The sequence below is a fragment of the Solanum pennellii genome, chromosome 3, assembly GCF_001406875.1.
Source record: "Solanum pennellii chromosome 3, SPENNV200".
Taxonomy (NCBI): domain Eukaryota; kingdom Viridiplantae; phylum Streptophyta; class Magnoliopsida; order Solanales; family Solanaceae; genus Solanum; species Solanum pennellii.
Window position 1 is genome coordinate 74,747,973 of NC_028639.1, and position 57,320 is coordinate 74,805,292.

Consider the following 57,320-nt stretch of genomic DNA (forward strand, 5'->3'; position numbering starts at 1 on the left):
ATACAAACACAAACACATTTTGTACCTCTGTGTTTGTATAAAAGCTAAAGAGGGAGCGAGCGAGAGAGGGAGAGTGGCGGGCGAGAGAAGCGACTGACAAACAGTTTGCTACAGGATATAATTAAATAAAAATATAATTATATCATTTGATTTGAATTATTAATGTACAATTTTTCCTATAATAAAATGTACAAACATTTCAAGGACATAGTATACAGAGATCTTTTCAAAATTGATCTACACTTTTCTTTTTGATTTATTAAGTTCATCATTACTTCACTATTTGTAATTAAACATAGAATATTTTAATTTTGCTGCCCAAATGAAATAAACATTCGAGTGATTGATTGGGAGAATTCAACTGACCATAGTGAAAAGAAGAGAGGGACTGATTGGGAGAATTCAACTGCCCAAATCAAAGTGTTTATTTAAACTATTTTATTGTAATTCTTTTCCATTATCTAATATCTATATTAAAGTTCAATTATTTCATTCGCATCATAATATATTTTAATACTTTTGAACTAGTTGTGAATTAAACTTGTACAATATGTTCTTGTTTTTAATTGAAGAATTTAATTCGATATTACATAATACGCATTTTTGTATTTACTTTCAGAATCTATTTTAAATGTTAAACGAATTCCTGCGGCCGAGTCGGTTAGTCAACTTTGAGCGTAATTTTATCCGGCAAAATCCATGTGTCCAAAAATTAAATTAAAAACGTTGTTGTCAAGTTTTGCATAATCTGAAAAAATAAGGTCCCAATTTATGTACGCAAAACCTAAAATGAGTTTGAAACTTAAAGGGCAAAAAGAATTTAAAAAAGGTACATTAAAAAAATTTATAACCAAAAGGACAAAATCGCTACTGACGTAAGCGATTTATTTTAACGCCCTTAACAAATCAAAATCACTATTGACTTAGCGAGTTTATTAAAAAAGATATAGAAAATCGCTTTCACTACAACATTTTTATTAAAATGATTTCCCTATTTTTTTTTTAAAAAAAAATCACAGATATCGCAACAAATTATAAATTTTGTTGATTTTTTAAAAAAAGATTTCCTTCAATTTAAAAAATATTACTAGTTGCTGAAATTACTGTTTACTATTTGACAATTTTTTTTTCTTTTTTAAAAAAAGTTCAATAAAATCGCTGCCATCTCAAAAAGAAAACGATTTCGTAAAATTTTTGTCTAACTTTTTGCTCGGAACTCAATCTAAAATCATATACAAGTTTCGTTTCAGTTTGACAGAGATAGTCCACTTCCCATTTTAAGCCATCAACTTTATTTGATTTTGTCGAAATTTCGATACTTTACTTTTGTTCTCCAAGCTTTGAGTTCCTTACAATTGAAGTAATCAGTCCAAGATTCAATTTTTTTCTGCTACAATCGATCTCCGCAGGTTCCTAATTAATCTAATATCACGCTTTCGATCCATTCTTTAATCACCCTAATTGATTTATTCTGTCTCTTAATTCATTGGATTATACTGTTTTTTTAATCTGTTAGATGTTGATTATGTTCAGGTTAATTTCCATCACTTATTAGTATTTGATTCTGAGGATGGTTAGGGTTCATGATAGGGAAAATGAAATCTTTATTGGAATAAAAGTTTGTTGATGTAGTAAAAGGGATTTTTTTTGCTTGGTTTCTTAATATCTAGGGTTTTACGTTTTCCAAACAAGTGGTTTTGCCATTTCTTAGAGAAAAAAATGTTCTTTTACGTCTATTGTGTTACTTTATTTAGTTAACACATAATTAGAAACTTACATTCTGGTGCGTTTGTATTATGTCTTGATATTTTGTTGTCATTTAATCATTTTTACAACCCTGAGGGTTTGTAAGAAACAGTCTATCTACCTTGGTAGAAAGGTGTAGGGTTGAGGTCTGCATACATCTAACTCTCATCAGACCTTTCAGTTGTGGGATTACACTGGGTTGTTGTTGTTGGTTCTATGTCATTCGACAAAGAGAGATTTTTGTTTTTGTTATGAAGAGATTGTATGAATCTAATGAACTTTATCTGTATTTGCTATTAAAAACTAGGTTTCGGAAACTGATGGCGACGGCAACTCTCGCCACTGCAGCAGGTGCTGCTGCACTATTGTATTATACGTTAAATAAGAAGTTGCAATCTTCTCCAACAACGGATGATGACGACGATGAATGTGGCAGCAGCGGCCAAGATCATGCTCTGCTAGGAGTTAATAGGGTTTCCAATAGACTTATACAGGCCCCTGCTACATGGTTGGAAACAATCGCAACATTGTCTGAGACTCTTAGGTTTACTTACTCGGAGACCCTGGGCAAGTGGCCTATTGGGGACTTGGCTTTTGGCATCAGTTTTCTTTTGAAGCAGCAGGTAATCATGAATCATTTGATTTGTTTTTTTACCAGTAAAGGCATTAGGTTGTTGTGGAAGTGTTATATGCAATCATATGTTTAAGGAAATATGCAAATAGTTGCGCTATGGTGTCTCTGTATTGGAAAGGTAGCATATAGCATGAATGCTGTATGCAAATAATTACACCATAGAATAAAATAAAGGGAAGAAGATGTTAGATCAAGTAGCAGGTTGTCAACGTCCAGTATAGAACACCTGTAGAAAAAGATTTCTTCCTGTTTCCAATGGACTTTCACATTCCTTTCTGTCTACACAGACATGCATTTATCAAAAATATCTAGCCAGATTCTGAGACTGAATTCAGGGTTCTATCTTGTTTTTTTCATTTTATTTTCTTTTTAATTATGATGTATTGATTCTTTAACTATTTATTTCTTTTCATTCATAATAACTAGTTCCTAGTGCCTAGTCCCTCCAATTTCAGTTCTTGATACAGCAACCTTTATCTTTAAAACGACAGTCGTGTAAGCTTGGTGGACTGTGACCATCATACAACTAAATACTGTTGGCTCAAGAGGGCTCCCTCCTTTTGATTGTTACTTCTATGCTTTTTGCATTAGACTTTTTTACCAAATTAGTTTCTCCAGGAAGGTGTCATTTTAACTTAATTGCCCAACAGTGAACTATCAAAACTTAGATTGGTCTTATATTGTTTTCTTATGTCGTGTTAGTATCCATCTTGATTTTGACTTAGGACTAACTTACCGAGCTTGGTCACTAAGTAGGTTCATGTAATGTCTGCAGGGAAACATACATGTTAGTAGCATATTCTGTGTCGAAGACAGTGCCCAATTAAAAGGTTCTGATATTGCTGCAGAGCTTAAATGCCTCTTGCGCTTGTTGACAGTTTGTTGGCATTTCTCCAAAAAACCTTTCCCATTATTCTTGGAGGAGACAGGCTATTCCCAAGAAAGTGTACTACTACAAGAACCCAAAGCTGGAGTAAGTCTCGTCCGAAATTCTCAAGCTCCGACTTAAAATATGCATTCCATTCTTCTAAATGCACAAATTTCATTATGCAGATTCTGAAGCCAGCTTTTACAATACTCGCAGACCACCGATCAAGATCTTTCCTCCTTGTAATACGTGGAACTCATAGTATTAAAGATACTTTGACAGCTGCTACTGGCGCAGTTGTGCCTTTCCATCATACTGTGGTACATGAGGGAGGAGTTAGCAATTTGGTGTTAGGCTATGCACATTGTGGAATGGTGGCAGCTGCTCGATGGATTGCAAGACTTGCAACACCTTGTCTTCTTAAAGCTCTTAGTATTTATCCTGAATACAAACTTAAGGTGCTTGATATTTGAGTCTCACTTTTCCATCTTTTATGGTTGGTTCCTTTCCTGTTTTTTAATCTTGGGGTTGGAGGTGTCTCTCTGTTTTTTTTTAAATTGAAAATACTAATCATATCGACTGGGTCTTTTCCATTGCAACCTGTTACATTTTTCGTGTTACTAATTCATGATTTTTTTGATTCCCCGGTAATTTGTTTTTATTCTTTTTGGACTTGTTGCTCTTTATCCTTCTCTTTCTCTTGGCATGCATCTGCATCTCTATTGATTTTATTTGGGGCGTGAGTTGCATGGATGGTAGGTCTGCTATTCCTTTCCAATTAGTGTGTATGTACTAGTTTACTAGGGGCTTTCTTGCAAATGCCTTCGTGGTGTCTTTTGGTTAATTACCTTGTAAAATTGATCTTCTTTTGGTGCACAGATTGTGGGACATTCCTTGGGTGGAGGAACTGCAGCTATTTTAACTTATGTACTTCGTGAGCAGAAGGAACTGTCAACAGCTACCTGTGTAGCATTTGCTCCAGGTGTCATATATAATTTTGTTAACTTATGCATACAATCTGGAATGTTCTAATTTGACTCTAGTCATCTGCCTATGATTGTATGCATGTGCTTATATATATATATATCCACATTCTACCATTTTGTTCACTTGACATCTGCCGTTCTCACTCAACGGAATATCCTTTGCAGCTGCCTGTATGACATGGGAATTAGCTGAATCGGGGTGTGAATTTATTACCTCCGTAATCAATGGAGCTGATTTGGTGCCTACATTTTCAGCTGCTTCGGTGGACGATTTGCGTTCTGAGGTTAGCTTCTGGATTTACTTAACAGAATTTCTGTGGCTGATTCATGTGCAAATTGGTGCTTTCTGTTGGAGTCTTTTCCTTCTTTGGTAGGTTACTAGCATATTTGGTTTTGTTGCTGGACTATAACCTGTTTCCTTTGTTGGTGGAGTAGTATGTTTTTTCGTGATGTTGGACGTGTGTTGCACTTCAAATTTTTGGTTGTCGTGTTTGGTGAATATGAACTTGAATACTAGTCACAATTCTTTTTCCAGTTATTCTTCTTTCAATGGAATCAATTGAATATGCAGCCGGAGAACCTTTTGAGGTATGCCTTGGTTCTGTCCCGAGGCATACATCATAGAGATACAAGAGTTAGCCAATATCACTCTAATACTACATCCTCTAGCCAGATGAATTGGTCTTTATCTTCTAATCCATCCTATTCTTGCTAGCCGACCTTAATTAGTTCAGGGTTGATGCAGTGTTATTTGTTGATTGATTTATGTGTTTGTCTGATATGTCCGTTATGGTGTAAGATCAATTTAGAATATTAGTTTCTGCTGTTGCTTTCTAAGCTTTTACAGGATTCAGTTTTTGGCCAAAAGCTAGTCTATTCCACCTTTGAAGAAATTGAGTTATTCTTCTTTGGTGTGTGTGTGTGTGTGTGTGTATATATATATATATATAAACATATATGTATTGGTATAGTTGACATGGTGATATTGATTGTCAAGTTTACACACCACTGGTGGTTCAGAGTAAAGGGTTCTGTTTATGATCCATTGTGTTGCTACTATATGCGTAGTTTTCTTAATAGCGTCTGGAAGCTTGTTCTTTGTACCAACATTGCACCTATACGTCTAACACCTCATTAGTTTTAAGGTATGGTCTCTCAAGTGGGGAATGTTCTTTTCATGTTGCAGGTGACAACATCTGCTTGGTTGAATGATCTAAGAAATCAGATTGAGCATACTAGGATTCTTAGTACTGTGTATCGTTCTGCATCAGCCCTGGGATCTCGTCTTCCATCTATTGCCACTGCTAAAGCTAAGGTTGCAGGTGCTGGTGCAATACTTCGGCCCGTTTCCAGTGGTACACAGGTGTGACAATAGTTTACTCTGTTATTTCAGTTCTCTCTTACATTTAGTGTAGCTGTAATATAGTTTGGTTATGAGTGAACTTGTTTGATGATTTGGTTGACCAGCTTGTTGCAATTGGAACATATGAACTTGTTATATTCACACCAAGACATGGCATATAACTGGTCTGCACAGCTGTCTTTAGCGTACTCCCGTATAGGTTATTTTGTACCATATGGTAAAAGTGTGGGCACTCTAGAGTACATTCGTTTGAGCTGGAACAATAATCAAGAGAATCTGTTCAATAGTTTAGTTCACTTAAGGTGATGTCTGTAATATGTAGGATGGGAAAATAGGGTGGTGCTGTAGCAGTGTTTTGGACGGCGAGAGGCGACAAAAGGCGACAAGGGCCTGCCTCGCCACGCTCGCCGCTCGCCTTTTTGAATCGAAGCGCCAATTAATACCAAAAATTAAAAACATTTAATTGCACATATAATATTCAAAATTTCAATAGCAATTACATATATTACAAATACTATAATAATTACTATAGAAGAATTAATTTTTTTTCAAAAAAATAATGGACAGCATTCACAACATAGTGAAAGCAGAAAGCATTTTACAGTAATCCGGGACAAAACAGAGAGTGAAGAAAATAGAGGGAAAAAAAGAGTAGTGAAGGCAGGGAGCAGTGAAGAGTGAAACAGAAAGAGACGAATGGAGCAGCAACTCGAGGGAAAGAGACGAAGAAGAGAGCAGCGACTGAGGAAGAGAAGAAGAGAGCAGCGACTGAGGAAGAGAAGAAGCAGCAGCGACTCGAGGAAGAGAAGAGAATACACGAAAGTCTGATGAAAGTTTGAAAATAGAAAAAAAACCCTAATATTATTAAGTTAAATTTTTTTTAAAAAAAAAATCAAAATGGCGACGCCATTTACGTCGCCATTGGGTTGCCTCGGGTCGCCTATTTGAGGTCGCCTCGCCTCAGTGGATAATGGCGACACAGCCTCGCCTCGCCTCGCCATTCGCCAAAGGCGCTATGGCGAGCGCCTTTCACAACACTGTGCTGTAGTGTTCCTTGCTCTGTTTTATTTTGTATCTTGTAACTCTGTTGAAGTCATTTGACCATATTTATCAGTCGTCGAGGTGAATCAGTGAGTGTTTGACATGATCTGTAGGTTGTCATGAAGAGAGCGCAAAGTATGGCCCAGGCAGCATTGTCACGACCTGCCATGCAACTGTCGTCATGGTCATGCATGGGTCCCAGACGTCGATCCACGGCTATTCAGGTTAATTCTGAAGAACGGCAAATCTCTCGTGGAACTTCTTCAGGCGATAATTCTGAAGCATTCATTGTGGAATCCGAGACCAGAAGGACGAGTGTGATGGAGCTTCCTGTATCTTCAACAGAGGGAGTCACGTGGAACGCGGAAATTGATCAATCTTTTGCAGATGGGATTAATATCCATAGTGGCCTGGATTCTGATCTTGATGATAGTGAAAATGTTACCCATGGACCTGAAGACCGAATGACGGAAGTTGAGATGTGGCAACAACTAGAGCATGAACTGTATGATCAGTCTGAAGGGGAAACTGATGTGGCGAAGGAGATTAGGGAAGAAGAAGAAGCAGCCATCGCAGAGACAGGTCAGAGCTCAAGTGAAAGCTCTGTTCCAAAGACGAAGGAGGTGCACAGATTCTTTCCTCCTGGAAAGATAATGCATATAGTTACTCTTCTCTCTGAGGAAGTCGATCATGAAAGTGACAGCGATACGTTGAGTGAGGACCATAACCAACCCAAGGATACAAAGGTTGGTATCTTTCTCACTCCTAGATCATTGTACAGTAAAATAAGGCTGTCACAAACTATGATCAGTGATCATTTCATGCCGGTTTATAGAAGGCATATAGAGAAACTAATTAGGGATCTCGAGAACAACGATGCTTGTGAGTTGTGACAATTCAATGGAATCTGGTTCTCAGTGTTAGTGATGGGATATTGGTTTCGTATGGCATGAAAGAAAAAAAGAAAGTATAATTTACCTAAATCCCATAGTGTAAAACTTTAAATTACATTCTATTCCTAATTTTTTCTATTTTACAAAAATCTCTTAAAATTTCAATTATTTGGATACATAAATTTCATCCTGATACATTATATTATGATACACTAAATTTGTCTGTTGCACTTAATAAGGCATATTAATGTAAAACTGATTTTCTTTCCACAAAATCACGCATAACTGATTTTCTTTTTCCACAAATCAGTTAAATTTATTGATATCAATTCATTCCAAATATGTAACAACTTCACAAAATTCAAAAATCAAATTTCATCTTTTTCATGAATTGAAAATCTTGAATATGATCAAATTCACCGTTGTTGGACAAAACAATTCCCGATTTTGAATCGTCAACCTGAAATCGTCAAGTGAGGGGTTGCTTGCTGATGAGTTTCTCTTTAGCTAATCCTTGGCACAACCTTGAAGGTGTTTAGATTGATGTATATAACTTGGAAGAATTTTTATTCTTTAATAGAACGTTTTGTTAGCATAAGATTTAGATTTTAGATACAGGATCAGTTTTGGTACCCTCTGTTTATTTTTATTTGTGTAGTATTGATTTCAATACATTTAGTAATAAATAAAATGACAGTTTTATCTTTATCATTCACTGAATTAATAAATTCAATGTTCTGAAAAATTGATAGTGTACTCAATATAAGGGCAAAACAGTAAATTATTCTATTTTTAAAATTAGACAAGTAAAAGTGAAAAGCTATTTTTAATAGAATGAACGAGAAAAAGAACGGAAGAGTGCCTTAACTTAGATTGTGATCAAGTGATGATGATTAGCTTAAGAGCAACATGCAATCATGTTTAGCAATTATTGGTGTGAATTTTCCATCAAGCAACGTTTATAATTGTAACAATGTGAACCCCACTGCTTCATTAATTGTGATTTACATCTCAAATTTCCCTTGTTATTGAGTGCAATACTTGGTCAAAATGTCACCACTGAATCAAACGTTGTGCGTCGTAGAAATACTGAATTATTTCTCCATTTTCAACCAGGTCTTTTTCTTTTTTTAATGTCACTGATCTAGAATTTTATTGACTATATTTTAATTATGAGAACTAAAAATAATTGTTTGTGGATTTTAACCTCATCGTATATAAAAAGTATTTGAATATTATATATAAAAATAATGATTTAGATATGATATAACTCAGCAATTTACGTGAGAGGTGTATATCTCATATCTTTATTGATATATGCGGAAGGATTTAAGTTTGTAAGGAATTTTTTTTATACAAACATCTAGAAACAAGTCATTTGCTTGTAGAAATAATATTCTCTTCTAAAATTAAAAGTGACAATTTCAATTGCAAATTGAGGCAAAACAACTCTTTTCATTTTCTGAATATTATTAATAAGAACAGGGCAATAGTGTACAAAAAAATGTGAATTAGTATGTCTATGTTTTCATGTCTATCATTAATTTCTTGTCCTATAAAAGACATGTGAGTGAAGGTTGAATTGAATCATGAGATATTTCTGGAAGGTACACTAATAAATACTCCATGTGTGGGTCATTTTTATTGACTAATTTGTTATCCCAATTAGTCACCCACATTTTCCTAGTCTATTTCTTTGTTCTTTCACATTTAATTCTTTCCTTTTTAAGTAATCCAACCAGAAATCGTAATAGCTTAGTTAATTGACTATTTGAATTCTAATTTTGATAATGAAAATTTGATTCTCCACATTATAATCTTTTCTCATGCGGCGGCTTACCTCCAATTATTATTATTTTTTATTTTAAAAAAAAAAGTAACTTGTAACATGATTTATGATGAACTATATAGATGAAGATTATTCAGTTATTCTTCGATAAAAGAGTAATTGTCTATCATTGACCAAGTCTTTGGTAGAATTAAAGAACATAAATTAAACTTGGCATTTCGTTTATTTAACGTGTATATATATGTTATTAGGATAATCTAATTTAACATAATTACTAAGTAATTAGTTTATCCTTGGCCTAACTATTAACAATGAAACAGAATAGCTGGATATTGGCCATTTTTTTTTGAATTTATTCATCGATTTGTTTGATTAATTAAATTATTATGTAGTTTCATTAGGTAGAGTGTGTGATGATCATATAAATGAAAATGACAAAGCATGAGGAAGGAGAATGGGGTCTATTAATAGTTAATGAATCATGAATATAATACATGGGGTCAATAAATAAAAAAGAAGGGACATATGTTAAATCTTTACTCAATATATTGAAATTTAGAAGATTCTGGATGAATTTAAAGAAATGATATATATTTTGTCTCCTATTAGTTCCAATATTATTGTTCCTTAATTTTGGCTAATATATATATATTAGCTTACCTCATCAAAACAACTTTGATGGACTCTAATGACTAAAGATAACGACATTCTTAAACAAAAGAAATAATGTCTTCATTTTATGATTATATATATATATATATGTATATAGGTAGACACAAGTTTCAAAAGAAATAAATATTACATACAACAAGGTTTCTTAAAAAGTTTTACTGGGTTTTTAATATGTGTATATATCACGACGGAGATAGAGCATTATAAGAAATTTATTTAAATTTTATTCGTTGAAAATCTACATAGTATATATAACTCTTTAATTTTATGTATATTAAAGATGTTGAAATTTTTTAGCTTTTCTTTCTATCATTTTATTTTTAATTTTCTTAATAAAAGTTTTGAATCCACTTTGCTCTATATATCGTATAAGATTGAATGATCATGAAGTTAAAGCGCATATTCCTCATCTTATGCCCTAACTATTATTTAAAAAAAACTTTCTGTATGATCGTATGAGGTCACTCATGACAACCATGACATGCTTTGCATATAATTTTTAAATAGGCAACTTTCACATATAGCAAACAAAAAATTTATATTTGTATGCTATAGCAAACTTTGCATAATTGCGCTTCATAACAAACATAAAACTGTATAATTTGCTATACATATACAATTGTATAATTCGCAATTGTATAATTCGCAATTGTATAATTCGCAATTGTATAATTCGCAATTGTATAATTCGCAATTGTATAATTCGCAATTGTATAATTCGCAATTGTATAATTCGCAATTGTATAATTCGCAATTGTATAATTCGCAATTGTATAATTCGCAATTGTATAATTCGCAATTGTATAATTCGCAATTGTATAATTCGCAATTGTATAATTCGCAATTGTATAATTCGCAATTGTATAATTCGCAATTGTATAATTCGCAATTGTATAATTCGCAATTGTATAATTCGCAATTGTATAATTCGCAATTGTATAATTCGCAATTGTATAATTCGCAATTGTATAATTCGCAATTGTATAATTCGCAATTGTATAATTCGCAATTGTATAATTCGCAATTGTATAATTCGCAATTGTATAATTCGCAATTGTATAATTCGCAATTGTATAATTCGCAATTGTATAATTCGCAATTGTATAATTCGCAATTGTATAATTCGCAATTGTATAATTCGCAATTGTATAATTCGCAATTGTATAATTCGCAATTGTATAATTCGCAATTGTATAATTCGCAATTGTATAATTCGCAATTGTATAATTCGCAATTGTATAATTCGCAATTGTATAATTCGCAATTGTATAATTCGCAATTGTATAATTCGCAATTGTATAATTCGCAATTGTATAATTCGCAATTGTATAATTCGCAATTGTATAATTCGCAATTGTATAATTCGCAATTGTATAATTCGCAATTGTATAATTCGCAATTGTATAATTCGCAATTGTATAATTCGCAATTGTATAATTCGCAATTGTATAATTCGCAATTGTATAATTCGCAATTGTATAATTCGCAATTGTATAATTCGCAATTGTATAATTCGCAATTGTATAATTCGCAATTGTATAATTCGCAATTGTATAATTCGCAATTGTATAATTCGCAATTGTATAATTCGCAATTGTATAATTCGCAATTGTATAATTCGCAATTGTATAATTCGCAATTGTATAATTCGCAATTGTATAATTCGCAATTGTATAATTCGCAATTGTATAATTCGCAATTGTATAATTCGCAATTGTATAATTCGCAATTGTATAATTCGCAATTGTATAATTCGCAATTGTATAATTCGCAATTGTATAATTCGCAATTGTATAATTCGCAATTGTATAATTCGCAATTGTATAATTCGCAATTGTATAATTCGCAATTGTATAATTCGCAATTGTATAATTCGCAATTGTATAATTCGCAATTGTATAATTCGCAATTGTATAATTCGCAATTGTATAATTCGCAATTGTATAATTCGCAATTGTATAATTCGCAATTGTATAATTCGCAATTGTATAATTCGCAATTGTATAATTCGCAATTGTATAATTCGCAATTGTATAATTCGCAATTGTATAATTCGCAATTGTATAATTCGCAATTGTATAATTCGCAATTGTATAATTCGCAATTGTATAATTCGCAATTGTATAATTCGCAATTGTATAATTCGCAATTGTATAATTCGCAATTGTATAATTCGCAATTGTATAATTCGCAATTGTATAATTCGCAATTGTATAATTCGCAATTGTATAATTCGCAATTGTATAATTCGCAATTGTATAATTCGCAATTGTATAATTCGCAATTGTATAATTCGCAATTGTATAATTCGCAATTGTATAATTCGCAATTGTATAATTCGCAATTGTATAATTCGCAATTGTATAATTCGCAATTGTATAATTCGCAATTGTATAATTCGCAATTGTATAATTCGCAATTGTATAATTCGCAATTGTATAATTCGCAATTGTATAATTCGCAATTGTATAATTCGCAATTGTATAATTCGCAATTGTATAATTCGCAATTGTATAATTCGCAATTGTATAATTCGCAATTGTATAATTCGCAATTGTATAATTCGCAATTGTATAATTCGCAATTGTATAATTCGCAATTGTATAATTCGCAATTGTATAATTCGCAATTGTATAATTCGCAATTGTATAATTCGCAATTGTATAATTCGCAATTGTATAATTCGCAATTGTATAATTCGCAATTGTATAATTCGCAATTGTATAATTCGCAATTGTATAATTCGCAATTGTATAATTCGCAATTGTATAATTCGCAATTGTATAATTCGCAATTGTATAATTCGCAATTGTATAATTCGCAATTGTATAATTCGCAATTGTATAATTCGCAATTGTATAATTCGCAATTGTATAATTCGCAATTGTATAATTCGCAATTGTATAATTCGCAATTGTATAATTCGCAATTGTATAATTCGCAATTGTATAATTCGCAATTGTATAATTCGCAATTGTATAATTCGCAATTGTATAATTCGCAATTGTATAATTCGCAATTGTATAATTCGCAATTGTATAATTCGCAATTGTATAATTCGCAATTGTATAATTCGCAATTGTATAATTCGCAATTGTATAATTCGCAATTGTATAATTCGCAATTGTATAATTCGCAATTGTATAATTCGCAATTGTATAATTCGCAATTGTATAATTCGCAATTGTATAATTCGCAATTGTATAATTCGCAATTGTATAATTCGCAATTGTATAATTCGCAATTGTATAATTCGCAATTGTATAATTCGCAATTGTATAATTCGCAATTGTATAATTCGCAATTGTATAATTCGCAATTGTATAATTCGCAATTGTATAATTCGCAATTGTATAATTCGCAATTGTATAATTCGCAATTGTATAATTCGCAATTGTATAATTCGCAATTGTATAATTCGCAATTGTATAATTCGCAATTGTATAATTCGCAATTGTATAATTCGCAATTGTATAATTCGCAATTGTATAATTCGCAATTGTATAATTCGCAATTGTATAATTTGTTTTGCATACAGTTGAATCGAATTAAAATGTATGTATATTGCATAATTATAAGTGTATAGCAAGAAGATATATGTTTTTCTCGCTTTATACAAAACAGAAACAGAATTATACACTTCTGTGTATAAAGCGAGAGAGGCGAGCGAGAATGGAGAGTGGCGAGCGAGATTTTTGGGAGAGAGACGCTGGCAAATTTTAGCTAATGTTTGCTATGGAGCACAATTAAATCAAACCCTAGCTATTCAATTTAATTTAGGTTATTAGTTTGCTATTATATACAATTTTCCCTTTTTAAAATGAATAAAAACTATAGTGTTCATCAAGTAATTACATATTAAGAAATTGCACACTTGAAACATCTTAAATATGTATAAAATAGTAGTGCATCAACCAAACAGTCTCATTCTCATTCATGCTTACCAGGAGTTTATATAGTTATTGAGGTATTAAATTTTTAATTTTAGATTAAACTTTAAAAGAATAAGCATCAAAAAAAGAATAAAACCTATGACTAGTCTTAAACTCAATATAAAGAATATTTTCTTCTCATCTTTTAACAAAATAAACTAATTCCCACTTGGCATTGGCGAAGTAACTAATTTGAAGCGTGGATGACATAATAATTAATATGGATGCCCAATATTAGTTAAGCGACCAAACATTAGATCAATCTAAACATAAAAAGAGTTCTATAATAATTCACCTCCTTAATCAATTCGAGAAACTCAAATGAACTTTTTTTTAAGAGATAAATTAATTTATCTACTTATTAACGAAAGTCGCTAATTTGTCTATATAATTAATCAGTAACTTGCTTATTTCTGTCGAGAATATAATTAAATATTAAAAGTGTGCTCTCTCTAATAGCCTAAGCTTTTAGATGAGATGATCACAAACTTATATCAGAGCAGACAATTGTTCTGAGATCAAATCTCACCACCATGCAGATCAAAAAGAATTTCACGTGCTTAGCCCATGCAAAAAGAATCAGACCCACACGTGAAGGGGCGTGTCGAGAATATAATCAAATATTAAAAATATGCTATCTCTAATAGCTTAAAGTTTCTAAATGAAATAATCACACACTTCAAATAATTTCTTCGTTTTTTTTTAAATCTTGGTATAAACAAAACCCTCAATTATGTGTACAAAATAAAAATTGGTGTCAATGAATAGAGTCACTGATCCACAAGTAAAGAAAAATCAGATCCCATGTTAGCTATATTTGTCCTCATCTAATAATAATTGGAAGAAGCAGACTATATATGGATTTAGACACTTATATTCTTTAATTTATAACTTCTATATTTAGCTAGTTGTTTCTTTAATATCATTTGTAGTATGATCCAATATATATAGTACATATAATATAAATTGTAAGTTGAGCCTTGAAACACAAGATATTTGAAGTGAAAATTAACTAACTAGGAGAACATATATATAGTATAGGTAAAGGCCCTCTTGAGATATTTTGTCTGTGGTGCTTGATTTGATTTCCTATATGATAAATAGTTGCATAAAAATATTTAATTTGTATGATGGACATATATCTATTTTTTCTATCAAATGAAATTGACAAAAGAAGCGTGAAACATGAAAAAGGGGAGTAATTTAGATGTCCCACTCTAAAACACATAGCAATATTGTGAATGGATGCATAAAATGTCTTATTAGAGCATTCCCTTTCGTATGACCTACTTAACTATAAAGATGAGATGGATGTTTTCAAATTTTATTTATTTATTTTGATTAATTATGATATGATATTTAATTAATAGATTATTAATCTGACTAATCTAGTTTTACGACGTACGAAAGTTTACTATGGGAGTTCTAGCACTTTTTACCAAATGTGATTCTATATCTAATGATTGAATCTCATACTTCTAGTTAAATAAGGATAAAGAATTTCTACATTGCATCTATAAATGTGATCATCTGATATCTTGAGGTTAACTGACTCTCGTTAAATCATTATGTTTAATTTTGTAATAATTATAAATTCATCGTAATCACACAAGTAAGTATGATGAGAGTATAGATATGATAAACGCACTTTACTCTCCTACTAATTTTCTGACTGTTTCTTGATAATCCTTCTTTTTTTTTATTCAGATATAAAATTGATAATATAAATAAATTCACGCGTAATTTTAATTCTTATCTAACTATATTATAATAATTTTTTCTTTTTTCTGCCGCATTACTTTCTATAATTCTAAAGGCATTGACCATCGTAGCCTTGTATCTCATTGTTCGACGTGTAGGTTTGGTGAGTTCCTTTTTTTATTTTGGCAACTTTCTTTTTTTCCAATTATTATTATTATTATTATTAATAATGTGGGGGTCGTTTTCACAATTATTCCTGCCACAACGCCTTCACTCAAACAAATATAAAAATGAAGAAAGATAGATGAGTTAATTTGTTTACTTGGTCCATGCACTACAAGTAAATTAAAAATGAAAGATATATGAATGTGAGTCGTCTAATGGTCATTATCATTCAGGGTATTATTATATTGTATGTCACACTCCAATTTTCTCTTGGCTTATAAAAATAACAATATTGCCTAAGTGGTCAACTTTTGTAGCGTAAATTCCACTCTTTTTTCTATCCAATTATTTACAACTCCAGCTGGACACCCAGTCATCCACCACGACCAAATTAAAGGAGGGAGGGAACCTTATTATAAAAAAAAATTATTTGAGGGAACTAGAAGTTGTTCTTTGTCCCTTTTTTTTTTAATCTAAAAAAGAGTTTTTTTCTATATTTATTAAATTTTTTAATTTTAATGGAAAAGTTTAAGGGACACAAAACTTAAGAAATTATATAAATATTTTATTAAGATTTATTTTTTAAAATTTTATATTTAATTAAATTAAGGCGCTTGAGTTTGAGACGAAAATAATTATTTTTTATGTAGAAGGTCAGACTAAATTCTATTTCCGGCGAGGAGTTGGCATTATTGGCGCATGATTTAACGGCGGCCACCTAATAAATCAGCTTTCCGCTTCCAGACTAGCACTAGCCTTGTTGGAATATATTGTTCAATCAATGACCTGATTATTGCCTAATTTGAAAAAAAGTTATATATTCGTTTCAAATTTTTTAAAAATAATGTTGGATGTGTGTTAAATTTTTTGAAATGACATATTTTTGAGGATTAAATGTAATAATAATTTTAAAGAGTCTAAATAATATAATAGAAAAGTTAAAGTAACAAATTGCAAAGCGCAAAAATAATAATAATTACAAATCACAGAAATATGATGTTATGCTTTATTTTCAAAGTGTTAAAATAGTGAGAGCGATATTTACTCTTTTATTCTTAATAGAAGATTTTAGGTTTAAATCTTTTAAATGGAATAGTCTATGATCTTTCATGGAAAGAGCTTTACACTATTTTTTGAGTATCAAAATCAACTTTTAAAGTGAATATCAAACATAAAATGAAAATCAAAATAAAAAATTCAAATAAATAATCCGATTACATCTTGCAATTGTTTAACAACCCTACCCCTACCCAAAAAAATTCCTTTTCCCTTCTCTTTTGTGTTTATTTTCTTAACTTCTATTTGTTTTCAGACATACCGTAGATTCTAATATGGAAAATTTGCTATCAATTATGTTTGTGGTGGAAGCATATTCCTTTTCCTACGAAAAAGCAAATGGAAGTGTATTCCTTGTTATCCTTTTTCTCTTTTTTAAAATTGATATGTTTTTTTCGTTGAAAAATAATATATGTGCGTATCTTTTCAATAAGTTGTTACCATCCACCCTTTCCCTCTCCAAAAACACACATCTATGATAGATTGATATCGTTTAATTGGATCACTATTTTTTTTAAAAAAAAATCAATTTAAAAGATTCATATTATTTCAAATTTCGTTCTATCACACTTGCTTTTTTTTATTTTTTTATAATTTATGATAGTATGTCTACTTTTTTGTTTTGATACTTCAATTTGATAGAAAAGGAATACAAATTAAAATTGAAGTAAATGAATGAAGTAAAGTTTATAGAAAATTTGCTATATTAAAGTTGTATGGGATAATGATTATGTTCTTTTTGGAGAAAGCAAAATTGGATTCGGGTCAAGCAAGGTGCATAAGGTAATTGGCGTAAAATTGGAAACAAAATCATCAATTTTAAGATTACTTTTCTTTTCCATGTCTCTTTTTTTTTTTAATTTACTTCTTTCTTTTCCTTCTCAAGTAAGCAAAAAGAAGTACTATGATTTGACCTTTTTATTTATTTATTTTAAAAAATTGTATTTATTAGAATATACTCTACCTCTAAGGAAAACAAATCACGTTATTGAAAATTGCAATGAAATGATAAAATCTCTTTCAATATTGATTAAAATTTCAAAAAATTAAAATCCTGCAAGAAACTTTTTAAATGAACCTATAGAATATAAATCTAAAGAAATGAAAACCAAAACAAGTAATAAAACACCCATGAGGAAAAAAAGGAAACAAATAAATTTTCGGTAACACATTGATTTAGTGCTTAACAATGGAAGTTGATCTTAGAGTCATAAAAATACATTATTTTCTTATTTTTAGAAAGGAAATACGACTCTTTCCCCCTCCAAATTGAGATTGGATCATTATATCAAATTCATTTGATACGATAATAATAAATTTTTGAAATAGTCTAATCACAAATAATCTCTTTAAGATAATAATATCGACTTATACATTATCTTTCATATAATTTACCACTTTATCAAATGAAAATTTCAAATACTATATCGTATCCAATTACAACAACAAGAAAATGATTTACATTTTATTGCAAAAAAAAAAAAAAACGTGTACAACCAAAAAAAAACAACAAAGTGATTGTGGCTAGTTTATGAAGTGTGAACCCAAGATTAAGTCTAAGTTTAAATGACATCACATATTTACATTGCCACGTTATTTCACATTAGGATTTTTTTATTTATTAATATTTTCCCATTTACAGATTGGCCTTCCACGTCGGTGGTCCACACGTGTTGGATTCTTATTAGTCAGAAAACTTTTTAAAATAAAGGCAAGAAAATTTTCTGAATATTGAAATTTCAATAATATGTAAAATGAGATTTATTTCCATACATACAATAAGTAACGCCTAGCTGGAAATCTATTAATACACGGCCTAAATTTAATTGCCAGCACGATTGCTGACGTGGATTCTTCAAACCCTCACTCAATCATTGAGAGAGTTTCTTTTTAGACTCCCAATCCTCCCTTATTTCTCACTCTTCCTGAAAAAGGCTCAGAAAGAAAAAAAGAATTTTCGTGGGAGAGAAAAAGAAGATTATATACTTTTTGTCAGTTTCTATCAATTTATGCATTCTCTGTGATAAGTAAATTCTTCGTTATCGAATTGGAATTTTCAGAGACTGATTGAGAAGTTGTTTGAGTTTTGACATGTCTTTCATGGATACTTTTTTCGTTCCTGAAGAAACAAAGGACGAAGAAGGCGAGTGGGAGAAAGAAAGATAATTAGAAAAAAAAAATACGATTTCTGCTTCTACTAATCTTCTTCTTCTCCGAGAAAAGTAGAAGTAGAAGGAATCAGATCATCACTAAAAAAACTTTGTAGTTTTGTATTTTCGTATTTTTTTATCTCTGTTTCGATCTCTGCTTCTGCAGGTAATTTTTTTATATTTTTGGTTTTGTTCTTTGTAATTCTTATCATTGAGAAGATAATGACGTTTTCTTTTGTATGTTTTTCAGTTTGACGATTAACGATGTCGACGACGGTAATCAGTGAGTCGGCGGTAGTGATGAACGCTGCGGAGGGAGGAAAACTAGCGGCACCGACGATCGAGGTGGATTTCGCGAAATGCGAGTGTTGTGGATTGACGGAGGAATGTACTCTGGCTTACATAGAGACGATCCGGGAGCGGTATCAAGGAAAATGGATATGCGGACTGTGTGCGGAAGCAGTGAAGGATGAGATGATGCGATGTGAGAGGTTGATTAACGCGGAAGAAGCCTTAACTCGTCATCTCAATTTCTGTAAGAAGTTCAGTTCGTCCACTCCTCCTCCAGATCCGACAATTCACTTGATCGCTGCAATGAGGCAGCTTCTGAGGAGGAGCTTGGAATCTCCTAAATCGCTCAGGTCGATGCCCTGTAGTCCGACGAGGAACAGCACTGAGATGCAGACTAACGTTTTAGTTCGAGCTGAAAGTTGTATTCCTACACTCTCTTTGGTGGTCGATTCTGCTGCTTATCATGCCATGGAAATGGATCCTGATTCCGAATGATTGCCATGGAAATGGATCCTGATTCCGAAGGAAGGTGATGACTTTAGGTTTAATTTCAACTCTCAAATCCCCGCAATGAAAAAAAAAAGAAATAAATTAAGTAGAAAAAATAACTCTAATAATGCTTAATTTGCCTTAAAAATGTAAACACAATAGAACTAGAATCGTTTGGCGATCGATCGTGATGAAATGGAATGGAAATCATGTTCATGAGATTGGCGTGTGAATTATGTGTGCTCAACTAATTTTACAATTTTGATTAGCTCCACTTCCACTCTTTATATGCATCTGTAAATATATATTAGAAACTCATGTTTTGATTGAAATGCTTCTATTATGATTCTCTTCGTGTTTTTGTACAATTTACGATATCCATTTTCATAATTCTATCTTGTGTATTTTGGATATCTGATGGTTAAAGTGAAAAATAAATCTGAAAATAATGTATAGTGAATTGCAAGTTCACGAGGATGAAGTAGGAACAGTTATGTTACTGTAAGTGTTTCAAATTTAGCTGAAAAAAGTGTGAAGTACGAGTTCCTCCCCAATTAAAGATAAGATGGTTTGAAAGAGGAAGTTTCTGGCTTTTATGGCTTGTGATAGATAACATAGAAACTATAAATTAGGTACCAAGAATCCAAAATTGGGAAAAGGATAATGCTTGTGACTTCCCCTTTGTACGTGATAATACAGAGTTTGAGATTGGGGAGAATGGGCATTGATGAAGTTTATGGGATGTCCAGTAGAAAGTGGTAATATCTGTGGGCCTAAGATATTGTTGTTTCTGTTTGACATGCTAGTTCTAGTGTAAAGGAGAGGGATGGCCATTTGCGTGTTAGTGGTGAATATATTGATCAAAGACTTTGTGATAAGGATGTACCACCAAAGATTTGTTAAGATGGACGTCATTCATCTATAGTGTAACTAGTGTTTTCAAGTTCGAGTTTTGATAATATTAAAAAAAGATCATAAAGGTTAATGTAACGGGTAAATTTTTTTGCAAAATTTGATATTGTTTGAAACGGAAATTGAGTATCCAATAAACTAGTAAGACATACAAAAATGACTCAATAACTACCTTCAGAAATGAACAAATTTAGATTCTGAAAAATAGTATATTTAAGAGGTTTTCAGAATTTTATTTTTTATTATAAAATCAGCTAATATCTTAAATCAAATATGGGAAAAAATTAATCCCAAATTTTATCATATGCTTACCAGATGACCTCTGCTGCCGATATATTCCAACTTTTACAACTACCAGTTTGATTTTTAAAATATCAACCAAAGTTGTCAATACATGTGGTGAAGTTTCCAGAGGAGGACCTTATGTGGACAATATAATCATTTGCATTATTGGATGTAACATATCAAAATGATCGACTAACATGAACCTACTAGTGGTTCACATAAGATTAGGTGATTAGGTAGTTGACTATTTAGTGCCAATAATTCAAGTGTTCTGTTTTAGTTATGAGAGATTAGGTTAACAACTCTTCAAATAAAGTAAAACAGCTAAGTAGACTCATAGATTAGGCAACCTGGTACTGATCATTGAGAACACTAGGTTCAGAATACATAATTTTAATTGAGTTGCAAGGAAGGTACATTATTTAAGTGATTCTGGGTCAATCATAAGCACCTTACAGGATGAATTCAAGAGCGAAACAGGTGTATCTGCACCTGAAACAACAATTGCATTCATTAGAACACGGGAAATTTGAAATGCTGCGAGATACTTAACTCATCATATTGTAATGCAATGACTCACCAATTTCACTAGCCAAAATTGATTCCTTGAGCCAATGGTAGTTCACTCCCATAGTTGATTGTACTGCAGTGGTGGGGAATAACCCAAGTAGGTCAGCGTAAAATGTTATCAGATTTAGACATTGAGTTAAATGAATTATAAGATACTGAATTGGCGAGCTTCCACAAATGTATTAAATGAGAACGGGATGAATGTCTGTGTAGTTACCAAGTTGAGCGTCTCATATATTGTTTCCAAGAATCACTTCCTGCCTCACGACCACCACCAGTACCTTTCTCACCTCCAAAAGCACCGCCAATTTCAGCTCCATTTGTTGGGATATTCACATTGACGATGCCACAATCACTTCCTTGAGGTCTGCATCACATTAATCCATGTCAGAACCAGGGTTATTTCATGAAAAGGGAAACTCGTCTAAACCACATTCTCAAGAACATAATAGATTGCTTACCCAATCCACTTAAATATATTTTCTGGGTTTCGGGTGAAGATGGAACTACTTAAACCTTGAGGGACAGAGTTGTTGATTTCAACTGCTTCTTCAAAAGTCTGCAAGCAGAATGTTTAGAATGAAAAACGGAAATCAAGAGAAGTTCCACCAAATACGGGAGACGACCACAGTGGTCATCTCGAAAATTCAGTGCCTTTGCAAGGGAATACCTTAAACTTCATTACATAAAGAACTGGAGCAAACAATTCTTCCTTCACAATTTCAGCTTTTGAAGAAAATTCAACAATTGTTGGATGCACAAAATTACCCTCAGATTCTACGACTGAGCCACCTGTAAGGATCTTTCCACCCTGCAAATATTCATTTTAAGAAACAAAGTTCTAATAACACTTCACTTTCTATTGGAAAAGGAAAAAATTCAATTCCAGCTGAGTTGACAAAATATGTCTCCTTTTCTTTTCAAAAATATTATGACCTGACATTTACTAGACATATGCTTAGGGGGGATAAAACTGTGAAACTTTAACAAATCAACTTGTTAGACAAATCTTATCCATGTTGTACAACTGTCCTCACCATCAACATATAACAAGGGGTAGGGCAAGACCTAGGAGGAGAGGCAAAATCAATGTCAATTTAGAAATAATTTGGAAATAAAAGCCTCAAGAAACTGGACATACCTGGGACTTGATATTGTGGATTCCCTTCTCGAAGTTTTCCCTAGAAGTACGAGTATGCAATGGCCCAAGTAAGGTACCTTTTTCTAAAGGATCCCCTATCTTAACTTGCTTGTAAACATCAACTAGTGGTTCAAGTACCTTGTCATATATTGATTCGTGCACAAGCTTCACACAGAAAAGATTTATGAAGAAAAACAGTAATAAATTTTGGAAGTGAAAGCTTTAAGCAGCAAAGTGAACGGACTTAAAACAATTAACACAGTACCAGTCTCCGGCATGTTGTACAGCGCTGACCAGCCGTACCAACAGCAGCAAATAAAACCGAGCGAACAGCAAGTTTAATGTCCGCATCATCCATTATTATGATGGCATTATTTCCACTTAATTCTAGTAGACATTTTCCAAATCTCTGACTTACTGTTTGCTGAACTGCAAGACCAACCTATTGGCACAAAAGAAATAAACCCACAGAAATTCGTTAGAGCAAGTTTGTATTTCTATCTATATGTACTTTTAACAAAACTAGAAGACAAGCTTTATCAGAGTAATAGAATAATAAATTGATAAGGTTGAGATTTTAGGTTGTATGCACGTGTATATGGTTGCTGTCCCGTTGGGTGTTTTTCTCAAATAGAACTTATTTGCTTATCCTAGAAAAGAAATGCTTTTATTTTCAATTGCACCCAGAAGGACTGAAAGCCAAACCACTTAGTTTAATTTTGACTAGCAGATTAAACTTAAGACTTGCATATCCATTTAATTTTAAAATTGATTCCATAACATGTTTTTTCAAGTCCGGTTAAGGTTCTCTGATTCAACTAGACAGACAATGTAAAGTCAAGGTAGGAATGTAAAGTAAGCAAAAAAAAAGAGACATTTTTGTACTTATATCGTGATTTTTGGAGAGACTACATCAAGTTAATCCAACAAATATAGAAAAATTAGAAAAATTAAATTATTACTTTTTAAGATCATATCAAAGATAGCAACGGAAGCTTCCTAGAGATGAACCAACACACCAGACAGTCTATGTTTTATGCCTAGTGGCGGAGAGGCTGGAAAATATTTAAAAGGGTAAATCCAAGTCAAAGTAAGAAGCAAATACCGACACAGTATTAGTGGCAACGGAGACCCCTTTGATGATAAAACAGACATACATGTTAGGTTAAGGACAGAAAAAAAGTCACCTTTGAACTCCCAGTGAATGAAACTAGAGGAATTCGTGTGTCCATTGCTATTGCTTGACCAACAGCAGCTCCACCGCAGAAGGCAGTAAAAATTGAACCAGGTAAATTGTTTTTCTCCAATACACTAGCCACAATTTTTGTCATCGCAATTGTAACCAATGGTGTTGTTGGAGCACCTTTCCTGTGAACATGGCATAAAATCCCAAGATTAGAACACCCAAATACCAAACTTGAGTTTTATTTCAAGCATTGAGGTATCAAACATACTTGAAGAGCAAATTTTCTTTTGGAGATTGAGTAGAGAGTTGAGAGATTAGGTATTAGAATAACCCTAAAGAGAATCTGCTCTATCCCTCCCAATTCAGTTGTGCTTACTTAACCTCGTACGGTTAATAAGACAGGAACTGAAACTCTGTTTTGTTTAACTGATTTGGATGCGGAAGAAATTCTGTTTTAGAGCTAGTACAGTAATATAACTTAATTAAAAATTCAGCTGCAACACATGAATGCTTATATTATCAGGTTGGCATAGTTTTAAGGTAAGAGAGATTCAATACTTCTGCTTTGAAAGAGAAACAGTAATTACTTCCAACATAAATCTGCATTGATGATGTTCAAACTATAGTGTGGCAATAATACCCACTCAATTTTAGCTCAGCTATAAGTATACATAAGCTGATAGCTCAATTTATCAATCTGAAAAGCTGCTCAGCCATCTAGCTCAACTATCATTTGGAAAAGCCATTTCAATCATTTCTACTATGGACAAATTCACTTTACACCTTCGAAATAAAGTGATGGACTTACCAGACAACACAATTGCCGCAGACCAGTGCAATACATGCATTCCATCCTGGATAGAACATGACAAATATATTTAAGAACAAAATAAGGTGAATACTTATACTTATCAAGTGCTTACTTGGAAAATCGGGTCAAAGCATTTAAAGCAAAGTGGAAATTGCTTGGTATGTGTAAGCAAAAGTTCTCCAAATAAAACAACAACAACATACCTAGTGAAATCCCACAAGTGAGGTCTGGACATGGTAGAATGTACGCAGACCTTACCACTACTCCGTGGAGGTAGAGAGGCTATTTCCGAAGGACCCTCGGCTCCAGATACAAACCCCAGAATCTTTCTACTAATTTTCTTTTTTTAGATCAAAATACTTTTGTGGAAAGACAACAACACAAAAAATACAATCTGAACACAGCAAGAGATATACTCCAACATTTGAGGCAAAAAGCAATTAACAAGCACGAATGCATTCAGATAGGAAGACTTTTGACTTCTTGACTTCTTGTGGAAGACACATAGGCATCATGTAAAAGCACAGTTTTATCAGAATAGAGCGAAGTTGTGTACCAACAAAATTATGAATATCAAAGGAAGAGGAGAGAAAAATTCAGGGACTCAATTCTTGAATGATGATAGGTAGTTCTGTTGTATTGGACATTATTCTTGTAAATTGACCATATTCAGCTCAAGGTTTCATGATGATCCATTGGTATGTTGCTACTGTCCATAGGAGAGATATCTCATATAAAAAATCTCAAGGCTTACCAAGTACAGCACATGGGAAGTTGAAAGCCGTGATTACACCAACTATCCCGAGCGGATTCCACGTCTGTGCAAAAAAATAACATGGAAAGATCAAAAACTAACATAACCAGGGTTTGGGAAATTCCTAATTTTAGAGCACAAATGTCAGCACACCTCCAACATCATGTGGTTAGGGCCTGTCAACAAATAAATATTGTTAACAAAAGGAAGTTAGCATAAGAAAAATAATCAGAAAATATACATCTCCAATAACATACGACTGTAAATCTTCTACTCTTAAAGAACACTTTTATCCCAATAGTCAGAAAAAGCTAATCATCCTTTCAATCAGGAACTAATCAGATAACCAGAAAGTCTTTTAAACTAAAAACAAGAAATTACAATTGCAAAAAAAACTGGTTAAAAGTGCAATTTTGGCTATTCTGAAAGCAACATAGTAAGGAAGCGAACTCACGTTCAGAAGGAATAATGGATCCATTCAGTTGTCGACTCAATCCCACAGCAAAATCACACATATCAATGACTTCCTGCAGATTTAAGCCAAAAAAAGTGTCCAATTGTAAAGCTGTTGTTCAATAATTTTTAGAAACTCTATATCGAAGTGTGACATTACATACTTGAACCTCCCCAATTCCTTCTGGGAGTATCTTTCCCATTTCAAGTGAAACAAGTCGACCAAATTGCTGAAGGTTCGCCCGGAGTGCATCACCTATCTGTCTAACAATCTCACCTCTTTTTGGTGCAGGAACCTACAACAAAATGCAGATAAATTGATCCCCAAACTAAATGCCACCAATTATGCAACGGGGAAAGATAGATTTATGATTTGAGTGAGTACTGAGCATACCTGCACCCAAATCTTAGCTGCTTCAGCGCAAGCTGACATGCCTTCCTCATAATCTTGAGCAGAAGCTTCGTAAACTTCGGCAATGATCTGTATAGATTATACAATTTGAATCATACATATATTAATTTCATGAAACGAAACCGATCAGTTTGCCACTTATAATCAGTGAAGATCAACAACCCTACCAAACAAAAAGTTGGGAAAATTAGAGAGGATAAGTGAAATTAAGAAGAAACCTGGTTGTTAGCAGGATTAACAGTGGAAATGACGGGGCCAGTAGCTTTCCAGGTGCCATTAACATAACAACCGAGATTTTGGGGACCAATTCCGAGCTCTTTGAGGAACTCGTACTCTTTCTTCGTGAAATTAGTCATGATTTCACACAAAGTTACACTCAATGAGAATTAGAGAATGCTATAGAAGTGGCGATTCAACCCAGTGGATGAAATAGTAGTAGAAGAGACGTAGGGAAAGAGAAGTGTCGAGTCACGGACACGGATGGTGTTGTTGGTATGAGTAGAGACGTTATCTTTCAAATCATATGATAAGTACAATGAATTAGAGAATTTTAAATATTAGCTCAAAAAGTGAAGTTATATTAATAGAAAAACGTTTTAATGAAGTGGTAAACAACTTTTATCTTTGATCGAAAATTTTAAATATTAGCTCAAAAAGTGAAGTTATATTTAATAGAAAAACGTTTTACCATTCCAAAGTGAAATTTTCAAACACAAATCAAATTAATTATTGAACTATATTTGATATTTATATCAAACCAATAAATATATAACGTTTTATATACATATAGTTATCACTAAATATAAACTAATTAATGTAGTTTTTAATTCATCACATACTGAGTGAAATTCCACATGGTTATTAGGATGTCCAATTTATTAGAAAAAAATATATTGTATATACAAGTAAAACGAAACAAGATGTGCTTACATATTTTGAACTCCTCTAATATAATAGGTTGTTGTAGCCTTGTGATTTTAGGAGTCTCGAATGAGCTAGTAGTGCTCTTGGGTTTGAATCTTCACTAGAAGCTAAAAAAAAAATTTACAATTTTATCATTGTGAAATTTCTTGTTCCGCCACTATTTATTCCACTAACCAGAGTCAATTAGGATATGAAGCTGATCGTGGAAGTCCAGTCCAATGGGATGAATCTAAAGAATCCAAATCGCCAAGAGATACTGAAGGCCATGGAACTCACACTGCTTCAACTGCAGCTGGATCTGTTGTACCCAATGCGAGCTTTTACCAATATGCGAAAGGTGAAGCTAGAGGTATGGCTGTAAAAGCTATGATAGCTGGAAAACAGGTTGTTTTGATTCTGATATACTGGCTGCAATGGATCAAGCTGTTGCGGACGGAGTTCATGTGATTTCTCTTTCTGTTGGTGCTGATAGTTATTCTCCTGAGTATGATGTTGACTCAATTGTTATTGGAGCTTTTGGTGCCACAGAACATGGCGTAGTTGTCTCTTGTTCTGCTGGAAACTCTGGTCCTGGTGCTTCTACGGCGGTCAACGTTGCCCCATGGATTCTCACTGTTGCTGCTTCAACCATAGATCGGGAGTTTCCAGCAGATGTTATCTTAGAATATTTGGTGGTGTATCCTTGTATACCGGAGATCCCCTCGGCAATGAAAAACTACAACTTGTTTATTCCGCTGACTGTGGCAGCCAACTCTGTTATTCAGGAAAGTTGGACCCTTCAAAAGTTGCTGGGAAAATTGTGTTATGTGATCGAGGAGGCAATGCCAGAGTAGAGAAAGGAAGTGCTGTGGGCGGTGCAGGTATGGTCCTAGCAAACTTAGCTGACTCTGGAGAAGAACTCGTCGCCGATGCACATCTCCTCCCAGCGACCATGGTGGGACAAAAAGCTGGCAAATAAAATCAGGGATTACATCAAATTATGCGACTCCTGAGATCCTTAAACCAGATGTTACTGCACCAGGAGTCAACATATTAGTTGGATGGACCGGAGCTGTTGGTCCAACAGACTTGGAAATTGACAAAAGAAGAGTGGAATTCAACATTATATCCGGGACATCCATGTCTTGTCCTCATGTAAGTGGATTAGCTGCGTTACTCAGAAAGGCTTATCCTAAATGGACCACAATCAGTCCTCATGACAACAGCTTACAACGTTGATAACTCCGGCAAAACAATCACGGATCTTGCCACAGGTCAAGAATCAAGTCCTTTTGTTCGTGGGTCGGGACATGTGGATTCAGACAGAGCACTGCATCCGGGTCTGGTTTATGACATTGAGTCGAGTGATTATATAGGTTTCCTATGCGCCATTGGTTATGGCCCCTCCAGAATCTCACCATTCACGAAAGATACTTCTTCAGTGAATTGCAGTGATCATAGTTTTGCTAGTCCAGGGGATTTGAATTATCCATCATTCTCAGTTGTCTTCATGAGTGAGAGAGTTGTGAAATACAAACGTGTGGTTAAAAATGTTGGGAGGAATGCAAATGTTGTGAATAAGGTAAAGGTAAATGCACCTTCATCCGTGGAGGTGAAAGTGACTCCGAGTAAGCTCAATTTCAGTGAGGAAAAAAATAGTTTGACATATGAGATCAGTTTTAGCAGTGTTAGATCGGAGAGAGTGAAGGATCTTGAATCAACATTTGGATCAATTGAGTGGTCTGATGGAATTCACAGTGTGAGGAGTCCAATTGCAGTGCTCCAAAGACCAACACGAGGTCAAGTTCTGAAAGAAAAAAGGAATTTATTGTAGGACCATCTGCCTATAGAAATAATGTTTAGAATTTCGCAGTTGTCCAGTTTTATTGTTTCTGAATGTTAGTAAGCCTGATACATTTGAATGAATCTTATGAGGTAAACCGGTTGTGATTCACCTACATGTTATAAGATCCCACTACATAGAAAGAACGCTATATGCAATTCCGCATCAACCCAGATAAAAAATAAGACATGTTGGTGTATGGTGCCATTGTTAAAAGATCTCACGAATCAACCATGGCTGAAGGCACCATTCTTATTGCCATAGATAATGTAAAAACTCTGCATAACTATTTGATGGTGTAATATACCACAAATATAAAATATTACAGTTGAAATAAAATGAACAAAAAACGAATACATTAATCTTTAGGCTGAGGCACGGATATGTCGCTCTATTTAAGGAGATTCAAACCAACTGCAGCATAATTTACACCGATCCAGTAGTATAACTCTTGACTTGTCGCCTTCAAGATACAACAACCCAACAACAATGTATAACTCAAACAACTCCGAATTAGTTGAAGAGTCTAAAGCTCCACAAAAGAACACCTTCCTTCAACATATAATACTTTTTTGTATAGTGAATATAGTTGAAGACTTAGAATATTTTCTATGTCTCAACTCTCTCTTTCACTACACTAACCTCAATATAGTAATACTCATCTTTTTCACTCTCTATATTTTCTTGTACTTATCTTGTTTCTTCTCCTCTCTCAACACAAATGAAGACTACATAATTTATAGGTGATAAATTCTTCCTTACAATGAATATGAGATAGTGGGTAGCAAATTTGCCAAATGAATGGCTCAAATGTTACATAAGTTATACGACATAAATATAGAATAATGGATGAAATCAAGAGTTGGTGGTTATATAAGTTACTAAAAATTAATGACCATTTTCTTCCACAATTGATGAGAGTAAAAAGGCACAAATATAATGTCCATCAATAGACATAACATGATATATAATGTGATATATAATATATATTTTTACTTATATTAAAATGTGACACCAATACTATTGAAATACTTGCTTTACGGTATCAAACATGTAAATACAGGCAACATCAAACAAATGACAAAAGATACTGTAAACAAATTTAGCGAAACAACAAAAAAAATACAATAATTAGCATCAGAGTTAAATAACACTGGCTGCCAGAATGCTAATGGTTATATATGGTTGATGGTATTTATCCAAACAATATAATCAACATATGTAAGTTTGACTTCAGTAATGCGAATAGCAGAATCACACAACATGTGAGATTTAGGTACCAGATCTCAAATAAATTTTTATCAGATAGTCTAAGCAGACTCAGATACATAAAACAAAAGTTCAGATCAACGAGAAGATAAAAGTCTCCATGATCAAGTTCAGATCAAATTTCTTTCATATTTGGTAACAAGAGATATCTTGTTACAACTTTGGTTTCCCTAGATTATCTATTTTTTCCTTCTATAATTTAATTTTAATATTTTGACTCATATATTTATGTTTTAATTTGTCGCTTGTTTGGATCTCATTCAACAAAACATTGTTTGTGAATGAAGAAAAAAACATTTCATTTTAATTGTACGTAGCTATAAATTTGACAAAGAAATTCATTTCTCTCTTAAAAGTATGGTATTTTTGAAATCATAAACATGAGAAAAGTGCTTTCGAGTCCCTCAATCAGTCGTAATAGTAATAAGAAAGAAGATATATGTGTGTTTGTTGGCAATAAGAGTGGGGAGGTTGGGAGAAGGGAAGGTGAATGCGAATTAAGAAAAAAAGATAAGATGATTTTACAAACAGATATGCTGTGTGTACCACAAATATAGAAATAAAAGGTTTTTTTGTAAGCTTTAAATTTAAATAAAATATTTTATTTTATTATATATATATATATATATATATATATATTATATTGTCTCGTGTTGGAGATTATTTATCTATATACCTCAATCAAATAGTATCATATCTCTTTATCCTCAAATCAAATATATCATATCTCTTTATCCTCAAATCAAATAGTATCGTATCTTACGGGAGATAATTTCTTGTTTAGCTCTTCCATCTCTATATGATCTCCTTATAAATATGTTAGTTAAAGAAACAGAATTATTGGAACATAAAAGCAGTTCTACAAATATAATTATTCGAACAAAAAAGTAATAGAATACGAATACTTATAAGACAGTAATGGCTTGTTCGGACCAAAATAGCGTCAACAAAAGTAAAAGTCATGCCAATTCCACATCCATATTCAGTCTGGCACGCCGCAAAATGTCATTCCGACGGAAGAAGTTATCTGTAGTCCAGCCGGAAGCCGGAGGGAAGAAGAAATTCTCGATTTCCCGACGAGATGGATTGAAGGGGAAGAAATTGCACTACTTGAATATGAAGAAAATAAAAGAATATTATTGGTTGACGGTAAATGACATATTGGAAGCAAGTGATACATTCGATCAACGACTTGTAGCAAATACCTCTTTTGCTATTCCCATGATGGGCCTTCCCTTTGCTACTTTTCCAAATCAGCGTACAATTTAAAAAGTGAAATCATTCTATTTAAACTTTATTTGTGAAATTATTTTATTGTTTATTAGTTATTTCAATTTTTATTGAAATTAATTAAAATGTTTTTATTTAACTCGTTTTAAGTAAAATGAATTTATATATCGGTGTTTATTTATTATTTGTTGTAATGCCACATGATGAATTATATAAGGAGTTAAAACTAAAGCTCAAATTATGTTTTAGCCAAGCGGCGTCAAATTAAGTTAAGAAGCAGGGTGACAAAAAAAGAGACGACCAGAAGGAAATAGTCTTTTTTTCATCATCGGCTCGGATTGAGTATTAATTACTTCGGTTAGTTCATATTTACATATGTGAGGCTAGTAAAAGCAGAGGTGGAGTCAGAATTTTCTATAAGAGGGTTTTTAAATTTGAAGAAATAGACACACGAAATAGCCGAAGAAAATTCGACATCTACTATATATAACTAAAAATTTATTTTATTCATATAAAATAATATAATTTTTGGTCGAAAAGATGAACCCCCTAAAGCTATAGTGGCTCCGCCACTGCATAAAGAGTTAGAAATATTTTGTTGAGGAACATTTTTATTTTTAGCACTTAAAATAAAGACCTCTGGTTATATATTGAGTTTCCATACCGGCTATATAAATATTGTATGATCTTGGACAATATTTATTTCATGAGCATTATGGTAAAAATAATATTTAGCGGTATTTAATTAATGACAATAGTTTAACTGTCGTTTAATATGTCTTTTAGATATAATTAATGCTCTTTATAAATGTTCCTAAAACTTATGTAAGCACGCACCCCTAACCTCCACTCACAATATACTAATATTTTGGTATTAAATATAAATAAGGATTAATTACGAAAATTTCACTTTTTAATTTACTTATTACCATTATCCCCTATAAATTTTACAAATTTTTAAAATCTCTCATTTCGCGCATTGCATTAATGTATCTCGCATAATATTAATGTATCTCGCACATCATATTATTGTATCATGTATAAATATACCTCGCGCATCAGATTAGTGTATCTCGCTCATCAAATTAATGTATCTCGCGCATCAGAGTAATGTATCATGTGTAAAGTGTACCTCGCACACCATATTAGTGTATCTCGTGCATCAGATTAATGTATCTTGCGCATCAAATTAATGTATTTCGCGCATTAGATTAATATATCAGTGATTATATTATTGTATCGTTTTGAGAGATTTTTATAATTATAAATTTTTAAAGGATAAATTATAATTTTACCTTAAAAGTATGTGATTTCTGTATTTTGCCCAATAATATTTTCTAATTATGTGCCAAATATAAAAGAAAAAATAAGTTACATCTATTCTTCCTACTTTAGATACTATTTTACCACCCCCTAACATAGTTCTTATATTTATTTAAACATTTTATCCTCGGATAATTTTTAAAAAAGTTAAATTGGAGCTATATAAATAAGTTGTAAAGCTAGCCAATTAAGACTTATTCGAGTCTATGGACTATGGAGCCTAACGACCTAAAAGGAGGGTAACAAGAGGGCTACCTTTTGCGTTAATTTAATATGTGTGTGAATAAGAAATAACTTGATTGATTATTAAACATATTATGGGAAAGAATATATAATTACTACCAAATTATTTTTCATTTTCTGTGACTACTTGATCAAGAGTGTTGAGTTTCTTGTTATGATTCGTAAATTTGAGGGTAAAAATGTGACTCAAACAGTAAATTTTGATATGAAAAATATGTATATAGTAACCCTAGTACTTTTTTTTTTTTTTTAAAAAAACCCTAGTATTACAATCCCCCATATTTGATTTTCCTTGGAATGAATGGGAATGTTTGTTCAATTATATGCTAATATAGAAATTATTTATATTGTCATTCATGTGAAGGATTATTATGTGATTGTAAGTTAATACCCAAAAATTCTTATTGATAAAGTAATTAATTACTCTAAAAAGGAATATTTATCTTTAAATAATTATTATTTGTCTCATTTTAATTGGTTTTATTCATCTCATAAAAATCAATAGTCATGTTCTCCACTTATTTTTTAGTGTGACTCAACCATATATAATTTAATGCAAATATTATTTAGTATCATCAACAAATAATATATCATCTTGTGATTGAGATTATTTCATATCTCGTATGATTCTCCCCGTCCTCAAACCAAATCATTTGTTAGGTATTTTGCGTAATGGAGCTCATGTATTCTAACTCATATGATCTCCTTATATATATATATATATATATGTTAGTTCAACAAACAGAATTATTCGAACAAAAAAAGTAGTCTAGTACTAATACTTACTATAACACAATAATGACTTATTCGGACGAAAATAGCCTCAATAAAAGTAAAAGCAATGTCAATTTCAAATCCATATTCAGTCAGACTCGCCGCAAACTGTCGTTCCGAAGGAAGAAGTTACCGGTAGAAGCTGGAGGGAAGAAGCAGCGGCGGAAATTCTCTCCGGTGAAGATTTCCCGACGAGAGGGATTGAAGGGGCAGAAATTTGAGTACTTAGGTGTGAAAAAAATAAAAGAATGTTATTGGTTGGCGATAAATAATATATTGGAAGGAAGTGATGTATTGGAGCAACGACTTGTAATAGATACCTCTTTTGCTATTCCAATGATGGCTCTTACCTTCACTAATTTTTCAAATCATCGTGCTATTTGAAAGCTAGTCTGAAAATCTAAGACTATATCTACCTACTGCCCTTTTGGAATCACTTTATTGTTTATTTGTTATTTATGATTTTCTTTGATACTCAGTAAGATGTTTTTCTTTTATTTGTTTAAAATATTAATTATAATATCTTTATTTATTTATTTTTTATTTTTTGTAGTGCCACTTGATGAATTATTTGCACTCTTTATGAGATCATACATGCAAATACTTGAACTATATAGTTTTTTTCTTTTTATTTATTGGGGAATTTACTCAATTCAAGCGCTACCAACATCAACAGAGACGAAGGGTCAAAGACATATAGTAGTGTCAAAAGTTAAAACTAAACCTCAAATTATATTTTAACCAAGCTGTGTCAAGAGTCATGTTAGAGAGATTTTATGAGCCAAATAGGCAAAAAAAAAAAAATTTAATATGGGTGGTGGTGAGATTTGATAATATGGATGGCAGTGCGATGCGATCTCAAAATTTTTGGCTGCTCAGATACCATGTTGAAGTGTGTGATCATCTCATTTAAAAGCTTAAGCTGTTAGAGAGATCACACTTTTATTATTTAATTATATCCTTAACAAGAAGTTGTATGACAAAACAAAGAGACAACCGAAAGGAGACACTTTTTTTTTTCATCACTAGCTTGGGTATCACGTGATACTCATAAACTTCTTCATTTTTAGTATTTTAATTCAAAATGTATGATCATGTATATTGAGTTATCAATCCATACCAACTATGTATAACGTTTGTTGACACCCAATTTTTGACCCGCGCCGGTTATGAATTAATTATCGAGCTTCGTAAAATAATTTAAATTAATTAGTTTTATAAATTTTGCGAATATAATGATATAATGCATGAACTTTATGTTACGCCAGTTACCTTTAGCATAACTTTAGATAAGGTATATATTTCTTTAATTATGTATATAATTAGTATATTTTATGATTATTCAAAATATATATATGTGTATATCTTAAGTTTAGAAAGTATTCTATTAAACTAGTTTATTTTAAATCACAATTATATTTTTGAGTCGCTATTTACAATTTAAATAATTAGGTTACTAAATAAATAAGCTCGTTAAATAATTTATACCAAATTCGCTTTGTTCCTATTAACCCAAATTAATTCCCCTTAGCCCACTAAATTAAATCCCATTTCCAGGCCCAAAAATCCCTACTCCCAGGCGGCCCATTTACTATTTCCCCCTCTCTCCCATTCCCATCTCAAATCTCCAGCCCAACTTGTATTCAAATTTCCAGCCCAATTCCCATATCAGCAGCCCATTCCCTCAACTCCCAGCCGACCCAATTCCAAATTTAATCCCTAAGCCCACCCTTTTCGACCCGACCCATCCCTTTTCCCCTTCCTTCTTCCCCCCTTTCCATCGTGATTTCCAGAAAAGAACGAACAATCCCCCAGAACAGAAATCCCAGAGAAAAAAAAAGACGCGACAGACCCAAAAATGGAAACGCGTCTCCCTCACGCACAACTCCCCCTCTCATCTCCCTTCCCTCGTATCCCTCACGCGACCTCTCTCTCCTCTCGCCCAGCCAACTCGCAGCAACGGAAACCTGCACTGCAGCTGTCGCGCGACTCTGCAGTGCACAAGACGACACGAAAGGCTCCTCCTTCGTCCTTGTTAGCTCCAGATGACTACACGTCGCCTCGCAAGTACCACGATTTCATCTCAACCCTCCACCTCGCCTCAAACTCCCTTCCCGCTCGAATCATTTCGGATAAGGTTTGAGGGTTTTGGGATTTTGAATTGGAATGGGCCGAAACTCGTACAACCCATCTCGAACCGAAACCCTATTTTTCTTTCATCTATATAAACCCCCTCCCTCTTCAGATTATGGGTTGGACGTTTTTGGGTTAGAATTTTGAGTGTTGAAAATTTTGGAGGTCGAAATTTTCGTTTGGATTCATCCTTGTTTCATACAGATATCATAGCGCAGGTCCTTTCCCTTTTTTGGAAATTTTGGTTGTTTCTAAGTTCACATTATATAACAAAACAAGGGTCCCGTCTCTCTTTTTTTCGAATTTCGCTATCGAGGCTTCGAATCTGGAGATATTTGGATCTACACAGTCTCCTTGCTTTCCGTTGCCTCTGTGCTGCTCGTTGGAGTTCTTAAACTCGCGTCGTGGTGGAAGTCGCTGTTGAAGTCGCTGCTCGTAGCTGTTCCAGTATCGCTGCCCAGGAAAAGGTATACAGCTCGTTCTTCTCGCAGTTTTTGTTTTATTTTCTACATATTCGAGCATGTAGTTGTTCGATTCTGTTGGTTGTGTCGTGCTGATAGTTCTGAAGGATGATGTTTTCTTTGAGTTTTGAGGCTATTTGGTCGGTTGCTTGTCGAATATGAGCTGAGTATGTATGTGCGGTCAAAAGGGGTTTCGAAGTCACTCTCTAGTTCAAATGTTGTAGTTCTTAGTATTTTCGGGTTTCGCAGCCACATTCGGTATAGTTTTTTAGATCATTCTTCTCGTCTCAATTCATTTTCATTCATCGTGATTCTTTGATATTGTGTGATATTCGGCGTCACAGTATATCGTTCTTTCGCTTCAAGTTGAATGAACGAACTAAGATGCCAACACTCTGAATCTAAGTGATCGCATCTGCTATCGTTTTGAGTTCCCATATCGCATATTATTGTTCATTTTGGTATTTTGGGTTAGGCTGTCCTATAGGGTTGCTCGATAAGGGTGTTACTTTCTGTTTGATCTCTTAATGGTGTGAAGTTGGTTTCTTTCTGATGATTTGGATTTCACCTGTTATCTATCAAACCTTCAAATAGGCCTTTTGTCAGTATGTTTTTTTTTGTGATTTCTTTGAACTTATCTGATAAGGAAAGCATGTTTGTTCTTATTATATAGCAATTTTCATCGTTTTACTTCTTCTATATGACAAATGAGTTGATATGTTTGCTCGAAATCTCGTTTAGAGTCATGTTAGGCCTGGTTTTTTGTTATGTCTACTATCATCCTTTACGAGGCTTTGGTAGCCTGTACTGTTCTTTTAGCCACTCATCACGGAACACCAATTAGGCTTGTTCGACGCCTTGTTTGGCTCCCGTGGTTTTTTTTTGTGTTTGTGTTTATTGCTTTCAAATTATAAACAAGTTTAGACTATTTTTGGTTCGTGTTGGAATCTCTTGCTTATTTGGTTTGATTTAACTTTTGGAGATCTCATTTGATATTGATAGCAAATTTCTTATGTGCACTTAAGATCGAGATAGCATAGTTGTCGATGTGGTAGTTGTGAGCTACTGTTTTATTTATTTCAGCATGATACAAGATATTTGAATGTCAATTTATTCATGTTACTTTCCTTGGGATGTTTCATTATTGACGTTGGTATTTGGTATGGCTTTTGCATGTTGGGAATTCTGATGAGTCTTAAAAGTTAGTGTGTATACTCATCTATTAGGCTTCCTTCAGAATCGTATGTTTATTTATTTTGTTTCATTCGAAATACATCTGATTTATTTTGTCGTTGTGTATGCTAATGCATTTCCACTTGTTTGCATGAAAAATCTTCTCTCGAGTCCATTGTGGGTCCCCCCCTTCTCCTCTTTGCATTCCAAGAGGGAGCCATAAAGGCTCTAAATGTCTTTCATCGAGTCAACCCGTCAAAGTCAAGGATCGCGAAGATTGAAGAACTTGAAGAAAATCCAAAAATGGATTAGAAGATTTCCTTACTTTACATTTTGTATTTTCTTGTAATGGGCATAAGCCCTTGTCCCTTTTATTTTTTTTTCTGTAATTATTTTATATGTTAGACTAGGACAGGTAAAAATGGGTTAAAAACCCAAAGGCAGGTGGGTCCAACATTCGGTCAAGGCGAACAGAACCGAAGTTGGACCCAAATCTCTCTCTCTCTCCCTCTCTCTCTTTCTCTCTTTATTACTTGTTTGTGCGTTTGTTTAGATTGCCGTTAGTTTAGGATTAGAAAACTCCAAACCCCTTCGAACGCCTTTTGCTTTATCAAACTAAAGACTAAAAATCGAAGCTATAAAATGATAAATGTTTAAATTTGAAGTTTGTTTAGAATTGAGGTTTAAAGGGTTTAACTTTCTTAAAATAATAAATATGGTAGAATTCGTAAGAAATTGCCTAAGTAATATTCTATTAAATTCAAAATAACTTCAAGGTTGCAAAAGTTAAAACAAAATAGTCAAATAAGTTAATCGCCGGAAAACCGTAGTTAACGGAGCGTCTTAGGTGCTTTCTTTCGAAACCTTCCTAAGACGCTAATAGGAATCCCGAACTCCCTTAAAAATATTTTCAAAACAAATTTTTCTGTTTAAGTTGTTTTGGAAATGAGTTTTTCTTGATTTTTTCTTAAAAAAATTAAGTGGCGACTCCTAAAAGTCGAAAATCCTTTAAAATAAAACAAACTCTTTCCGAAAATCCTTTTTTCGATTAAACAACGTTGATTGATACTTCATATGTATCTGATGATCATATATGATTTAGATAATCTTCAATTTATTAGAAAGAGTTTGAATTCGACCTAATATTAGTTTATTTCTTATCATAATATCAATCTATTAGCTAGAGTAAGACTCCTTCCTATTATTAGTTTATTCGATGTTGGACTCCTAAATTAAATTATTAGCAATCCAATTAGCAGCTCTAGGCGTGCAAGGTGTTAAGTTTCTACATCAACTATATATTAGAGGTATGTAATGATTTCTTTATATTATTTTAATTTATTCTTACTTTATCAGTTAAATTTTAATGTTGAATTAAATATAATATTATTAATTAAACTTTAATTTTAACTAAATAATGAGATAATTATAATGATAAAAAAAATTCCATGTAACCTTAAGCAAACAAGCTTTACTTACATTATTCAACCTGTAGTTTGTAACTCTTTGTGGAAATATACAGATGTCAAAGTACTTTTAAGTTTTAGCATGAAAAAGAATTCTTCAACTGAAATTTAATTTGTAAATTTTTAAAGAAAAATTTGAAAGACAATGCTTTTGGGCCGATAATTCAGGTGATATTTTAAGAACATGTTTTCCGAAGTTAGTTTATAAAGTTTAATGATAAAAATATTTTAATTCCTAGACCAAGCTATGCACTCTTTCATCCCATTATTTAATTAGATTATCTTTGATTCTTGGTATTGGTCCTTTTCAAGTAAGGAATAACATTATCCGAAAAAATATCCTTGTTTAATTAAAAATGAATTCTTCGTTGTACTGATTCCTTTTAAATTCAGGGGTGTTTTTTATATGGCGGGTAACAGTTATTTTAATCAGGAGAATATAAATAAATTAAGAGGAAAATACATAATCATTGCCAAATTATTTTTCATTTTCTGTGACAACTTGACCAAGTGTGTTGAGTTTCTTGTTAAAATTCATAAATAATTTGAGTGTAAAAATGTGATTCAAACAGTATATTTCGATAAGAAAAATATGAGTTCGGAGCGATTTATTAAAAATTATTGAAAAAAATTATTTTGGAAATCGCTACTATTGCAGCGATTTTGCTTTTTCCGACGAGCAATATCGCTGCTCTTCTAGCGATTTTACCCTTTTGGTTAAAATAAAAATTTATATACCGTTTTGAAATTTTTATTAATAATTTATATCCTTTAGGCTCCGGACTCAGAAAAATATGTATGTTGTAACCCTTAAGTAACACAACCCCTATATATTTATTTTTTCTTGGATAAGCGGAATGTTTGTTAAAAGTAGTTGGGAAGAAGGACCTTAGGGATCATTTGGCTTTGAAAAAATTATGATTAGATTAATAATATTCAAATTGTTTATACATAGTATAATATTATCATTGATGTGAGGAATTATTGCAATTGACAGTTAATACCTAAATCGATAAACTAATTAATATACTACTCTAAAAGGGAATATTTATCTCTAAATTATTCCTTTATTATTCATTTCATTTTAATTGGTCTTCTTCACCTCACCAAATCAATTTCCATGTTCTCCACTTACCTTTCAATATCATCCGATGTAATACCAAAGACTTTTATTAAGTGATAAATATATAGATTATTCCATGTTGTATTATATATATAATTTAATGCAAATATTATTAACTATTAAATATAATATTAACTTGTGTTGAGATTATATATTTATATATCTCAATCAAATAATATTCATATCTTGTAGGAGATAATTATATGATATAATTAAATGTAAATATTATTAATGGAGCTCATGTATTCAACTCATATGATCTCCTTATATAAATATGTTAGTTCAACAAACATAATTATTCGAACAAAAAGTAGTAGCAATAGTTATAACAGAATAATGGCTAATTTGGATCAAAATAGCGTCAAGAAAAGTAATTCCACATCCATACTCAGTCAGGCCCGCCGCAAAATGTCATTCAGACGGAAGAAGTTACCGGTAGAAGGTGGAAGGAAGAAGCAGCGGCGGAAATTCTCTCCGATGAAGATTTTCCGACTAGATGGTTTGAAGGGACATAACTTAGGGATGAATAAAATAAAAGAATTTTATTGGTCAGCGGTAAATGACATGTTGGAACGAAACGGAGAAGATGCATTCCAGCGACAGCTTGCAACGGAGACCTCTTTTGCTATTCCCATGATGGGCTTTTCCTTCGCTTTGCTTTCACCAAATCCTCGTGCTATTTGAAACTTTATTTTAATTAAGTAATGTCTGTCTTTCATTTGCTTTAATAAAAATATGAATTATTTAGGTATTTACGGGTCACTTGATCAATTATTTGTCTTTAATGAAATCATATATATATATATTTAGAGTCGTTAATATTGACTAGGCTTGTTGGACCGGCCTAGCCTAATCTAAGCCAGGATTTAATAGGGCTGGACTACGATTTTTGGAACCCATTTGAGAAAAAAGACTTTTTAGCCCGGTCTGAATAAGCCTGCTGATTTGTGAGGCTTGGAGAATACCGGTAGGGCCAGTAAAAGTTAATTAAAAAATATAACGTTATATGAAATTTTAAAATTAAAGAGAGTCCAAACTCCAAACAATTAGGTTAGTATTTTTATTTTGATATTATACTTTTACTTGAAAAAAACTTAATAAATATTACAAAGATAATTTTATTTATTGATTTTATTAAAAAGTAGTAACATTAATATCATTTTGTCGATATTTATGATAATATTTTTAAATTAAAATTTATAATTTAATTAATATAATTTTTTAAAAAGTGAATTGGCCCGCAAGCCTGTAGCCCACGTACTTGTGGGTTGGGCCGTCCGTTTTCTGGCTTACACAAAAAATTGGCTAGCCCGAATTCATAAAATATCAAAGCCTGAATGGATTAGCTCGGATTAAATGGGCTAGCCCATATTGACAACTCTATATATAGTTGAACTAATTTTTTCTTATTTTTATTTATTGGGTATTTATTCAATTCAAGCACTACCAAAATCATCGAGGGTCAAAGAGCTACCTTCTTGGTATGAGATAGTTGAAAAAATCAAAAGTGAACTTCAAATAATATTTTAACCAAGCCACGTCAGTTACGTTGTATTTTCATCAGTTTGAGTATTCAGTGTTCCGATTAATTTGTATTTACATCAAGCAAGGTTCATAAAGAGCTAAGAAGCATTGCTTCTCATGAACTTTATTATTTTTTAAAAGATCTCTGATTATATATATATATATATATATATATATATATTGAATTTCTAATCCATATATCAACAATGTAAATTATTGATTGATACTTAATCCGAGCTAAATAAGTGGTATGGTTAATAAATAGGCTTATTAAGACTTAATAGAGTGTATGGAGCCTACGGCCTAAGAGGAGGCAAGAAGTCTACCTTTTCCGTCCATTAATAATTTTAAATATGTCTAGATATAAAAATTAAAATCAAAGTTCTACTCTAATGGAGAAGTAATTACAAACAAATCGTGGGAAAAAAGTAGACGCGACGACTTGATCTAATTTAATAAAAATTGCCATGGGCCAAAGTTTAAAAAAGTGTACATTCTCCAGCTCTATCTTTTTAGCGTAACTCAAATTCTTGTCTAATAAATGGACAATGAAGGTGCTAAGCAAGTCTCACTTGTTATCTTTAAATAATTTAATTCCTTCATCATATGTTTTTATTTTACATTCTATTATAATAATATAATAACATATCTAATGTAATACCATAATAAAAACAAATATAGAGAGGTTCTTTCGATTGACACTCAACTTAGATAAAGTCTAACTAATCGTGTTAAAAAAGGGACTGACACTCAAATAAAGTCTAAGTAACAGTTTTAAAAAATGGATATATATATATATATATATATATATATAAAAGTGACTACACACTAATAAAATTTTAATAGTGTATAATTTAATGTATTGTTTAGTACCATCAACAAAATATATATAACATCATCTAAGGCAGAGCCAAAATTAGTAGCTTGGGGTCCTTATCAATTTATTTGGAGTTTTACAAGTTAATGTACATAATTCATTTAAAATTTTTAATGCGAATCTACGAAAAAGCTAATGGGTTCGTCCGAACCCATGAAAAATTGTGTTGGATTGTCTTTTTTTATATCCCAATCAAATATAATAATATGGTATCTTATATGCGATAATTTCATGATTCTCCGTATCCTCAAACCAAATCACTTATTAGTAATAGGCATTATGCGTCTCACGTTCAACTCTTCGCTACTCATATGATTTCCTTATAAATATGTCAGTTCAATAAACATAATTATTCGAACAAAAAAGAAGCAAAACTTGTAAGACAGTAATGGCTTGTTCGGACCAAAATAGCGTCAACAAAAGTAAAAGTCATGCCAATTCCACATCCATATTCAGTCAGGCACGCCGCAAAATGTCATTCCGACGGAAGAAGTTATCGGTAGTCCAGCCGGAAGCCGGAGGGAAGAAGAAATTCTCGATTTCCCGACGAGATGGATTGAAGGGGAAGAAATTGCACTACTTGAGTATGAAAAAAATAAAAGAATATTATTGGTTGACAGTAAATGACATACTGGAAGCAAGTGATACATTCGATCAACGACTTGCAGCAAATACCTCTTTTGCTATTCCCGTGATGGGACTTCCCTTTGCTACTTTTCCAAATCGTCGTGGTATTTGAATGCTTAGCTGAAAATATTATTTATTTTATTTCTTGTTTACGTACTATTCTCTCCCGACTTTATTTGCGGGATTACAATATTGTTTATTTGTTATTTCTGGTTTTCGCTGAAATCAATTGACATGTTTAACTTTGATTTGCTTTAAAATATATATAAATTCATATTGTAGAGCCAGTTTAATTGTTTGCAATCTTCATGCACAAACGTACTTGAACTACTTTTTTTCTTTTATATATTGAAAATATATGCACTCCAATTACCTGTACGAACATCAAGGATGGTCAAACTGTCACCTTGGTCTCTTTTGATGTGAGATAGTTTAAATCGTACTAACTAAAATTTAAGTAAGTGTAAAGAGATTACGATATAATTACAGGACTCGATGAAATGTCACAATTACAGCCACCAATTTGAAATGATTCTCGCAATTTATCAAGACTTGATATGGTGGCAGTGACTGAACTACTCTTTTTTTAATTGGAGGTCTTATTGGTTTATAAAGTTTTGTGTATGAAAAAGTTTTGATAGGAAACATTTCCTTTAGAATGAGGCAGTGCACCATGTAAATACCAAAAACAAAAAAAAAAGAATATAAGCACGCCCAATTGAATATGAATTATTAAGTATAAAATGTGTTAAAGCTAGACACCAGAAGAATTAACAATCAATATTGAGAAAATGTGCGATCACAATTTAATAAATCTAGAAGACCAACTTATTTAACATGTTAAGAGAAAAAACTGATAACAGGGCAGAAATTTTCACTGATTACTTTTATTTTTTGGGACAATAATTTAAAACTTACTATTTGAAGTATTCAACTTTAACAATCAAATGAGCAGGCAACTACAGTCAGATAGGAGGCAAGAATATAATATCAGAAAAGCTAATGCCATTCTTTATATTTTTCTTGTAATTTATGATTTTTCTCTAAAAAATATTAATGGTATATGAATAACAAAATAAAAATCTTATGAGAAATCATTCGATCATAATCTAAAAATTTATAGTTATTACAAATATTAGACGACAGTTATTTACTTTGTAAGGTTATAAAAAAATATATGAACAAATATAAGATACCTACATTTGAAACTTTTTTATTTTTACAATTTCATAAAAAATTAACTACCATCACTAAACAAATATGATCAACTTAAAGTTTAGTAACTAAAATATTTAATGACTAGACCAAGTACTAAAATCACAAAACAAATATGATCAACTTTGAAATTTAATTACTAGACCAAGTACTTTCACCCCATTAATTAATTAGATTCTCTCGATATTAGTCCTTTTCAAGTAGAATGTGTTTGATAGGGACGGTAGATAACACTATCCTGAAAAATCGCATTAATTAGTTAGATTCTCTTGATACTATTTCTGTAGAAATAGAAATTAGGTCGATTGCATAGATCCTTAATTTAGAGATATGTAGAAATAGAAATTAGGCCGATTGCATAGATTTTTAATTTAAATAAAATCATGACAAATAATTTTATAATGTATAATTTAATGTAAATATTATTTTAGTATCATTAATAAAATATAATATTACTTTGTGTTGGATTATCTCAATCAAATAACATCGTATCTTGTATGATTGTCTCAATCCTCAAAGCAAATCACTTGTTAGTTGAGCAGAAGTAATTGGGATAATGGAGCTCATGTATTCAACTCTCTATATCATGACCATCGATCTCCTTAATCCTTATATATACCTTATTTCAACAAACGGAATTATTCGAACAAAAAAAGTAGTGATATTTATAACACAATAAATAATGGCTAATTCGAACCAAAATAGCGTTAACAAAAATAAAAGTCATGCCAATTCCACATCCATATTCAGTCAGGCTCGCCGCAAAATATCATTCCGGCGGAAGAAGTTATCGGTAGTCCAGCCAGAAGCCGGAGGGAAGAAGAAATTTTCGATTTTCCGACGAGATGAATTGAAGGGGAAGAAATTTCGGTATTTGAGTATAAAGAAAATAAAAGAATGTTACTGGTTGGCGGTAAATGACATATTGAAAGGAAGTGATACATTCGAGCAGCGACGATTTGTAGTAGATACCTCTTTTGCTATTCCCATGGCCATGATGAGCCTCTCCTTCGCTACTTTTCCTAATCAGCGTCCTATCTAACCCAAGCTTAAAATTTTATTCATTTTATTTAAGATTACGTACAAATTATCATATTTCATTCATCGATTACGTTGTTATTTATTTCTGATTTTTGTCGAAATGAATGAGGATGTTTTTTATAATTTATTTATGACAGTGGATGCCACCTTGATGAATAATTTGCAATCTTTACCGTTATTTATTTCTGATTTTTGTTGAAATCAATAAAGATGTTTTTCTAATTTATTTATGATAGTGGATGCCACTTTGATGAATAATTTGCAATCTTTATTAAGAAAAAAAAATTAAAGATACAAAATTATAGAGAAGTGTCACATTACCTTATCTATATTTAATTTTGTTATATATATATATATAGAGAGAGAGAGAGAGATAGATAGATAGATAGATAGATAGATAGATACATGTGATAAGGATCAAATTGATGAAGGACATAAGTTGTAAATACCACCAAGAAATAATAATCAATCTTAATAATTAGGTAACAATTATCTGATTAATTCACAAGACCTACTTAATTATGGTACATGTATGTAGATCGAAAATTAACAAGAGATCGCAGAAATGTTCACCAGTTATTCCTTTTTTACAATAATTTAGTAAATGACTTTTTTTTCTTTCTTTTCTATCTACTACTATATTAGAAAAGTGCGTACATATATGTATTAATACGTGTTGTGACATATATAATCTATGTAAATATTATTTAATATTATCGTCAAAATAAGTATCTTACAGGATTTGACTTCTCTCTATTATACTTTCTCTTCATTTTCCTCACGTACATGTTTAGATAATAAGTAACACTTATCTAATATAACTTTTAAAGGTTAAAATGAGATTAATTTAACAACCATCTTAATTATGACTAAATATTAAATTGAAAACCATTCTTTAATTCTATTATGAAATATCCATTTCCCACAATTTTTTATACTCGTTAATTTCAAACAGAAAATTCAAATTTTGTTTGATATGTTAAATTTTTTAAAATAAAATTTAATAACATCCAATTAATATTACAATCACAGTACTTCCCTCAGTTTTACCCAAAATATTCTCCATCTTTGCTTGATTAAATTAAATGAAAGAGAATTGATCAAAATACTATGAAAAATAATATTAATACTCTAATTAATTTGCTTTTCATACATCAATTAAAAATTTGAACTATTATTTCACCACTAGTGTTACATTGTTACCCCCTCATATGTTCCTTAATTCAATTTTCAGACTACAATTTTTAAATCAATTTTCTAAATGATCACAAAATGATTTTCTTATTTATACGGATTTAAGGAGAGTAGAGGGCAGGGGAGGGGTAGGATGTTAACCGATTTATTTACAAATTGAAACCAATAAATATCAAGATATGCGGGGAGATTGATATTGCATGCTCTAATTAAAGAGTAGTTTTAATTATAGTAATCAAAATGCTTGTTAAATTAATTAACCTGAGTTAAGAGTTTTAGTTAACAAAATCGGAGGAGGCTCCTCTCCATTACTTTTTCTTTTCATTAATTGTTATTTATGACACATAACTTTGATTGAAGTGAAAACTTTGGAAAATGAAGAGGAAAAGTAATGGAGAGGAGCATCTGCTACTGATCCTTCGTTACAGTATCACACTATTATTCCCATATGGTGAGATTATTATATTTATATATATATCTCAATCAAATAATTATATAAAATAATTATAAGTTTACGATTCTATCGATCCGTAGTACCCCTTAGTTGAGCAGAAGTAATTGGGATCATGTCTTCAACTCTTCTCGCCTTATATATGTATGTTTAGTTCAACAAATAAAACAAAAAAAAAAGTAGTGATACTTACAAGACAAAAATGGCTAAACTGAACCAAAATAGCATCAAGAAAAGTAAAAGCAATGCCAATTCCACCACATCCTATTCCGCAAAATGTCATTCCAGCGGAAGAAGTTGCCGGTAGTCCAGGTCGAAGGCGGAAGGAAGAAGCACCGGCGGAAGTCCTCTCTGATGAGGACTTTCCGAAATGAAGAAAATAAAGAATGTGAGATTATAATTTGAAAAAGTTAAAACTAAACTTTAATGTAATGTAAAGACACTTTTTTTTTTGGATACAAAACTCGATGAAACTACAGCCGCAGATTTCGAAATGATTCGGGCAATTATTCAAGATTAATGGCTATATATACCATTCTAATGATTATCATAACTTGTTATCCAATATAAAATAAGGAAATTTAATAGTTCTTAATTTATTAGGATTATAATCTCGACTATAACATAAAAATTAATCACCATAACTTGATGTTGAATCAAATCTTGTAATATGAATATCGAAAAAAAGAAATTATGTTTAAAGTGTACTTTCAGATAATACAAGCTGTTAAATTTCTCCGGACAAAGTTGGAAAACATGAAAATCATACGGCCGGGTTTACCATTAAAGGAGCTCCAAGCTTGACCAAAATTCAATTAATTTATTTCATCGAACCATGAGTATGAATTTTTCTCCATCATAATTTATTCATTATTTTAAAAATAGATTTTTCATTATTACAACAACATTTCCAATGAAATCACGTAAAGAAGATCTGATAGAATCTACGTAAACCTTACCACTATCTAGTAACAATAAAAATAAGTTTTTTCCAAATACTTATTTGATCTCTTGGTAACTCAAACCCACAACATTATTATTCTGATCAAGTTGAAATTTGCGACTTTTTCTGGAAATATACTGAGGTCCAACTTCCAAGTATTTTTAGCATGAATATTATTTCTTTATTTTAGGTGATATTTTGAAAACATGTTTTTCGAAGTTAGCACTTTTTATTTTAGAAAAATTTTAATATATTTTTCCACAAAATTTGACTAGAATTTAACTAAAAATTTAGAAAAACTATACTTTTTTTAATTTTAAAATAAATTAATATTTTTTTCATTTTTAATAAAAATTTATTAAAATTAAAATGTTCAAAAGATAAAATAACATTGATAAATTACAAACAAACAAACATTTTTCCATTAAATGCTTCAATTGCTAGACCAAGCACTTTCATCCCGTTAATTAATAAGATTCTCTTGGTATTGGTCATTTTCAAGTTATGGATGGTAACATTATTCTTAAAATATTTTTGAAGTTTGTGTTAGGTTAGTAAAGTACTGTAATTCTTTTTCTTTTTTTTTAAGAAAAATAACATTTGATCTCATTATAAAATTAGAAAAATTCAAATTACATAAATGGCGTGTTATTCTCATTGCCACACCAACCTCGCACTTTACTCCACACCCTCACTCACATATACAAATAATTTGGTATAATATTTTTTGTTTATGCGCCCTTATGCATAAAATAATGATAATAATAACAGACTAATATCTTTTCTAAAAAGAAAAAAGAAGAAGAAAATTTTCTAGGAAATATCTTTTTTTGGAGAACATTTTATTCATACCAAACACGCCATTAAATTTGATATATTTTCTTTAATAAAAGGACGTGCTAAAATTCGACGTCTATTCTACCTACTTAGATACTATTATCTATTTTACCACGTCGTTCAATACAGTTCTTCTATTTATTCAAAACATTTTGTCCACTATTTAAAATAATTTTAAACTTAAATTTGAGCCAGCATAAAACATATCTTTTCAAGCACTTAAAGTAATGCAAAAATCATCGAAGGACAATTTTAATTTGGTAACATCTTATTTTCAAAAAGAATATCTCCGTTTCAAAAAGAATGACTTCCTTCTTTTTTTAGTCTGTCTAAAAAAGAATGAGCGTTTTCTTTTTTCGTAACATTTTAATTTCAATTTTCCACGTGATATGTTTAAGGTCACAAGATGAAAGGATAATTTTATACATTTAACCTAACTTTAATTTAGGACCACAAGATACAAAAAAAATTATATTCTTAAGTTCTGTGTCAAGTCAAATCAGGTCATTCTTTGTGAAACAGATAAAAAGAGTAACGATTTTGGGCTTCTTTAGAAAAAATAAAATACTCCATTTTAAAATAATTTTTGTCATAGCAAAGCTGTTTGTGGATAAAAATTTGTTGCAATGAAGTTAAATCGTTTTAAAGGAAATGAGATATTCACAGTTTATCCTGAAAATATTTATTTTTTTCATTTAGTTTTCAGTTGTTATTTATTTTCAATTTTTCATCAACAAATAAATAGTAGGTTAGAGCATGAGCTAATTGAGACTTTAGAGTCTACGGAGCCTAACGGCCTAAAATGAGGCTAACAAGAGGGCTACCATTTCCATCCATTAATTATCCTTAATTAGTAGTAACCATATGTGCGTAGTAACTAATGGGTGTAAAATAGACTGTTTCTTGTTACGATTTGCAAATTTTTTATAGTTTGCAGCACTATTACAATTTACATGCCCTACATTTATTTTTTCTTGAAATAAACGAAATACTTGTTAAAGATGTTAGGAAGAACCTTAGATAAATATTATGCAAGACTAATATTGAAATTATTTATGCAGAAATTAATAATGTGGGATTAATGAATACTACTAAATTAACTAATTAATCTAATAGAAATATTTATCTTTAAATTATTATTGTTATTTTAATTAATGATGAAGATGATTAACCACTTGAACAAGTCTTATTTATTATTATTCAATTATTTAATTCCTACATTACATGTATTTATGAATAATTTAGTGTGAATATAATGTTCGGTATCTCCAGCAAAATATTATAGCCATTATCTTATTATAAGATTAATTATTTATATATGTATCCCAATTAAATTATATATATTGCATCTTATAGTATGAGATTTTATGATTCTGTCTATCCTCCAACCAAACACCCCTTAGTTGAGCAGAAGTAATTTGCATTACACAACACTTGGTCAACTCTTGTATCTCCTTATATATCTTAGTTGTCAATTCTCTCAAAATTATTCGATCAAAAACAAATAATGGCTTATTCTGATCAAAATAGAAGCCATGTCAATTCCACATCCATGTTCAGTCAGGCCCGTCGTAAATTATCATTCCGGCGAAAGAAGTTACCGGTAGTTCAGCTAGGAACAGGAGGGAAGAAGCCCCGGCGAAGATTCCTTCTGTTGAGGATCTTCCGACGAGTCAGAATATTAAAGCGGCTGAAATTGCACTATTCAAATATGGCCAAAAAAATAAAAGAATTTTATTGGTCAGCGGTAAATGACATATTGGAAGGGAACGAAGCAATTGATACATTTCATCGAAACCTTGTATTGCAGAGTTCTTTTGCTATTCCAATGATGGGCCTTACCTCCACTACTTTGCCAAATCGTCGTCTTATTTGATAAAAGTTATGCGGTATCTTTCAAAAATAATTTATCTACTTTCGTAAGGTAGGGATAAAATTTACTTACGTTCTAATTTTTTAAATTGCACCTATATTGGCAATATATGTTGTTGAAATTAAGATGTTTTGCTTTGCTTACCAAATTATAAATATATTAATTTGTTTACTTTTTTTAGTGGGAATTGATACATTATTTGCAATGTTCATGATATCATGCAAACATATATTTTTGCTTTTAGTTAGTGGGTTCGTTATGAGCGCTTTCGTCAGAATCGAATGTGTTAAAATTGATGATCTAGAATAGTTATCCCTAGAACAAGAAGACAAATAATAGTAGTCGACAAGAATATTACATAAGATTTTAATCAGTATTTTAATATCTAACAATCAGATTAACACTACATGGAATATGCAATAATTAACTATAAAACGTGACAAGTGTGAAACTGCTCAAGGACACACGTCATTCTCACATTTACCTGATCTATTTTATGATGGTTATTAATTTGTTTTTTGCTTCTATCATAACTTATTTTCAAAGAAGATAAAATTATCTGAACAATAAAATTAAGGATTTAACCATTCTATTATTTGAAGGGAAATGGTGCAATTAAATATTTGTAGACAAAAATCTAATGATTAATTTGTAGGAGTTAGTATTTATAAGAACAAACATTAGATAAATTTAACATTTACAGAAAGATAATTTGGTAATAAAGACAATATTTACACAAGTTTAAAAAATAAAAATAACTTAAAAAAAAAATTGCTGTAAATCAGCCCAAAGAAAATTTGGGATATCAGTTGCTTATGGTCCCATTTGAGAAGGTGTGCACTGGATTTTTAGGTTTGGGCTTCAAGCCCACTGTTAAATTTTGAAAAAACACAACTTACAAAAATGGTACGGATCGGACTAGCAACTTTTCCAACTGATTTCTTTTTGAAAAACTAATTAGTGTATGAAAATTCGTTGAGAACATAATCACTTTTCATATACAAATCATCTCATAATAGTTTTATGAATTTCCAAGTTACACAATTAAAAATGTTACATGACTAGTGTCAAAAGTAAGCTATATTTTCAATTATACAAGTCCAAAAATGGCTATCTGAGGAATATTATCTTATGCATTTCTATTGCCAGGGTCACGTCAATACAAAAGCAGTTAATTTTAAACAATTTTCCTCCGATAGTTACCCCGCAATATTTTATCTCACCATTTATACTTATATATATACCATATATAGAAGTGGAATAGCTAACTCCATGAGATATATAATTCAATCAATAAAATATTCTCTACCATTACCATATGACTAATAGCCATTGTATCAGCAAAATATGGTAAAAAATGGATCACGTAAAACCATAAAATATCAAACTTTCTCAACAACTACTTTAACATTAACAAAATTAGGCCTCTTTACATTCCTTTAATAATATCTATAATCTAGTGGTTTAAAACTACACAATAAAAAACGTGGTAGCACTATCTTTTTGGTAGCTATCAATAGACTTTTACATAGATAATGTGTCCTCTAGCTAGTCCTAGCCTCTGTTTTAGAAACAAATATTACTGCGATGATTTATAAATAATGTGCATAAAATTAATACTTAAGTCGTAAATATTATTATAAGAAATTATTTCATCAGTGGAATGTCTTCCCTGAATTAAACAAGTCTTTCCTATCTTAAATATAAGATACATGAATTAATAAATTAATTAATATTAGCAAGTTATTCATGAGAATATAAAATAACAAAGCATGAATAAATAATAATTAATTAAAATAATCCTAAGAAGAGAAATGGTGTATGACATAAGGCAGAATGTTGTTCTTTTTTCTGTGTTCCTAAAAGAACAAATGAGTAGTATTTATAGTAGGGTCTACACCACAAGATTGAAGGCCTAAAGGCAAACTTAAAGGGTGCTTTAATATTTTCTTAAATTCTTTTTCTTCAAAAAAATTAATAATCATATATTTATTTACTTGAAATTTATATTTTCTTGATTTGTTTTAGTAATTTTTTTTCAATTGATAATACAGCTAACACGTTTAGTCTCATATTGTTGGTTTTAGATAAGTTTCTATTAATTTTACTTTTGAAATATTTTTTCAACCGAGTTCATAGTTACATGAATTGTTAACATTATTCACACAATATATGCATTAGGAAAAGAATAAAGTCTTTTTAATTGATGAAGTATTTTCATTAAATCATTATCTTCTACGTATATTATTTCTCTTAATAATAACTAAAACGAGAATATACATATACTTAGTAACTGAGAATTTCAACAATGACAAAAGCTTAAGAAAAACTGTAAACTAATTTAGTATAATATAACTTGGTTCACGAATTTGATAAGTTGATATAACAATATTAAAATTGTATTGTTGTCCGTCAATATATAATGATTTCTTGTTGCACTTCTTAAGATGTTGAAGAAGACACTCAAGCAATTTTATTTATTTTATAACTTTTAAGCAAAAAAGGTGCACAAATTTTATTTTTTTTTAAAAAAAAATAAAAATCAGGGGGGTAATAGGACCTTACAATAGTTAAAGTGTGTCTCTGAGATATTGACCATAATCTAGTGAGGTTCTTGTACATTTTTCCATTATTAAATGATACAAAGTTGGTGAAATTTGAAAGAAACTCATTGATCTACAATTTTCATATTTCATGACTTACCTAATTCTTTACGTACTAAAAGATATGGTAGTATACATTGTTTGCCTTCACAAGAGGCACACAATTATTGCATGTAGGTTTTTGATCAAAAAATTTTTGTGGGTGTTTACGATGATTTAATAAATTATGTGTGTTAGTGAGAATGGTAATTATAGGTATTTATAAGTCCAAATGAGGTATGAGTCTTGAAGTAGAGTTTTCCTATACCCGAAACTAACGTCTAAAGCCAAAATTATTAACGTTCAAAGCTTCTCATATTTACAATTAAACTAGTCTCTGATAAAATTGTCATAATTCTTTACTTAAATTATTAGATGATACAAAGTTGGTGGGATTTGAAATAAAACTAATTGACCTACAATTTTCATAAGTCATGGCTCACCTAATTTATTACATACTAAATGAAAATTGTAATAATGCTTTACTTGAGCTACTAAATGATACAAACTTGGTGACATTTGAAAGAAAACTTATTGACCTACAGCTTTCATATGTCATGGCTTATCTAATTCATTACGTATTAAAAGATATGGTAGAATACATTATTTGCCTTCACAAGAGGCACACATTGATTGCATGTAATCTTTTAGCCGAAAATTTTTGTGGGTGTTTGTGATGATTTAATAAATAATGGTGTGTTAGTGAGAATGCTAATTATAGGTATTTATAAGTTCAAATGAGTTATGGATCATGAAATAGAATTTTTCTTTACACTAAACTAACATTTAAAATCAAAATTATGAACGTTCAAAGTTTCTCATGTTTACAACTACAGTAGCTCTAGTAAATGGTCATAATACTTTACTTGAATTATAAAATGATATAAAGTAGGTGACATTTGAAATAAAACTCATTGACCTATAATTTTCATATGTCATGGCTCACCTAATTCATTACGTACTAAAAGACATGGTAGCATACATTATTTGCATTTACAACGGCTTCACATTGATAGCACGTATATTTTTTTACCAAAATTTTTTTATGGGTGTTTGTGATTATTTAATAAATTATGTGTATTAGTGAGAATTGGTAATTATCGGTATTTATAAGTTCAAATGAGGCATGGAGAGATAAATGGAGTTTTTCTAAATCCGAAACTAACGTCTAAAGCCAAAATTATGAACGTTCAAAGTTTCTCATATTTACAACTACATTAGTCTCTGGTAAAATGGTTATAATGTTTTTCTTTAATTTAATTATTAAATGATACTCCCTCTGTCCCTTTTTACTTGTCCACATTTGAATTGACACACCTATTAAGAAAATAATTAATGACGTAGTGAGTTTATCATTTTACCCTTATTAATTATAAAGTGGATGAAAAGTTCTACATTTTTCAAAGTAATTAGTCATTTAATTGTGGGTACAATAAGGAAAAGTGGACAAGTAATTAGAGACGGAAGTAGTACAAAGTTGATGAAATTTAAGGAAACTCATTAACCTACAATTTTCATATGTCATGACTCACCTAATTCTTTATGTACTAAAGATATGGTAGTAGTATACATTGTTTGCCTTCACAAGAGGCACATAATGATTGCATGTAGTTTTTTGACCAAAATATTTTATGGGTGTTTGCGATGATTTTATAAATTATGTGTGCTTGTGAGAATGGGTAATTATAGGCATTTATAAGTTTAATGAGGTATGGACCGTAAAATAGAGTTTTCCTATACCCGAAACTGGCATCTAAAGTGAAAATTATGAACTTTCGAAGTTTCTCATATTCACAACTACACCAGTCTTTGGTAAACGGTCATAATGCTTTACTTGAATTATTAAATGATACAAAGTTGGTGACATTTGAAAGAAAACTCATTAACCTACAATTTTTATATGTCATGGCTCATCCAATTCATTACGTTCTAGAAGACATGGTAGTATACATCGTTTGCCTTCACAAGAGGAACATATTGATTGCATGTAGTTTTTTATCAAAATTTTGTGGGTGTTTATGATGATTTAATAAATTATGCGTATTAGTAAGAATGGATAATTATAGATATTTATATGTTCAAATAATTATAGATCGGGAAATGAAATTTTTCTATACCCAAAACTAACATCTAAAGTTAAAGTGATGATCGTTCAAAATTTCTCATATTTATAACTATCTAATCTCTGATAAAATAATCATAATATTTTACTTAAATCATTAAATAATATAAAGTTGATGACATTTGAAATAAAAAAATTTGACCTATAATTGTCAAAAATTATTTAATTCCCTTAGAAAAGCATACAAAACTAACTGTTTGTTTTGTTTTTTAAATAATATGTATAAGTATTTTTTAACATTGTGGGCTCCAAACATATGAGACCCCAAGATTGACTTTAGTAATCTAGTGGTTAAGTGTTCGTTTGAGTTGACTTATTTAGATATTTTTAAATAGTTTTAAAGTATTTAGATAAAATTAAAAAATATTTATAAATATTTATTTTAAAGCTAAAAAATATAAAATAAGTCAATAATTATAAGTTAGAAATCTAAACTTATTACTTTTGACTTATAAATTATAAGTCAAAAATCAATCCAAATAGACTCTAAAACAGTTCGGTTTATAGTGTCAAAAAGAAACGGTATCTTGGCCACTAGTCTGAACTCTTACATGCAAAGTGACATATGGATGTAGAGATAAAAACAAGAAAAATCTTGCCTTAATAGAAGCAATTGTCATTTTTCCGAGTACACTTTAATTATTTTTAGCTTTGTAAATATATTCTTTTGAAATGAAAATATTTTACTTATATATAAATATATGGTTGTGCGGCCTCACTAGTCACTAGTCTAGCTATTTTAATCAAGTTTTCATGACAAGGGAGAAATAAACATACTTTTCGAAACTAAAGAGAAAATTACTGAAAATTTGCACAAATCTGACACTTTGTGGGATATTGTTTTAATCTTTTTATCTTCTTTTTCATAAAAGCTTTTGATGCAGCAATACTGACACGTTTTATCAATCTAGTCAGACTTGTAAATTAGTTTCACGTGAAACATAAACTAATGATGCCAAACTTTTGAACTTCACCCAAATTTAAGAAATGTTGACAAATTAAAACATTACCCTATTTATGAATTTATTTGAAAATGAAAACCAAACCAGAGGCTTGCATTGCTGACATTAAAGAATGACAAAAGTCCCACATTGGTGATTAATGAGATGGGTGGGACTCCTTATAAGACTTTGGCAATCCTCCTTCCTTTAAGCTAACTTTTGGGGTGTGAGTTAGGCCTAAGACCTAATTTCACATGTGGTATCAGAGCAGGGTCCGTCTCACCCGATGTTGGGACCCCCAAAATTAAAATTGCCCACGCACCAGATGCTAAGCACTGGGCGTGAGGTGGGGTGTTAAAGAATGACAAAAGTCCCACATCGGTGATTAATGAGATGGGTGGACTCCTTATAAGCTTGGGCAATCCTCCTTAACACCGATGTGAGACTTTTGTCATTCTTTAACAGCTGAGATTCTGTTGGCGATTAAATGACGAACATGTCTCATCCGAGACCACAAAATAATGTCAAACTTTTGAATGTCAACATTTTGCTCATGAATTAATTTAAAAAATCATTTTTCTTAATGATCTTAGATTGTGATAGTGTGCTAAAAGTATTGCCATTTTAACCAAGCAAAAATTTTTTTTTGCTCAAACTTAAACAAAATATTTTAATTTAAATGGTTACATAAAAGTGATTTGTCCGTGCAAGTATACTTAGATGAATGATTGATTCAAAATAATAGTCGAAATATATATATATATATATATATATATATATATATATATATAT

The 57,320-nt window shown here is 31.4% G+C and overlaps 4 protein-coding genes and 1 pseudogene across 5 annotated transcripts; 4 read left to right on the forward strand and 1 right to left on the reverse strand.

Moving 5' to 3' along the window:
* The first annotated feature begins 1,169 nt into the window (after nt 1-1,169).
* On the forward strand, nt 1,170-7,713 carry LOC107012098. The gene is made up of 8 exons (XM_015211833.2): nt 1,170-1,409; nt 2,054-2,369; nt 3,156-3,353; nt 3,434-3,706; nt 4,128-4,230; nt 4,400-4,518; nt 5,421-5,597; nt 6,752-7,713. The coding sequence occupies exons 2-8, from the start codon at nt 2,067-2,069 to the stop codon at nt 7,529-7,531; spliced, it is 1,953 nt and encodes a 650-aa protein (XP_015067319.1). The 5' UTR covers nt 1,170-1,409; nt 2,054-2,066; the 3' UTR covers nt 7,532-7,713.
* Nucleotides 7,714-18,681: 10,968 nt separating this feature from the next.
* On the forward strand, nt 18,682-20,124 carry LOC107012081. The gene is made up of 2 exons (XM_015211807.2): nt 18,682-19,162; nt 19,247-20,124. The coding sequence occupies exon 2, from the start codon at nt 19,261-19,263 to the stop codon at nt 19,780-19,782; it is 522 nt and encodes a 173-aa protein (XP_015067293.1). The 5' UTR covers nt 18,682-19,162; nt 19,247-19,260; the 3' UTR covers nt 19,783-20,124.
* Nucleotides 20,125-21,220: 1,096 nt separating this feature from the next.
* LOC107014931 (aldehyde dehydrogenase family 7 member B4) lies at nt 21,221-26,825 on the reverse strand. 2 transcript variants are annotated; one of them, XM_015215056.2, is made up of 15 exons: nt 26,519-26,825; nt 26,283-26,369; nt 26,053-26,184; nt 25,890-25,962; nt 25,589-25,611; nt 25,436-25,499; nt 24,679-24,724; nt 23,872-24,052; nt 22,950-23,126; nt 22,685-22,849; nt 22,214-22,354; nt 22,005-22,102; nt 21,761-21,910; nt 21,554-21,616; nt 21,221-21,459 (listed from the first exon to the last, which is right to left on the reverse strand). In XM_015215056.2, exons 1-14 carry the CDS (start codon nt 26,654-26,656, stop codon nt 21,562-21,564), a joined length of 1,530 nt encoding a protein of 509 aa, XP_015070542.1. In that variant the 5' UTR covers nt 26,657-26,825; the 3' UTR covers nt 21,221-21,459; nt 21,554-21,561. The 2 variants fall into 2 exon arrangements, with proteins under 2 accessions (XP_015070542.1, XP_015070541.1); XM_015215055.2 differs by having other exon boundaries at nt 21,221-21,465.
* A 525-nt stretch (nt 26,826-27,350) lies between these two features.
* LOC107013668 lies at nt 27,351-29,143 on the forward strand (annotated as a pseudogene).
* An 11,255-nt stretch (nt 29,144-40,398) lies between these two features.
* LOC107014096 lies at nt 40,399-40,969 on the forward strand. Its single transcript, XM_015213961.2, has one exon. It carries the CDS (start codon nt 40,473-40,475, stop codon nt 40,923-40,925), a length of 453 nt encoding a protein of 150 aa, XP_015069447.2. The 5' UTR covers nt 40,399-40,472; the 3' UTR covers nt 40,926-40,969.
* Nucleotides 40,970-57,320: the final 16,351 nt, after the last annotated feature.

Bases quoted from the DNA above. Each gene is read 5' to 3' on its own strand.
- LOC107014096 (XM_015213961.2), top strand. From the start codon at position 40,473: ATGGAGCTCATGTATTCAACTCATATGATCTCCTTATATAAATATGTT.
- LOC107012081 (XM_015211807.2), top strand. From the start codon at position 19,261: ATGTCGACGACGGTAATCAGTGAGTCGGCGGTAGTGATGAACGCTGCG.
- LOC107014931 (XM_015215056.2), bottom strand. From the start codon at position 26,656: ATGACTAATTTCACGAAGAAAGAGTACGAGTTCCTCAAAGAGCTCGGA. The intron at 24,725-25,435 runs GTAAGCCTTGAG...TGTTCTATCCAG, and splicing joins CTTCCCATGTGCTGTACTTG to GATGGAATGCATGTATTGCA. The intron at 23,127-23,871 runs GTGACTTTTTTT...TTGTGCCAATAG, and splicing joins CATTCACTGGGAGTTCAAAG to GTTGGTCTTGCAGTTCAGCA.
- LOC107012098 (XM_015211833.2), top strand. From the start codon at position 2,067: ATGGCGACGGCAACTCTCGCCACTGCAGCAGGTGCTGCTGCACTATTG. The intron at 3,354-3,433 runs GTAAGTCTCGTC...TTCATTATGCAG, and splicing joins TACAAGAACCCAAAGCTGGA to ATTCTGAAGCCAGCTTTTAC. The intron at 4,231-4,399 runs GTGTCATATATA...TATCCTTTGCAG, and splicing joins CTGTGTAGCATTTGCTCCAG to CTGCCTGTATGACATGGGAA.